This window comes from Oncorhynchus nerka, linkage group LG10 (assembly GCF_034236695.1).
Source record: "Oncorhynchus nerka isolate Pitt River linkage group LG10, Oner_Uvic_2.0, whole genome shotgun sequence".
Lineage (NCBI taxonomy): Eukaryota > Metazoa > Chordata > Actinopteri > Salmoniformes > Salmonidae > Oncorhynchus > Oncorhynchus nerka.
Window position 1 is genome coordinate 36,440,656 of NC_088405.1, and position 72,089 is coordinate 36,512,744.

The window sequence follows — 72,089 nt, forward strand, 5'->3', positions numbered from 1 at the left end:
CAGATACATTTTCATTCCCATTGAGAAATGGAAAACTGACCCTAGAGCTATGGTTATTAGAACCAACTTTGAGTCCATTTGAGTCCATTTGGGATCTAACCCACCATTTTGCACCAAATGGCGCCATTTCCTATCAATCTCAATGAGAGAACTACCCCATCAGTCTCACACCAAACAGCACACATCATTTGGCTTCCCAGACTCTGCTGTTGTTTTTTGTAGCTGACCGTGCATTTAGACTCTGGGAAAACCTCTTCAGCCATGGAAAAACAGAGTCATTATCACCTTAACATCTGCTAGAATCACTCAAGGCCAATGGGACTGTCTAATACTACCTGTTAGATAAGCCCATAGACGGACGGTGGAGACTAACTCCCAGGTCAGTCCAGACACTAGGGGGCACTAACATACTGTGGTAGATGGCCGAACGTCCTCATTACTCTAGCGCCTAGGGAAATGGCTGTAGCGTACTCCATTCACTGGCAATGTTCCAGTCACTGTGTGAGATGATACGTGAATGGGTATGTGTGCATGCACTTGTGGTTCTATCTGTATTTTATCTGGATGTGTGTTGAATGTAGGCTAATGGCTGTAAAGATTTGTGACTCTGATTCAAAACTCTGACAATGCTGAGAAGCTGTACATTCCATTGAAGGCTGCTGAGGAGAGGAAGGCTCATAATAAATGGCTGAAATGGAGTCAATGGAATGATATCAAACATGTGGTTTCCATGTGGTTGATGCCATTCCAAAGACTCCATTCCAGCCATTATTATCAGCCGTCCACCCCACAGCAGCTTCCAATGGTACATTCATAATGGCAGCATGGCCAAGTGGAGGTAACCATGACTAATATACAATACCAGTCAAAGGTTTGGACACACCTACTCATTCCAGGGTTTTTATTTTTACTATATTGTAGAATAATAGTGAAGACATCAAACTGTGAAATAACACAGAATCATGTAGTAACCCAAAAAATGTTACATCAAAATATATTTTATATTTGAGATTCTTCAAAGTAGCCACCCTTTGCCTTGATGACAGATTTGCACACTCTTGGCATTCTCTCAACCAGCTTCACCTGGAATGCTTTTCCAACAGTGTTGAAGGAGTTCCCACTTATGCTGAGCACTTGTTGGGTGCTCGTTGAACATTTAATTCCAAAATTATGAGCATTAATATGAAGTTGGCCGCCTCTTTGCTGCAATAATAGCCTGGGAAGGCTTTCCACTAGATGCTGGAACATTGCTGCGGGGACTTGCTTCCATTCAGCCGCATTAGTGAGGTCGGGCACTGATGTTGGGTGATTAGACCTGGCTCGCAGTCGGCGTTCCAATTAATCCCAAATGTGTTCGATGGGGTTGAGGTCAGGGCTCAGTGCATGCCAGTCAAGTTCTTCCACACAAATCTCGACAAACCATTACCGTTTGGACCTTTCTTTGTGCACAGGGGCATTGTCATGCTGGAACAGGAAAGGGCCTTCCCCAAACTGTTGGAAACACAGAATTGTAAAGTAAACTATATACAAGTAACAATGGCTCTAGCTGTAACGTGATCGTGCTCTAGCTGTAACGTGATCGTGCTCTAGCTGTAACGTGATCCTGTACTAGCTGTAACGCGATCGTGCTCTAGCTGTTACGCGATCCTGTACTAGCTGTAACGCGATCGTGCTCTAGCTGTTACGCGATCCTGTACTAGCTGTAACGCGATCGTGCTCTAGCTGTTACGCGATCCTGCTCTAGCTGTAACGTGATCGTGCTCTAGCTGTTACGTGATCGTGCTCTAGCTGTAACGTGATCCTGTACTAGCTGTAACGTGATCGTGCTCTAGCTGTAACGTGATCGTGCTCTAGCTGTAACGTGATCGTGCTCTAGCTGTAACGTGATCGTGCTCTAGCTGTAACACAATCGTGCTCTAGCTGTAACACGATCATGCTCTAGCTGTAACACGATCATGCTCTAGCTGTTACACGATTGTGTTCTAGCTGTAACACAATCGCGCTCTAGCTGTAACACAATCGTGCTCTAGCTGTAACACAATCGTGCTCTAGCTGTAACACAATCGTGCTCTAGCTGTAACACGATCGTGCTCTCGCTGTAACACGATCATGCTCTAGCTGTAACACGATCGTGCTCTAGCTGTAACACTATCATGCTCTAGCTGTAACACGATCATGCTCGATTGTGTTCTGTTAACACAACGCGCTCTAGCTTGTGTTCTAGCTGTAAACGACTGTAACACGATCATGCTCTAGCTGTAACAGAAGCAGTTCTTGCTGCTGTTCAAAATAAAGACTACTAGGGCTAACAGACGGAGTGGCCACTGTAACAAAACGGGTAGACGGCTGGGGAGGTGGCGAGTCCGACAGAGGCTGCCCCAGTGGTACCAACGAGTATACCACTCCATCAGGTTGACCTTCAATATCATCCTAACAGAATGTTTTAGACATGTATCACTCATTTCAATCTGGTAGTGTTCAGCTATCTTCAACAGCTGTTCTTTAGTACATCATTCTAACAGTTCCTCTGAAGGAACGTAAATTAACTACATTAGACGCCATAGTCACAAGTAACTGATTTTAAAAAACCTTGCTCTGCCCCTCAGCTGAGCACACCAGACCAACACAAGAGAAGAGCCAATCACAATTGGCGCCACAGGAGAGAGATGAGATATAAACTCAGCAAAAAAAGAAATGTCCCTTTTTCAGGACCCTGTCTTTCAAAGATAATTCATAAAAATCCAAATAACTTCACAGATCTTCATTGTAAAGGGTTTAATCACTGTTTCCCATGCTTGTTCAATGAACCATAAACAATTCATGAACATGCACCTGTGGAAGAGTTGTTAACTTGTTATGGCTGGGGGGAGTATTGAGTAGCTTGGATGAATAAGGTGCCCAGAGTAAACTGTCTGCCACTCAGGCCCAGTTGCTAATATATGCATACTATTAGTAGGATATAGAACACTCTGAAGTTTCTAAAACTGTTTGAATTATGTCTGTGAGTATAACAGAACTCATATGGCAGGCAAAAACCTGAGAAAAATCCAACCAGGAAGTGGGAAATCTGAGGTTTGTAGTTTTTCAACTCTTGGCCTATCGAATACACAGTGTCTATGGGGTCATATTGCACTTCCTAAGGCTTACACTAGATGTCAACAGTCTTAGAACCTTGTTTGATGCTTCTACTGTGAGGTGGGGGCGAATGAGAGGGGAATGAGTCAGAGATCTGCAGGAGAGGCATGAGCTGACCACACGCGTTCACGTGATAGAGTTCCATTGCAATTCTACAGACAAAGGAATTCTCCGGTTGGAACATTATTGAAGATCTATGTTAAAAACATCCTGAAGATTGATTCTATACATCGTTTGACATGTTTCTATGGACTGTAATGGAACTTTTTGACTTTTCGTCTGCACCTAGTGATCGCGCGTTATGAATTTAGATTACTGGGCTAAACGCGTGAACAAAAAGGAGGTATTTGGACATAAATTATTGTGGAACTGGGATTCCTGGGAGTGCATTCTGATGAAGATCATCAAAGGTAAGTGAATATTTATAATGCTATTCCTGACTTCTGTTGACTACACAACATGGCGGATATCTGTTTGGGTTGTTTTGGTCTCTGTACTCAGATTATTGCATGGTGTGCTTTTTCGGTAAGTCTTTTTTAAAATCTGACACAGCATTTGCATTAAGGAGAAGTGTATCTATAATTCCATGCATAATAGTTGTATCTTTTATCAATGTTTATTATGAGAATTTCTGTAAATTGATGTGGCTCTCTGCAAAATCACCGGATGTTTTGGAACTACTGAACATAACGTATCAATGTATACTGAGATTTTTTTTATATAAATATGAACTTCGAACTATCGAACAAAACATACATGTATTGCGTAACATGAAGTCCTATGAGTGTCATCTGATGAAGATCATCAAAGGTTAGTGATTCATTTATCTCTATTTCTGCTTTTTGTGACTCCTCTCTTTGGTTGGAAAAATGGCTGTGTTTCTCTGTGACTAGGCACTCACCTAACATAATCGTTTGGTTTGCTTTCGTCGTAAAGCCTTTTTGAAATCGGACACAGTGGTGGGATTAACAAGAAGTGTATCTTTAAAATGGTGTAAAATACTTGTATGTTTGAGGAATTTTAAATATGGGATTTCTGTTGTTTTGAATTTGGCGCCCTGCACTTTCACTGGCTGTTGTCATATCGATCCCGTTAGCGGGATCTCAGCCCAAAGAGGTTTAAGACACTAACAGCTTACAGACGGTTGGCAATTAACTTGGGAAAACTTAGGACACTAAAGAGGCCTTTCTACTGACTCCAGGTTCCCTGCTCATCTGCATGAATGTGCCTTAGGCATGCTGCAAGGAGGCATGATGACTGCAAATGAGGCCAGGGCCATAAATTGCAATGTCCATACTGTGAGATGCTTAAGACAGCGCTACTGGGAGACAGGACGGACAGCTGATTGTCCTCACAGTGGCAGACCACGTGTAACAACACCTGCACAGAATCGGTACATCCGAACATCACACCTGTGGGACAGGTACAACAACTGCGAGATTTACACCAGGAACGCACAATCCCTCCATCAGTGCTCAGACTGTCCACAATAGGTTGAGAGCGGCTGGACTGAGGGCTTGTAGGCCTGTTGTAAGGCAGGTCCTCACCAGACATCACCGGCGACAACGTCGCCTATGGGCACTAACCCACCATCGCTGGACCAAACAAGACTGGCAAAAAGTGCTCTTCACTGACGAGTCGCGGTTTTGTCTCACCAGGGGTGATGGTTGGATTCGCGTTTATCGTCGAAGGAATGAGTGTTACACCGAGGTCTCTACTCTGGATGCTCCATTTCTCTCTGTTTTTGCAGTCTCTGCATTCCTTTCTTCCTCTTTCCTCATGACACTCTCCCTCCCTGTGTTTTGTCATCCGAATACACCTGATGTTTACTCCTTTTCTTTACCTTTGGTGTGTTGATATTGTGTTCTTGGTGTTCTGACCCAGTTAATCAAATTAAATCACTGAGAGACTTCGAGAGCTTGGGACTGTAAGGTTCTAAATGCAAAAAATATCATTCTGAGATAATTGGCTTTAAAGTTCCCGAAACATTAGTTTGAATGGTGTCAGCAATGTTTTTTTAAACTTTTTTAAAAACTTAACAACATGAATGTGGCTGGGTACTATATCGGTAGAGAACATTGAACAGAACAAGGCTAATGTCAATAATAAAATGTTTACAAAAAACGCAGATAGAACCTTACAATACCACGCTCTCGATTTGCTGTGATCCATAATGGGGTTCTTTCGAAAATAATTCAAGGGGCCTCCTGAGTGGCGCAGTGCTAGAGGTATTACTACAGACCCGGGTTCATTTCCCAGGCTGTGCCACAACCGGCTGTGGCCGGGAGTCCCATAGGACGGTGCACAATTGGCCCAGCATCATCTGGGTTAGGGGAGGGTTTAGCCGGTGGGGTTTTACTTGACTCATCGAGCTCTAGTGACTCCTTGTGGCAGACCGGATGCCAGTGAGCTGACACTGGTCGCCAGTTGAACAGTGTTTCCTCTGACACATTGGTGCGGCTGGCTTCCGGGATAAGCTGGCGGGTGTTAAGGAGCGCGGTTAGGCGGGTCATGTTTCGGAGGACGCGTGACTCCACCTTCACCTCTCCCGAGCCCGTTCGGGAGTTGCAGCGATGTGACAAGATTGAAAATTGGGGAGAAGAAAGGGGGTAAAATAAATACAAATTTAAAAAAGATTTCAAACCTCCTTGAAGTGGCGAGAGAGGAATGATGTCCAGACGATCAACAAGAAGAAACTAATATTCCCGTCTCCCACTATATCTCTCTATCTCTTGTCTGTTTTGCCAGGTGGGGTCTGTGGGTGGCCAGCGTAAGGAGTGTGATCAAACACACCTGTGTCACTGTCAGGAGACACACCACATACTGCCCAGCCCAGTTCCCCTCTATCAGTGTAATAACAGTAGCTGGCCAAAACACACACAGACAAAGACCCAGCAGCAGCCTGCCATCTGATGCCTGCCATCTGATGCAAAAAGTCATCAACATAAAGGAATGTTGTCTTTTTTTCACCCAACGTTTAACCTAAATCCAATGACATGGGGAAATGTTTTGTCGATTTCACGTTGAATTCAAAAACTAGACGTTGAACTACGTCTGTGCCCAGAGGGATGTGCCTCTGTATCTCTGGCCTTGTGGCAGGAGCGAAAGGGGAGAGAAGTACCGTTGGATGTGTGAGTGTGTGTGTGTGTGTGTGTGTGTGTGTGTGTGTGTGTGTGTGTGTGTGTGTGTCTGTGTCTGTGTCTGTGTGTGTGTGTGTGTGTGTGTGTGTGTGTGTGTGTGTGTGTGTGTGTGTGTGTGTGTGTGTGTGTGTGTGTGTGTGTGTGTGTGTGTGTGTGTGTGTGTGTGTGTGTGTCCGACTGTCCTGCATGTTTTGTTTTTTGTATGACTTTTGCCTATTGATTAGAATGAAAATGTGCATTCTGCCTTTCCCAACTCCACCAGTGTCCACCAGATATGCAGACACACACACACATTGAGAGCTACAGGGTCCGCCACAGTGCTGCACCCATGGATGGAGAGTAATTGTGTTGTGTTAAATGTTTTCGCTTAAGGGCACAACAGCAAGAGATGGTATGAAGGATGAGAAGCCTTCCATCTGCCAGTTTCAGTTCCATTCGTATGTCGCCCGGCCCAGTGATTAAACCAGCAACCTTCCGAAAGCTGGTCCATCCCTCTAACCTCAAAGCTACTGCCGTCCCCCTATGTACCTGACTCTGTGTTCTTTGTAGCTTTGCACTCTGTCTGTTCTGCCCCATGTGCACCTGGTCATGGCTGATATGCGTGGTTCTGCATGACTTTGTGTGTGTATGTACATGTGGATACACATATTTCCATGCATGCACACAACCTTTCAGAGGCCACTGTGAAGGAATCTGGATTCAGCAGTGGTGAACCCCCATTTCCCACCCCCCTTCCTTCCCCCTCCTAACCCCACCGCCATACAGCCCCTGGACAGCAGAAACAGCTGAGGAAGACATTATGGAGCTTGTGTCTGTTGCATCAAACACATTGGCAAAAACACGTTGAACTTTCCCCTAGAAGCCTCAATGTCCTCCTACAGAGACACTTATGTATAGTGAACAAAAATATAAATGCGACAAGTTTTGGTCACATGTTTCATGAGCTGAGATCCCAGAAATGTTCCATAGGTTCCATAAATCCCTGTTAGTGAGCATTTCTCCTTTGCCAAGATAATCCATCCATCTGAGAGGTGTGGCATATCAAGAAGCTGATTAAACAGCACGATCATTGCACAGGTGCACCTTGTGCTGGGGGCAATAAAAGGCCACTCTAAAACGTGCAGTCTTGTCACACAACACAATCCCACAGATTGCACGCTCCCCCAAGTTTTGAGGGAGCGTGCAATTGGCATGCTGACTGCAGCAATGTCCGGTAGAGCTGTTGCCAGGGAATTGAATGTTAATTTCCCTACCATAAGCCACATCCAATGTCATTTTAGAGAATTTGGCAGTACGTCCAACAGGCCTCACAACCGCAGACCAAGTGTAACCACGCCATCCCAAAACTTCCACATCTGGCTTCTTCACCTGTGGGTTTGTCTGAGACCAACCACCTGGACAGCTGATGAAACTGTGGGTTTGTCTGAGACCAACCACCTGGACAGCTGATGAAACTGTGGGTTTGTCTGAGACCAACCACCTGGACAGCTGATGAACCTGTGGGTTTGCACAGCCAAAGACTTTCTGCACAAACTGTCAGAAGCTCATCTGCATGTTCATTGTCCCCACCAGGGTCTTGACCTGACGGCGTCATGACCGACTTCATACCTTCGATGGCCACTGACATGCTGGAGTAGTATGCATATCAAGGATGAATCTCGGTTTGAACTGTACCGGGCAGATGGCAGACAGTGTGTATGGCGTTGTGTGTGCGAGCGGTTTGCTGACGTTAACGTTGTAAACAGAATGACCCGTGGTGGTGGTGGGGTTATGGTATGGGCTACGGACACAATTGTATTTTATCGATGGCAATATGAATGCATTTGAGATACCGTGACACGACCCTGAGGCCCATTGTCGTACCATTCATCCTCCGCCATCACCTCACGTTTCAGCATGATAATGCACGGCCCCATGTCGCAATGATCTGTACACAATTTGAGGAAGTTGAAAATGACCCAGTTCTTCCATGGCCTGCATACTCACCAGACATGTCACCCTTTGAGAATGTGTTGGATGCGCTGGATCAATGTGTACAACAGCATGTTCCAGGTCCCGCCAATATCCAGCAACTTCGCCCAGCCATTGAAGGAAGAGGAGTGGGATAACATTCCACAGGCCACAATGAACAGCCTGACCAACTCTATGCGAAGGAGTTGTGTCTCGCTGCGTGATGTCTGGTGGTCACACCACATACTGACTGGTTGTCTGATCCACGCCCCAACCTTTTTTTTGAAGATATCTGTAACCAACAGATGCATCTGTATTCCCAGTCAGGTGAAATCAATATATTAGGGCCTATTGAATTCATGTTGCATTTATGTTGCATGTTACATTCATATTTTTGTTCAGTGTTTATGGTCAGCTCTTCTCAACTCCTCTCCCCTGCAGTAGACACAAAGTCTCTCCCACTGAGATCCACTCTTCTAATATGACAGCGGATGCATCCCAAATGGCACCCTGTTCCCTTCACAGTGCACTAGAGTGACCAGGGCCCATCTAAAGTAGGGCACTACAAAGGGACTATGGTGCCATTTGGGACGGAGGCGGGGTGTTACAGTAGTAGCCTCCAGAGGTGAACTTCTCACACGGGCAGGTTATCGGGTGAATGCAATCTGAAGAACAATGGGAATGAATGGGAACAAGGGAAAGTTCAACTACTGCAGGAACTGAGGACAATAGAAGCCACACAGACCTCCTTTATCAGTCGTTTTGGAGTTGTTTGAAGAAGTGGGCCGTATAGAAAGATTGAAAATAAGATAAAAGGGTCTAGATACAGTGTTATTAGATGCAATAGTATTATCTATTTGTGTACGTCACTATCGACACATTGATAGTTACTAGTTACTATCAGAGGAGATGGATCATTCTTGACTTGTGGTTGGAATGGTGTCCCTGGACTTTGGCACCATGTAAAACATTTTCAAATATCAGAAATGAAACTGTTATTTAAAAAGAAAACATAGTCATTCATACTGCAAAAAAACACATGTGTATGCGTTGTAGAAGACACCAGGGGCAAGCTAATTGGCTTGTCCTAATGGTGATGTGTAGTTACATGTTTTGAGTAAATCAATAGACATGTAGTGTATATTACTTTGAATGCCATGAATTGAACAAAAGCATTACATTTACTGAATAGATCAACCAAAACGGAAAAAACTATGATTTTAATCATTTAAAATGAATACGTGTCCTTCAATATCATTGGTGTTATTGTCATTACAAAATAAGCTATTTTAAAAACCTCCTGTGGCAAATGGTTCATTCAAGGAGCAGCCTTTTTTTTAATGTTTATTTTTTAGTTCACCTTTATTTAAGCAGGTAGGCTAGTTGAGAACAAGTTCTCATTTGCAACTGCGACCTGGCCAAGATAAAGCAGAGCATTTCGACACATACAACAACACAGAGTTACACATGGAGTAAACAAAACATACAGTCAATAATACAGTAGAACAAAAGAAAACAAAAAGTCTATATACAGTGAGTGCAAATGAGGTAAGTTAAGGAAATAAATAGGCCATGGTGGCGAAGTAATTACAATATAGCAATTAAACACTGGAATGGTAGATCGGCAGAAGATGAATATGCAGGTAGAGATACTGGGGTGCAAAGGAGCAAAATAAATAAATAAATAGATACCAGTATGGGGATGAGGTAGGTAGATATATGGGCTGTTTACAGATAGGCTAAGTACAGGTGCAGTGATCTGTAAACTGCTCTGACAGCTGGTGCTTAAAGCTAGTGAGGGAGATGTGAGTCTCCAGCTTCAGAGATTTTTGCAATCGTTCCAGTCATGGGCAGCAGAGAACTAGAAGGAAAGACGACCAAAGGAGGAATTGGCTTTGGGGGTGACCAGTGAGATATACCTACTGGAGCGCGTGCTACGAGTGAGTGCTGCTATGGTGACCAGTGAGCTGAGATAAGGCGGGGCTTTACCTAGCAGAGACTTGTAGATAACCTGTAGCCAGTGGGTTTGGCGACGAGAATGAAGCGAGGGCCAACCAACGAGAGCGTACAGGTCGCAATGGTGGGTAGTGTATGGGGCTTTGGTGACAAAACGGATGGCACTGTGATAGACTGCATCCAGTTTGTTGAGTAAAGTGTTGGCGGCTATTTTATAGATGATATCACCGAAGTCGAGGATCGGTAGGATGCTCAGTTTTACGAGGGTATGTTTGGCAGCATGAGTGAAGGATGCTTTGTTGCGATATAGGAAGCCAATTCTAGATTTAATTTTGGATTGGAGATGCTTAATGTGAGTCTGGAAGGAGAGTTTACAGTCTAACCAGACACCCAGGTATTTGTAATGTCCACGTATTCTAAGTCAGAGCCGTCCAGAGTAGTGATGCTGGATGGGCGTGCAGGTGCGGGCAGTGATCGATTGAATCGCATGCATTTAGTTTTACTTGCGTTTAAGAGCAGTTGGAGGCCACGGAAGGAGAGTTGTATGGCATTGAAGCTCGTCTGGAGGTTAGTTAACACAGTGTCTAAAGAGTGGCCAGAAGTATACAGAATGGTGTAGTCTACGTAGAGGTGGATCAGAGAATCACCAGCAGCAAGAGCAACATCATTGATGTATGCAGAAAAGAGAGTCGGCCCGAGAATTGAACCCTGTGGCACACCCATAGAAACTGCCAGAGGTACGGACAACAGGCCCTCCGATTTGACACACTAAACTCTATCAGAGAAGTAGTTGGTAAACCAGGCGAGGCAATCATTTGAGAAACCAAGGCTGTCGAGTCTGCCAATAAGAATGTTGTGATTGACAGAGTCGAAAGCCTTGGCCAGGTCGATGAATACGGCTGCACAGTAATGTCTCTTATCGATGGCGGTTATGATGACATTTAGAACCTTGAATGTGGCTGAGGTGCACCCACCTTTATGGAGGTGCATGCTGAGTCTGCACACTTTTCCAATATACTACCATTTTAAAGATATCTTTGGTAATATCATGTGTCTAAATCAAATGTGTCATTGGTGTTTGTCCATTTTATGTAAAGGAAAATATAATTATGAGGAAAAACAATGAGGGAAATCACGCAATTCATAGATCTTTGTATGATTGATGAACTCTTGATGAAAATAATGTACTCACTGGTGTTAATGCTCCTTAACGGTGTTAATGCTCCTTAACGGTGTTACTGCTCCTGCTGGCAACTCCGGTGACTATCAGTACCTTTTTATCTATGTAAGTGGTTATCAAACTTCCTACAAATATGTTATCAACACACAACCATTCAGTATTGTTACAGTATAATATAACAGCGCCTCACGATATATCTTAACCAAATCCTACGGTATGACTTTTGTCGGGTATGAACAAATGATGTGCAGCAGGGAAACAGAAGCAACACAGACAAGACAGGGAAAATACAAAAATCGGACTTTTGCATTTCAATTGGGTGTCGGGAGAAGAATTGTAAACATATTTCATGGCATTTTTTTTTTTAAAGATGTCATACATGATTGAAGTTGCTTCGAATAATAATGTGTCAAGTCATCAGTGTTACATTATGTGCAGTGTGAAAGCACAGGTTATTGGTGTTTTCAATATGTTACGGTATTTTTGCCAACCTCATTGTAACATTATTCCCAAGCAGACATTTTAAGGATATAATTATTACATATTAATGACTCGCCTTCAATTATTGTTGACGATCCAACAAAAACAGGATCGTACAATTAGAAAAGTGTTGCACAATACACCTTTACACATACCTGATTAAGTTAAAAAAATACAATAAAAAATTATTCTAATGACCATTACCCTTTACGTATCTCCTTGAAATGATGTACAAATGGAATTTGATGAAAAAAGATAATAGAATGCCAGAATAGAGGCGAGTAGCACCAATGACAACAAGGCAGCACAAGCATTTCAATTAATCTGTTCAAATGAAGGAAATTCATTGAGCTTTCACTCATGATCTTTAATAATGTTAAGAAGTTCACTAACATTGGGCAATACGTTTTGGCAAAGAAAAGGGAAATCAATTCAAAAAGAATTGCAAGTTGAAACGCCAACACAGTTCAAGAATGACTCAGATACTGGGAGAGAGCCTCTGATGTGTTGCAGGAGGGTCTGTGTTTGTTGGGAGGATCACCATATTATGGTTCCTACTATGAATTGAGTTACTAACCACTGAAACTGGGTCAGATATTTGTCATCCCCTAATGTTTATTTTTTAGAAACGGGGGATAGGGCAATCTGATCCTAGATCTGTGATTAAGGCAAACCTCAAGCATTGTATTGCGGTATCATCATCCATCATTAATAGTTCACGTTCAATGTTGGACAGGTTTTTGAGCTCAATGTTGTTCTAGAATGGCAGTATGAATATGGGTGAATGGCTAAGACATTAATGCTAGCTAAGGGCTTAAGACTAGGGCTGGGCAGCAGTAGAGGAAGGACATTTCCAGGCCATGGTTTGTATGAAGCTAGTTTATTGAAGGGATAGGGCAGCATGACTTACTGTAATGTATTGTGGGAGGACGGCACACAGCACTGTCTGGGTAATCTATTGTGGGCCCATGGCTGTATTGTGGGCGGCTGGGCTGTGTGCGGGATAGCGGTGTGTGTGTGTGGGTAGTCTATTGTAAGGCCCTGGCATTGGGCAAACATGTTTGGAGAGTGTTAATCATTGTGTGAGTCAGTTGATGGCCTATGCCAGCTCTTTGGTCTCGCTGGCCGTGGTTCCCTTCATTAAAGACTTGACCAGGGTGACAGGACAATGGATCCCCTGTCGGCCTAGTGAATCAAACTCTCTCTCTCTCTCTCTCTCTCTCTCTCTCTCTCTCTCTCTCTCTCTCTCTCACTCTCAGTCTCTCTCTCTCTTTCTCTCTCTCTCTCTCTCACTCTCAGTCTCTCTCTCTCTTTCTCTCTCTCTCTCTCTCTCTCTCACTCTCAGTCTCTCTCTCTCTTTCTCTCTCTCTCTCTCTGTCTCTCTCTCTCTCTCTCACTCTCACTCTCTCTCTCTCTTTCTCTCTCTCTCTCTCTCGGTCTCTCATTCCCTCCCACAACTCTGTCGTCTTTCAAGACAGTCAAGCGTGCATACATTTTTAAGTATGGGTGGTCCCAGGAATTCAAATCAAATCAAATTGTATTGGTCACAAGCGACGAATACAACATGTGATAGGCCTTACAGTGAAATGCTTACTTACAAGCCCTTAACCAACAATGCAGTTTCAAGAAAGTACCTACAAAAAATGTAAATAAATCAAAGTAACAAATAATTAAGAGCAGCAGTTGCCATACAAAGAGGTGATGCAGCCAATGCTCTCAACAGTAAAGCTGTAGAACTGTTTGAGGATCTGAGGGACCATGCGGGAAGAGGCGTTGTCGTGCCTTCTTCACGACTGTGTTGGTGTGTGTGGACCATGTTAATTCCTTAGTGATGTGGAAACCTAGGAACTACAGCCCAGTCGATGTGGATGGGGGCGTGCTCAGCCCTTTGTTTCCTGTTTCCTGTATTCTTCCTTTGTCTTACATTTACATTTACATTTAAGTCATTTAGCAGACGCTCTTATCCAGAGCGACTTACAAATTGGTGCGTTCACCTTAAGACATCCAGTGGAACAGCCACTTTACAATAGTGCATCGAAATCTTTTAAGGGGGGGGAGGTGAGAAGGATTACTTTATCCTATCCTAGGTATTCCTGAAAGAGGTGGGGTTTCAGGTGTCTCCGGAAGGTGGTGATTGACTCCGCTGTCCTGGCGTTGTGAGGGAGTTTGTTCCACCATTGGGGGGCCAGAGCAGCGAACAGTTTTGACTGGGCTGCGCGGGAACTGTACTTCCTCAGTGGTAGGGAGGCGAGCAGGCCAGAGGTGGATGAACGCAGTGCCCTTGTTTGGGTGTAGGGCCTGATCAGAGCCTGGAGGTACTGAGGTGCCGTTCCCCTCACAGCTCCGTAGGCAAGCACCATGGTCTTGTAGCGGATGCGAGCTTCAACTGGAAGCCAGTGGAGAGAGCGGAGGAGCGGGGTGACGTGTCTTGCTGACATTGAGGGAGAGATTGTTGTCCTGGCACCACACTGCCAGGTCACTGACCTCCTCCCTATAGGCTGTCTCATCCGTGATCAGGCTTCCACCTTCGTGTCATCAGCAAGCTTAATGATGTGCTAGAGTCGTGCACGGCCACAAAGTCGTGGGTAAACAGGGAGTACAGGAGGGACGCACCCCTGAGGGTGCCCAATGTTGAGGGTCAGCGTGGCGGAAGTGTTGTTGCCTACAGCTCAGTGTACAAAAGCATAATGCCTTCCACGGTCATCACTAAGCTCAGGACCATGGGACTGAACAACTCCCTCTGACTTTTCTATTATATAAACATTTTTCTCTCTGCATTGTTGGGAAGGCCCATAAGAAGCATTTCACTGTCAGTCTACACCTGTTTTTTAGTTAGCATGTCTCTGCCTAATCAGATTTACGACCACTCAGTTCATACAATCAATCAATCAAATGTATTTATCAAAGTCTTTTCACATAGATGACCAGCAGGGTCAACTAATAATCACAGTGGTTATACAGTAGAGGGTGCAACAGGTCAGCACCTCAGAAGTGAATATCAGTTGGCTTTTCAGAGCCGAGCATTTAGAGGTCGAGTCAGCAGGTGAGAGGAGGGAGAGGGAGAGGGAGAGGGAGAGGGAATTGGAGAGGGGAATGGAGAGGGGAATGGAGAGGGGAATGGAGAGGGAGGGCCTCACATACAGTGTAGAGTGAAATAGAGATTGTGTCATCTGTGGATCTGTTGGGGCGGTATGTGAATTGGAGCGGGTCGAGGATGTCTGGGATGATGGTGTTGCTACGACGGCAGTCGTATTAGGATTCATTATAATCAACCGGATTAGTGTCCCACTCCTTGAAAGCGGCAGCTCTAGACATTAGCTCAGTGCAGATGTTTCTTGAAATCCATGGCTTCTGTTTGGGAAATGTACGTACGGTCACATAACGTCGTCAATATAAAAGGTAAATAAGAAAGGCACTCTCTCGGTCGCGCGCGTGAAAAAGCTCTGTGACACGGCAGGGTCCACTCATTCAGACTGCTCTTACTCCCTCATTTTTCAGAATACAAGCCTGAAACAATTTCTAAAGACTGTTGACATCTAGTGGAAGGCATAGGAACTGCATTTTGAGTCCTAAGTCAATGGATACTGTAATGGCATTGAATAGAAAACTACAACAACAACAAAAATCCTACTTCCTGAATGGATTTTTCTCAGGTTTTCGCCTGCCAAATCAGTTCTGTCATACTCACAGACATTATTTTAACAGTTTTGGAAACTTTAGAGTGTGTGCTATCCAAATCTACTAATTATATGCATATCCTATCTTCTGGGCCTGAGTAGAAAGCATTTAATTTAGGCGTGCTTTTCATCCAAAATTCCAAATGCTGCCCCCTTCCCTAGAGAAGTTAAGGAGACTCCCGCTTCAATCGTGGAGCAACAGCCAGCCACTTCCATGGGGCCCGTTCTGGTCACTGTTGCGGAGTCGTCCTCTCCTCCCAGTGGGGATCCTCTGCTAGTTGAGCCAAATGCTTTGGTGCCTGAGGTTCGACTGTCTGATGCCCTTAAACCTTTAACCACGAAGTCTCCACCTGCCTCTGCCACTCTTGAGCCTTAGCCAGCCGTGAATTCTTCACCTACTCCTAGGATGGAGCCACAGCCTGCAGCTACAGCAGACGTTGGGCCCTCTGCAGTCTTGCTTTCCAGCACCATGCTAGTTCCAATCCCGAGGGTCCTGCTACCTCCAGACCTTCCTGACCTCTCCTCTGGGGACCCGCCAGACATCACCCCGGGCGACCCACCAGAAGTTGCACCTGATACACTCTGACCTAGCTGCCCTGTAAAAATGACCCAGTAAAGTACTACTTGAGTAAAAGTCTAAAACTATTTAAAATATGCTTAAGTGCCAAAAGTAAATGTAATTGCTAAAAATATACTTAAGTATCAAAAGTATTCAATTAACTGTACACATTTGTATTCACCCACAGCCCACATTCAGAATGACTGCCAGGGTTAGAAAGATTAGTAAATGATAAAAATAATAAACCTAAACCAGGGATCATCAACTAGATTCAGCCACTGGCCAATTTTTTTCTCGAGCGGATTGTCAGAGGGCAATAATTATCAACAATTTGTAAACTGCATATTATCCGCAAGAAACCCAAACAGATATAATGTTTGACTGAAACATAATCATTTCAAACCTTGCTGACATTTGCATATGATCACGTGTCGCATGGGTCTCCCAAGTGGTGCAACGGTCTGAGGCACTAGAGTGCTAGAGGCGTCACTATAGATCCTGGTTCGATCCCGGGCTGTATCACAACTGGTCGTGATCGAGAGTCCCATACGGCGGCACACAATTGGCCCAGCGTCGTTCTGGTTAGGGTTTGGCCGGTAGGCCGTTTAACTGACTTGCCTTGTTTAATAAACCTTTTTTTTTAAAGTCTGTCTATTATACTTGGGAATCGATTTCTTGAATTAAAATCACTTGTAGCTGATTTTCTGTTTTTACAGTCTGTATTTACATGTCCAACAATAATAAAATAAAAAAGTTAATAAAGTGTTTGTTTTTTAAAAATGCTCAGAAAACTGGGGGGGCAAATAAAGGCACCCGTGGAACAGATTCGGACCCACGGCCCGTCAGTTGTGGAACCCTGACCTAAACCATCTATACGGGAACAACCATTTCAATAACAGGTGCAATTCGTTTAACTAACAGATTGGATTCTTTTAGATTTTTATTTTTTATCTTTGTGTTGCATAACATCGATGCGTCAATCAATGTACATGCAAAAACTCAGATATTGAAACAAACAATTCTACAAATCAAACTGCTGGGAAATACTGTATGGTAATGATGGGCATGGTTTTAAGTGTTTTACTCTACACTCTACAAAATGACACAGTCACACTAATCTCTGGTAATTAACACCGACACTGGGGTTATTTTATGCCACTTAGTGTTCATTTCACTCTTTGCAGAGTTTATTTAACTATTTTTGAGTAAAATAACTGTAACTCTGCTGTAATAACTCTCCATTATTTCCTGTGTATGCATTGGTCTGTCTGTCTGTCTGTCTGTCTGTCTGTCTGTCTGTCTGTCTGTCTGTCTGTCTGTCTGTGTGTGTGTGTGTGTGTGTGTGTGTGTGTGTGTGTGTGTGTGCGTGCGTGCGTGTGTGTGTGCGTGTGTGTGCGTGTGTGTGTGTAAACCCCAGCCCGTGAGACTCAGCCTCTTCTCAACCCCAGTATCTGGTTCACCTGTCCCTATGGATCAGAGCTGTGGGCCAGGCCAGGGTCAAGGCAGAATGGGGGGTAACAGCGGGGTGTGGGGGTGCCTGTCTTGAGGTCTGTGCTCTTAATGCGGGGCGTAACTGGGATCAAAGAGCCACTGACACCCCTGGCTCCCTGGGGCAGTATACCCCTGTACCCCTTCCTCCCCTCCCTTCTCATTCTCACCCCTCACTCCCTCTCTTCTTCCAGCAACAAAGCAAGCAGCCATGGATTGTGTTAGAAAGACAGGTGGGGACCCAGGACTGCAGTACAGGGGGATTCACGTCTCTCATCACTGCATCTGGACCAGTCAGTTAGTTGTCTGACTGTCCACAATAAAAATGAAGAGAGACTTCCTCTTTTCCATCCTCTGATTCCCCTAAATACTCTTAACCCCCTCACTCACTCAACAGACAAGTCACAAGACCCCCTCCCTCTTTCCCCCCACACACACAGACACACCCTCACCCAGTCTCCAGCATCAGTTATCAGGTGGGGTTTGTGTACGATTCCCATATACAACTGAGAGCAGAGGTTTCATAAGACTTGAAAGGCTCTATACACATTCCCTGCCTTGACAATGGCAATGGAACAATTGATCACCCTTAACCTGGTTTCTATAGCATGTGTTCAATAATCGTCAAAAACATAATTGCATGCGTACACATCTGGACGTGCTTCAGGGTTCGTGGTGACCTTCACCGGTTTATCTACCGAACACAGGAAGTTGGCTGGGGGGTTAACAGGAAGTGAGGTCATAGTGGAGGTACAATTTGTCATGAAGCTCTCAGGAAGTAAACCCTTTGGAGTTGACACAAAGTGCATTGTGTCTTTTGGAGGTGAGGGCCTGAGAGGAAAGGCCTATCTAAAGTCTAATGAAGAAATAGTAATCGCTCACTAAACATCCCAAAGAAGCTGGGGAAAAGAAGATAGCAATGAGAAGAAAATAAATGTATGCAGCTATACTAACTTTATTCCTCACAGCATTCCTTCCTCCTCATCCACCATGACTCTGTCAGTTTCACCCCCACTGGGAAATTGCAGCCTGCAGGCTCACCAATCACAAAGCATGTCTCTCACAAACCCACCAATCACAGGTCTCGTGGGCTGTCACCATGCAGGGTGGTTGGCTCAAGGTGGTCATTTTCTCCTGCAGCCTGTACTTACTGTAGGGCCCTGGGAACAGGAGGTCAGCCATCATGGCGCCCAAATGTAACGTACCCTCTCAGAGCCAGAGACGCTATAGGTTTCCAGATGTTAACAGTCAACAGCTACACTCACTTTCTTACTAACCTAAACCCATTTCTGTAATAGCAATCTGAAGATGCATACAGTATGTTATATATTGTATATATGAAAAGTTCATATTTTTTAGGTATGAAATTCATGCAGCATTTGTTCCAGAACTCTAATAGCAAGGTGCCAACTTTTACAGCGAGCAATTTAAAATAGGATTCCCAGACTGCTGAGTATGATGCTGCCACTTTGAGTTGACAGAGTAGTTCTTCCAAGCAGCAGTGAGTATGACACATATCTTTAGGAATGAGAGGCTGCTGGGTGTTGGTAAATTGTAAATTTACTTGCATAATCTCTAAACGTACATTTTGACAGCGCCGTTCGTCATCTGTTGTCTCAACCAGCTGTTGGGTTAGTTAAAGAGCCTTTAGAGTAAACCCTTATCATTTGAGAACAGTCAGCTCCACAAATGTGTATGTGTGTGTATTAGTGTGCGTGCTGTGTGTGTGCGTATGTGTGTGTGCCTACGAAGTGTGTGTGTGCCTACATAGTGTGTGTGTGTGTGTGTGTGTTTGTGTTTTTCCAGGAGTCTGGACTGGAATCTGCTGCCTCATGGCGAGGCTGTGGTGTTGCGCTGTCTGTCTAATCACTGTATTTAAGACTGTGTGTTCACAGGCCTGAGCTGCCGCGCGGAGTCTAGCTGATGGAGAGACCCACAACTGGCTCTAACCCCTAAACCCCTGCACCTCTCCCAACACACACACACACACACACACACAAACACGCGTGCGCGAGCAGGACAGAAGACAGAGACCAAGAAGCCAAACAAAAAGATCAGAGAGACCATCTATGTTACTCTTTAAAAGTTGATGTTAGCCAAATGTTCAACCTTTCAATTATGGTAATTAGATCTACGTTTTTCTCTCTCCTCCTGTCAGTGTTGCTGAAGATGGTCCATGTGTACGCGCATTGAAAGACTGGGATCCTGCTGTGTGACTGAATAGGCTGGGTTACGATAGGGAGCTGGGTAGAAATTGTGTGGGGTCTGGTTTGAGAACGGGTCAAAGGGGAGGGTGTTCGTGTGCGTTTCTTAGTGGGTTGAAAAATGGTTGCAAGCTTCACTCGGGATGTCTTAGGACTCCAAGAACTGTTTCAGTGTCAAAATAGAAACATTTTGAAATATAATGACAAAAGTACGATGCAGAGTGACTGATGCCTTAGGCAGTCAGATAAGGAAGCTACCATAAGCAAAGTGTTGTTCCAAATGAGACAGCAGTGGAATTTGAGTCTGTGTTGAGGGTAAGTGTGGGTTCGGAGGTGATGACCTAGGAGTGTTTATGTCGGGGGGAGGGGCTTAGTCAGGTCAAAGAGGACATCATGGAGTAAAGGAGTGTATTCAGGAAGCAATAGGTGTTGTTCGATGTTTAAATATGTGTGTTGGGGAGCGCAATGGAGGGTGTTGGTATTCACAGAATGAGAAGCAATGAGACCTCTTATGTGTGTGCTTCTGGTTTTCGGTGTCTACTTGTGCTTCTGCTTGCTTGTGTATACCTGTATGTTTGTGAGTTTGTCTATGTGCTTGCGTGCGCCTGTTTGTGTGTGTCCAGAGGTGCTGTGGTGTAAGCAGGGTACTGAGATAAATCTGTCCCTCCTGTCACAGCTCTGAGGTGGCTGACCTGTCGTTCCAACATGCAGCTCCACCCACCTCCACCGCTGCAGCCAGGCTATGAAAGGAGTGACTGGAGTCTGGAGAATATCACTGGCACGCACACGCACACGCACACACACACACACACACACACACACACACACACACACACACACACACACACACACACACACACATACACACACACACAGAGGCACAAACTGCCACACCGACATATTCAGACACTTACACAATCTCCTACAGACTCAACAAACACTTCATAGTCATCCTTTGTTGTTCTATCAACCCACAACTACTAGAATCATAATGTCGACTTTAATCTCTCATTCAAACTGTTCCTCTCCTGCATGTTTTTGATCTGATTCCATTCCCTTCACAGACGTCACCAGCGTTACTTCCCTTTCCTAGCTGGACTGTTTATTTTCATGCTTATCCCAGTGTGACGAGAGGTTTATATAAAACTGATATGGAACAAATGAGTTAAAGCTGCAGCACAGAGGCTGCGCTGCTTCCAGACACATGTGTGTGTGTGTGTGCGTGCGTGCGTGTGTGGGTGTGTGTGTGTGCGCGTGCGTGCGTGCGCGTCTGTGTCTGTGTGTCGGCGTGTGTCTGTCTGTCTGTATGTCGACGTGTGTATGTGTCTGCATGTGTGTCTGCGTACGTGTGTGTGTGTGTGCGTGTGTGTGTTTAAGGGAGTGTTGACTCTGTGCCAGGGAATGGCTGGAACGCCTTCAGATTACAGACAGCCCCACACAGAGAGAACTGACTGTTACAGAATTATGGGTTAGGTCAAACAGAGCTGCCCTGCACTGCTCTACTGTAGAAGAATGTTTGTCAGTGTGTGGGACAAAGCTGCTTTTCCTTAAATGTTGGTATTTTGTGTATTTTTCTGTGGGGCCTTATCAAGACGTCCCATATCTCTCTCCCCTTTTCTCCCTTTCTCGTTCAGTCCCTCATTCTTTTAATCTTTTCTCTCTCTTTCTTTCTCTCTCTCTCACTCACTCAGACACACGCAAACACACACACATTTGGGTTTCAGGTTAAGTTCAGGCATTAACTCTGAATGGTTAAGGTAAGGATTAAGGTTTGGGATAGGCTTCAAAAGAAATATCAAAAACAACTTTCTATCGCTGGATTCAAACCTGCAACATTTGGAATCAGAGGCTGATGCTTACAGCACTCACTGTTGCCCCCAGTGGCCGGTTTCCACGTCATCTCCCGACGTCCCCAGACATGGACGGACGTCGAATACTGACTTGTATCATGGGGTGACCTGGCTGCCCAGCTTAGTCTCTGACCAACTCCCTCCCTTCCTCTGGTTGTTGTTATTTTTATGACTGAGTCATATCACTGTCTGTCTGTCTCAGTATAAACCCCACTGATTTACAAACACACTCAAAAACAAACACACACACACACTTTTAATTTGCACACCGTCCTGTGAAGTGAGCAGACTGGAACTTGTCGCAGGATAGAGCCATCATATTCAGCACGTACGCTCGCCGCAAACGGAACAGAGCTGGCAATGCATACCCTTTCGCTCTACATACACCTAACATTCACGCTGGCTCTCTCCCAGAGACAAAGGTGCAGCTTATATATAGCTCACTGGAAAATATGGACACCTTGTCATTGCAGCTGGAGCAATAAAACCATCTTGTTAGGCTATGCCGAACACTCTGAATGTGACTCATTGTGTGATTTATGCCCTGGTAGATTTCAGCTGACCTGGTTAAGATTGGAGAGACATCAGAGTGATCCAACAGGAAACACACACGCGCACACACACACACACACACACACACACACACACACACACACACACACACACACACACACACACACACACACACACACACACACACACACACACACACACACAGAAGACCACCCCTTGTTTTAGGTGTGCAGGATTCTGACGGCTAGTTTTTGTTTTCTGCGTCAGGCAATGGTTTAGTAATAAACTATTTGAAAACAAGGGCAGTATTACCTGTGTTTGCCGACCACTTAGGACATTTGCGGCCTGCGGCCCATTTGCTTATCTTAGGGGTGAGTAATGTGTGTGCTGTGGTCACGGCCTGGCCCTGGACGGAGTCATTAATCCTTCAGGAGTGAGTTTGTTGAGTCATGGGTGAGGAGCTATGGGGAGGGAAGGGAATTATATTTTAGGCTTTAGGGGTTAGGTTTAGGGTTACAATTATGGTTTTAGGGGTTAGCATTAGGAATAGGATTTAAGTTTAGGTTTAGTTTTAGGGTTTGGGGTTAGTGTTAAGGTTAGGGTTAGGTTAGGGTTAGAGGTTAGTGAAAATAGCATTTTGAATGGGAATACATTTTGTGTGTGTGTGTTTGTGTGTGTTTGTGTGTGTGTGTGTGTGTGTGTGTGTGTGTGTGTGTGTGTGTGTGTGTGTGTGTGTGTGTGTGTGTGTGTGTGTGTGTGTGTGTGTGTGTGTGTGTGTGTGTGTGTGTGCACGCGTGAGTGTGTAGGACATACTGTAGCCTACAGTTGGACAGACAGACTGATTTGTTTAGTCATAGTTGTGGTGCTATGACTGAGTTGACTAAAATCTGTTGAAGTAGTTGTAGTGTGTGTGGGTCAGAGAGTCCGAGAGAGATGGCCGCCTCGCTTCGCGTTCCTAGGAAACTATGCAGTTTTTTGTTTTTTTACATGTTATTTCTTACATTAGTACCCCAGGTCATCTTAGATTTCATTACATACAGTCGAAAGAACTACTGAATATAAGATCAGCGTCAACTCACCATCAGTACGGCCAAGAATATGATTTTCGCAACGCGGATCCTGTGTTCTGCCTTTCAACCAGGACCAAGGAATGGATCCCATGCGGCGACCCAAAAAAACGACTCCGTAAAAGAGGGAAACGAGGCGGTCTTCTGGTCAGACTCCGGAGACGGGCACATCGTGCACCACTCCCTAGCATTCTTCTCGCCAATGTCCAGTCTCTTGACAACAAGGTTGATGAAATCCGAGCAAGGGTAGCATTCCAGAGGGACATCAGAGACTGTAACGTTCTTTGCTTCACGGAAACATGGCTCACTGGAGAGACGCTATCGGAGGCGATGCAGCCAGCGGGGTTCTCCACGCATCGCGCCGACAGAAACAAACATCTTTCTGGTAAGAAGAGGGGCGGTGGCGTATGCCTTATGGCTAACGAGACATGGTGTGATGAAAGAAACATACAGGAACTCAAATCCTTCTGTTCACCTGATTTAGAATTCCTCACAATCAAATGTCGACCACATTACCTTCCAAGAGAATTCTCTTTGATTATAATCACAGCCGTATATATCCCCCCCCCAAGCAGACACATCGATGGCTCTGAACGAACTTTATTTGACTCTTTGCAAACTGGAATCCATTTATCCGGATGCTGCATTCATTGTAGCTGAGGATTTTAACAAGGCTAATCTGAAAACAAGACTCCCTAAATTTTATCAGCATATCGATTGCGCAACCAGGGGTGGAAAAACCTTGGATCATTGTTACTCTAACTTCCGTGACGCATATAAGGCCCTGCCCCGCCCTCCTTTCGGAAAAGCTGACCACGACTCCATTTTGTTGATCCCTGCCTACAGACAGAAACTAAAAAAAGAAGCTCCCACGCTGAGGTCTGTCCAACGCTGGTCTGACTCCACACTCCAAGACTGCTTCCATCACGTGGACTGGGAGATGTTTCGTATTGCGTCAGATAACAACATTGACGAATACGCTGATTCGGTGTGCGAGTTCATTAGAACGTGCGTTGAAGATGTCGTTCCCATAGCAACGATTAAAACATTCCCTAACCAGAAACCGTGGATTGATGGCAGCATTCGCGTGAAACTCAAAGCGCGAACCACTGCTTTTAATCGGGGCAAGGTGACTGGTAACATGACCGAATACAAACAGTGTAGCTATTCCCTCCGCAAGGCTATCAAACAAGCTAAGCGTCAGTACAGAGACAAAGTAGAATCTCAATTCAACGGCTCAGACACAAGAGGTATGTGGCAGGGTCTACAGTCAATCACGGACTACAAGAAGAAAACCAGCCCAGTCACGGACCAGGATGTCTTGCTCCCAGGCAGACTAAATAACTTTTTTGCCCGCTTTGAGGACAATACAGTGCCACTGACACGGCCTGCAACGAAAACATGCGGACTCTCCTTCACTGCAGGCCCAGACGGCATCCCCAGCCGCGCCCTCAGAGCATGCGCAGACCAGCTGGCCGGTGTGTTTACGGACATATTCAATCAATCCCTATACCAGTCTGCTGTTCCCTCATGCTTCAAGAAGGCCACCATTGTTCCTGTTCCCAAGAAAGCTAAGGTAACTGAGCTAAACGACTACCGCCCCGTAGCACTCACTTCCGTCATCATGAAGTGCTTTGAGAGACTAGTCAAGGACCATATCACCTCCACCCTACCTAACACCTTAGACCCACTCCAATTTGCTTACCGCCCAAATAGGTCCACAGACGATGCAATCTCAACCACACTGCACACTGCCCTAACCCATCTGGACAAGAGGAATACCTATGTGAGAATGCTGTTCATCGACTACAGCTCGGCATTCAACACCATAGTACCCTCCAAGCTCGTCATCAAGCTCGAGACCCTGGGTCTCGACCCCGCCCTGTGCAACTGGGTACTGGACTTCCTGACGGGCCGCCCCCAGGTGGTGAGGGTAGGCAACAACATCTCCACCCCGCTGATCCTCAACACTGGGGCCCCACAAGGGTGCGTTCTGAGCTCTCTCCTGTACTCCCTGTTCACCCACGACTGCGTGGCCACGCACGCCTCCAACTCAATCATCAAGTTTGCGGACGACACAACAGTGGTAGGCTTGATTACCAACAACGACGAGACGGCCTACAGGGAGGAGGTGAGGGCCCTCGGAGTGTGGTGTCAGGAAAATAACCTCACACTCAACGTCAACAAAACTAAGGAGATGATTGTGGACTTCAGGAAACAGCAGAGGGAACACCCCCCTATCCACATCGATGGAACAGTAGTGGAGAGGGTAGTAAGTTTTAAGTTCCTCGGCGTACACATCACAGACAAACTGAATTGGTCCACCCACACAGACAGCATCGTGAAGAAGGCGCAGCAGCGCCTCTTCAACCTCAGGAGGCTGAAGAAATTTGGCTTGTCACCAAAAGCACTCACAAACTTCTACAGATGCACAATCGAGAGCATCCTGGCGGGCTGTATCACCGCCTGGTACGGCAACTTCTCCGCCCACAACCGTAAGGCTCTCCAGAGGGTAGTGAGGTCTGCACAACGCATCACCGGGGGCAAACTACCTGCCCTCCAGGACACCTACACCACCCGATGTTACAGGAAGGCCATAAAGATCATCAAGGACAACAACCACCCGAGCCACTGCCTGTTCACCCCGCTATCATCCAGAAGGCGAGGTCAGTACAGGTGCATCAAAGCTGGGACCGAGAGACTGAAAAACAGCTTCTATCTCAAGGCCATCAGACTGTTAAACAGCCACCACTAACATTGAGTGGCTGCTGCCAACACACTGACACTGACACTGACTCAACTCCAGCCACTTTAATAATGGGAATTGATGGGAAATGATGTAAAATATATCACTAGCCACTTTAAACAATGCTACCTAATATATAATGTTACATACCCTACATTATTCATCTCATATGCATACGTATATACTGTACTCTATATCATCTACTGCATCCTTATGTAATACATGTATCACTAGCCACTTTAACTATGCCACCTTGTTTACATACTCATCTCATATGTATATACTGTACTCGATACCATCTACTGTATCTTGCCTATGCTGCTCTGTACCATCACTCATTCATATATCTTTATGTACATATTCTTTATCCCCTTACACTGTGTATAAGACAGTAGTTTTGGAATTGTTAGTTAGATTACTTGTTGGTTATTACTGCATTGTCAGAACTAGAAGCACAAGCATTTCACTACACTCGCATTAATATCTGCTAACCATGTTTATGTGACAAATAAAATTTGATTTGATTTGAGAGACTATGGCCACTAAGTCCAGTTCCCTGTCAGCTTTCAAGAAGAAGACTGAAAACATCCAACCAACCCCCTTCAAACCTGTCCTCTCTTAGTTTTTCACCTCAAACACCCCTCCACATACAAACTCAATCTCCAGATCCCCCCTCCTCAGAGCTCCATGATAAGCCCTTTCAGTTAGTCAGTGGGACACAGAGCAGGCCCCCAGCCCAGGGCCCAGAACAGAGCCCAGACCCCAGCTCAGAGTCCTCCAGCCTGCTGAGGGCTAAAAACTGAGAGGGAGGGTGGGAGATGAAAGGAGCCACCGTGGGTCCAGCTGAAGCCGTCATCCATCACAATCAACACGGTCAGCGGGCCCAATTAGGCCCCGGAACACTCAGGGCCATGCGTTGATTGTTAACGCTGTGAAAACAGAGGGAGGTAGAGGAGCGATGATGGCTGGGGACTGAGGGACAGGGAGGGGGAGAAAGGGTGGAATGGAGAAAATGGGGCTGATATTCTGCAAAAGGTATAGGGATTGTACTGCTGAGGACTGGGGTAAAGTCATGTTCTCTGATGAATCCCCTTTCCCATTGTTTGGGGCATCCAGAAAAAAAGCTTGTCCGGAGAAGACAAGGTGAGCGCTACCATCAGTCCTGTGTCATGCCAACAGTAAAGCATCCTGAGACCATTCATGTGTGGGGTTGCTTCTCAGCCAAGGGAGTGGGCTCACTCACAAGTTTGCCTAAGAACACAGACATGAATAAAGAATCGTACCAACACATCCTCCGAGAGCAACTTCTCCCAACCATCCAGGAACAGTTTGGTTACGAACAATGCCTTTTCCAGCATGATGGAGCACTTTGCCATAAGGCAAAAGTGATAACTAAGTGGCTCGAGGAACAAAATATCGATATTTTGGGTCCATGGCCAGGAAACTCCCCAGACCTTAATCACATTGAGAACTTGTAGTCAATCCTCAAGAGGCGGGTGGACAAACAAAACCCCACAAATTCTGACAAACTCCAAGCATTGATCATGCAAGAATGGGCTGCCATCAGTCAGGATGTGGCCCATAAGTTAATTGACAGCATGCCAGGGCAGATTGCAGAGGTCTTGAAAAAGGAAGGGTCAACACTGCAAATATTGACTCTTTGCATCAACTTCATGTAATTGCCAATAAAAGCCTTTGACACGTATGAAATGCTTGTAATTATAATTCAGTATTCCATTGTAACATCTGACAAAAATATCTAAAGACACTGAAGCAGCAAACTTTGTGGAAATTAGTATTTGTGTTATTCTCAAAACTTTTGGCCACGACTGTACACACAAACGCACATGTTTGCACTAACACACACACACACACACACACTCATGAATGTTCTGTTTTGTCCCAGAAATCCCACATTTTCTCTTCCCCCTAACCCGCTAAATCATTCAGTTGCCTCAGTGCTCTCATTGAAAAGCCATTAAAGTGTGTGGTCCACTTGGCCAACACCAGCAACTTTCCATTTTAGTATGGTCAAGTTACACAAAACAACTTACAGTGTAGACCTTACAGTCTAATAACGTACATGTAGGCAGCAGCCTATAAGAGGGGGGGGGGCAATACAAATAGTCTGGGTAGCCATTTGATTAGCTGTTCAGGAGTCTTATGGAAGCTGTTGATAAGCCTTTGGACCTAGACTTGGCGCTCTGGTACGGCTTGCCACGCGGTAGCAGAGAGAACAGTCTATGACTAGGGTGGCTGGAGTCTCTGACAATTTTTAGGGCCTTCCTCTGACACTGCCTGATATAGAGGTCCTGGATGGCCGGAAGCTTGGCCCCAGTGATGTATTGGGCCGTATGCACTACCCTCTGTAGTGACTTGCCGTCGGAGGCCGAGCAGTTGCCATACCAGGCAGTGATGCAACTGGTCAAGATGCTCTCGATGCTGCAGCTGTATAACTTTTTGAGGATCTGAGGACCCATGCCAAATCTTTTCAGTCTCCTGAGGGGGAATAGGTTTTGTCGTAACCTCTTCACAGCTGTCTTGGTGTGCTTGGATCATGTTAGTTTGTTGATGATGTGGACACCAAGGAACTTGAAGCTCTCCTACTCCACTGCAGCCCTGTTGATGAGAATGGGGGCGTGCTCTGTCCTCCTTTTCCTGTAGTCCACAATCATCTCCTTTGTCTTGATCATGTTGAGGGAGAGGTTGTTGTCCTGGCACCACACGGCCAGGTCTCTGACCTCCTCCCTGTAGGCCGTCTCGTTGTTGTCGGTGATCAGGCCTACCACTGTTGTGTCATCAGCCAACTTAATGATGGTGTTGGAGTTGTGCCTAGCCATGCAGTCATGAGTGAACAGGGACTACAGGAGGGGACTGGAAATACACCCCTGAGGGGCCCCTGTGTTGAGGATCAGCGTGGCTGACGTGTTGTTACCTACCCTTACCACCTGGGGGCGGTCCGTCAGGAAGTCCAAGATCCAGTTGCAGAGGGAGATGTTTAGTCCCAGGGTCTTTAGCTTAGTGATGAGCTTTGAGGGCACTATGGTGTTGAACGCTGAACTGTGATGTGATTGGCTGATGTGACTGGCTGATGTGACTGACTGATAGACCAAGATTTCACTGATAATACTGGTTCTGTGTTTCAGTACTAAAGACTGCTATGTTCAAGAGGTAAAACGGGACTGATCAAGTGAAATATACATTGAATCCTTCATCTCCTCATCCCCTTTAAAATAGGGGAGTTGTCTTAACACGTAAAATGTGGTTGTATAAAGTATCGGCGGTGTATGTTTGATGTAGATTGTTCTGACTAATGTACATCAGTTATAACATTCTGCTCTCTGCTTAGTTCATCAACTGACTCAAGGTTTGGCTCAGTTTTTTGTAAGGTATTTTCCCTCATGTGCTGCTTTATGTGCCAACATTTAAGCAAAACTTTCGAATCCAACTGTTTCTGGTAATACAATCTAACTTCGTTTGGTTTAATAAGAGAAACCGATTGGGCTCAGGTTTTGATTTTAAGTGTGTGTGTGTGTGTGTGTGTGTGTGTGTGTGTGTGTGTGTGTGTGTGTGTGTGTGTGTGTGTGTGTGTGTGTGTGTGTGTGTGTGTGTGTGTGTGTGTGTGTGTGCATTATGCGTAAGTGTGTTTGTGTGTGTGTGTGTACAGTGTATGTGTGTGTGCATTATGCGTAAGTGTGTTTGTGTGTGTGGCTTATGAGAGTTTGTGTGTGTGTGTACGTATTTGTGTACGTGCACATTTGTGTTTATGCATCTGAGCGAATGAGTGGTAACTGCTTGGCCTATTTTTAGCTAACACCTGTTGAAGGGTCCTGTTCTCTTTGGCCTATATTTATCTGCAGGCAGACCAGAGTGGGCCCGGAAATAGGTTTGGGGGAAATTAAAGCAGGCTTCTGTATTTGTCTCTTCCCCTTTCAGAGTGTGAGACTTGAAAGGCTGTTTTGGGGAATGGGAGATGGCAGCCTTGGGCCAGCCGTGGTTGTTGAGAGGGGAATGTGACGGTTGAGAAGGCATGTTTGGGAGGTACAGAAAGGGGGCATGGATGTATCTCTGTGATCCCTCCATACCCCTATCTTTGACACAATACACCCAGCCCTTACCGCTGCGCCATGCCCTTATTTAACAATGGCTTATCTGTCAAGTCTGATGACAGGACTATAGGTGTGGAATTGCAATTGTGTGTGGGGATATTCTGCGTCTGTTTCTGTGTGTGCATGGTGTGTGTGACAGGTTTTGGGATACGTGTGCGTGCATGCATGCATGCGTGCTTGTGTGTGTCAGTGCCTCCTAACTGAGCCCTATTTGGTCGGTTGCCAAAGATGTATGGGAATCTCCCCACCCAAAACACACACACACACACACACACTTTCCGGAAACATACCCTATGGAGACAGGGATGTAGACAGACACACCATGACACCGTTTGCATTTGGGTGGGGTTAGTGGGTACAATGATTTTCTTTCAGGGTGCCGGAGGGGTATTGGAAGGGTACAACACGCCTCTCTCCACACATTCCAGGGGATCAGAGGATGTACCATGACCTGCCTGCTGTGGACTAGACTTCAAAATACAGTACATTCAGAAGGGATACAGGCCCCTTGACTTTTTCCACATTATGTTACATTACAGCCTTATTGTAAAACGGATTAAATTGTTTTTTCCCTCATCAATATACACACAATACTCCATAATGACAAAGCAAGAACAATTTTATTTTATTTTAATTTTAGCAAATTCATAGAATTAAAAAAACGGAAATATCACATTTAAAATAAGTATTCAGACGTGCTCCGTGCTTTGTTGAAGCATCTCTGGCAGCGATTACAGCCTCAACTCTTCTTGGGTATGACGCTACAAGCTTGGCACACCTGTATTTGGGGAGTTTCTCCCATTCTTCTCTGCAGATCCTCTCAAGGTCTGTCAGGTTGGATGGGGAGCGTCGCTGCACAGCTTTTTTCAGGTCTCTCCAGAGATGTTCGATCGGTTTCAAGTCCGGACTCTGGCTGGTCCACTCAAAGCCACTCCTGCGTTGTCTTGGTTGTGTGCTTATGGTTGTTGTCCTGTTGGAAGGTGAACCTTCGCCCCAGTCTGAGGTCCTGAGTGGTCTGGAGCAGGTTTTCATCAAGGATCTCTCTGTACTTTGCTCAGTTCATCTTTCCCTCAATTCTGACTAGTCTCCCAGCCATTGCCGTTGAAAAACATCCCCATAGCATGATGCTGCCACCACATTCTCTGTAGGGATGGTGCCAAGTTTCCTCCAGATGTGAAGCTTGGTATTCAGGCCAAAGAGTTCAATCTTTTCATCAGACCAAAGAATCTTGGTTCTCATGGTCTGAGTCCTTTAGGTGCCTTGTGCCAAACTCAAAGGGTGCTGTCATGTGCCTTTTACTGAAGAGTGGCTTCCGTCTGGCCACTCTACCATAATGGCCTGATTGGTGGAGTGCTGCAGAGATGGTTGTCCTTCCGGAAGGTTCTCCCATCTCCACAGAGGAACTCTGGAGTGCTCTCAGAGTGACCATGAGGTTTTTTGTCACCTCCCTGACCAAGGCCCTTCTCCCCCAATTGCTCAGTTCAGCCAGCTCTAGGAAGAGTCTTGGTGGTTCCAAACTTCTTCCATTTCAGAATGATGGAGGCCACTGTGTTCTTGGGACCTGCAATGCTGCAGGCCAGTGGTGGAAAAGTACCCTATTGTCATACTTGAGTAAAAGTAAAGATACTTTAATAGAAAATGACTCAAGTAAAAGTGAAAGTCACCCAGTAAAATACTACTTGAGTAAAAGTCTAAAAGTAGTTGGTTTTAAATATACTTAAGTATCAAAGGTAAATGTAATTGCTAAAATATACTTAAGTGTCAAAAGTAAAAGTACAAATCATTTCAAGTTCATTTCAAGTTCCTTATATTAAGCAAACAAGACCAGATCATTTAGGCATAACACTTAGAAATCATTTACAAACATTGCATGTGTTTAGTGAGTCCGTCAGATCAGAGGCAGTAGGGATGACCAAGGATGTTCTCTTGATAAGTGAGGGAATTAGACCATTTTTCTGTCCTGCTAAGCATTCAAAATGTAACAAGTACTTTTGCATGTCAGGGAAAATGTATGGAGTAAAAAGCACATAATTTTCTTTAGGAATGTAGTGTAGTAGAAGTAAAAGTTGTAACAAAATATAAACAGTAAAGTAAAGTACAGACACCCCAAAAAACTACTTAAGTAGTACTTTCAAGTATTTTTACTTAAGTACTTTACACCCTTCCTACAGACATTTTTTGGTACCCTTCCCCAGATCTGTGCCTCAACACAATCCTGTCTCGGAGCTCTACGGACAATTCCTTCGAACTCATTGCTTGGTTTTTGCTCTGACATGCGCTGTCAACTGTGGAACCTTATATAGACAGGTGTGTGCCTTTCCAACTCATGTCCAATCAATTGAATTTACCACAGGTGGACTCCAATCAAGTTGTAGAAACATCTCAAGAATGATCATTGGAAACAGGACGCACCTGAGCTCAATTTCGAGTCTCATAGCAAAGGGTCTGAAAACTTATGTAAATAAGGTATTTCAGTTTTTTACTTTTTTTACTTTGTCATTAATAATTACATGTTTTAATTACATGTATAATTAATTTAAGCAATTTTTAAATAAGTCTGTAACGTAACAAAATGTGGAAAAAGTCAAGGGTTCTGAATCCTTTCCCGAATGCTCTTTATCTACCATGGTTGATGTACACTACACATACATACAGTACATAGAGTACACTCACAGACTACACAAGTGTACATGCGATAGATAAACGCACTATACAGTATAGGGCTGTGACCACAGGAGTTTGGTTTGCACCTTAATTGGGGAGGACGGGCTCATGGTAATGTCTGGAGTGGAATTGGTGGAATGGTATCAAAGACATCAAACGGCATGGTGTCCAGGTGTTTGATGCCGTTCCATTCGCTCTGTCTCCATTCTTATGAGCCGTTCCTACACTCAGCAGCCTCTTGTGGCTGTAACGATACCAAGTGTCGCAATATTATATATGGCAATAATGAAAACACAAAGCAAACTATTTGGTCCTTGAAAACCTGCTGTGTATAAAATATTTTGTGTTGTACCTTGGAAAATAAATGCATGTGACACTGGATGACAACATAACAATGTTTGTCTCCAATATTAGGGCTGTTTTCCTAAACGGCGCTAACGAGTATCGCCCAGGCCTTTAATACAGTATGCACCCTTGGTTTACATGTACACATATGTTTTTGGATGCATATGGATGTGTGCCATATAATGACGCGATTGTCAGGTATAGCTGCTGACATTTCCCCATACCAAGATGATACACACCCCAGGGCAGACTTTAGCAGATCAACAGTCTTCCCAGTCATACTATTACAGGTAACTGTAGAGCAGCTAGCATGCTACATGTAGCAACATGATCTCACAGTTTTACCAATTTGACTTCAGATTCGGATGTTTAGCCACTCCAAACGTCAAATATTCAAAGTGTTTTTGATACCCTGGGTTGACTCCTGCTCAGCATCGTTTCCATTTCTCTAAACGTCAAATTTTGAAATGATCAAATTTCAAAGTTAAGATTTGGATAGGGTTAAAACATTACGTTTAGGGATTCATGACAAATCGTTAAGGTAAGGGTTCAAGCGATGGTCTAATAGTGGTATTTAATCTGTAAGTCGCTCTGGATAAGAGCGTCTGCTAAATGACTTAAATGTAAATGTAAATGTAACAAGCAACCTTCCGATCCGGAGTCATGGGATTACAACATCACAATGCCCTAGCAAAACCCAAGCCTACTTGATGGTAATAGAGCTCACCGTTTCTCTCTAGTGGCTGGTTTTGAAAAACTTTCCCGACGTCTTCAGGACATGGACAGACGTCCAATTTCTAAGTCAAACTTGAGTGATCTGCCTGACATGTACACTGCTCCATTTGTACATTGCTTTTTACTGCATGTATGCTACGTGCTACTATGATTTTATTCCTATTCCTATTGATCTCTACTTTGTCCTGGCATGCTCTACAGTGGGGCCGTGGGGGCATTTCAGTGGGGTCGCCAAAATAAAAAGAAATAAAAAATAAGTAAGAGTACAGATTATTGTATGGGACAACATACACTGAGTGTACAAAACATGACATAGATGAACCCAGGTGAATCCAGGTGAAAGCTATGAATCCTTAATGATGTCACTTGTTAAATCCACTTCAGTCAGTGTAGATGAAAGGGAGGAGACAGGTTAAAGAAGGTTTTCAAGCCTTGAGACAATTGAGACATGGATTGTGTGTGTGTGTGTGCAATTCAGAGGTTGAATGGGAAAGGCAAAAGATTTAAGTGCCTTTGAACGGGGTATGGTAGTAGGAGGCAGGCGCACCAGTTTGAGTGTGCAAGAACTGCAGTGTTGCTGGATTTTTCACACTCAACCGTTTCCTGTGTGTATCAAGAATGGGCAATGACCCAAAGGACACAAATGTGGGACGCATTGGAGTCAACATGGGCCAGCATCCCTGTGGAACACTTTGGACACCTTGTAGAGTCCATTCCCGACGAATTGAGGCTGTTCTGAGGGCAAAATGGGGTGCAACTCAATATTAGGAAGGTGTTCCTAATGTTTTGTTCACTCAGTATACCCACTATTTTGAGAAACATAATTTGAAAAATACGATTTCATTGAGTAAATGTATTTATGGTTCTGTTCATTTTGTTAAGAGAGATTTAACCGTAATCAAGGTTATTAGTTGATGTACACATTTATATTTGCAGATTTTAAAGTTTTGTCATTAGATTTGGAAAGGTATGGTGTCCCCAGAAGTTCTGGGGGGGGGGAATGGGGTCCCCGCTGAAAAGGTTAGAATATCACTGCTCTACAGTTACCTGTAATAGTATGACTGTGAAGACTGTTGATTTGCTAAAGTCTGCCCTGGGGTGTGTATCATCTTGGTATGTGGAAATGTCAGCAGCTATACCTGACAATCGCGTCGCTATATTTTTTTATACTCTCCCTCAGGCGTTACTGTTGAGATTTGTTGGCCCACGAGCACTCAAAACCTTCCAAACAGCTCCAACTCAGCAAATACTCCGATCAAGCAACAACAAAAAAACTTAACTTGGGGTATTTGTTTAGTGAGACTCTGCACTCGTTCAAGAGTCAAATGAAATTGCACTGAGTGACAATTTAATTACATGGTTCATTCTGGGATAATTGTTCTTACTGTAATTAGAGTAGAATTTAGACGTTAGTGCCTCCAGCTCCAGGCCTGTTTCCTCAGAGTCTCCCTGGGGTGGAAGCCACTTAAAGGGGCACCTGTATGTGAATTGATAATTTGCTCGTTTAGCAAACACTTATTCAAAGCAATTTACAGTCAACACATATATTCAGTATGTGGCACATTATTTAATTCACCTTTATTTAACCAGGAAGGAGCCTGGAGGTTAAGAACCTATTTTGCAAGGGCAAATCAAACCCATAAGTCCAGTGTTGCAAACATCATGCTCCCAACAACTGAGTCATCAGAACTAGAAAGCACCTCTAGCCTCTGAACCACTCCTACGGTACTCTATAGTACAGCTCTGTCAACCCGGGCTAAGACACAGTCACTGGGACGTCTCACTCTCCACTGTGGAGGAAGGTGACCTCTAACACCTAACCCCTGACTCCAGATGTGGTCCGGTTTTGGGACATTGGCCCTGCCCTGCCAGCCTTGCAGGGCTGTTTTGGAACGGAATCTGAACCTCTTTAATTCCATCCATGTGGGACTTTAAAATGCTAACAGGTCTAATGTCGTCAGCTAGGCCTCTTTACATAGCGTGCATGCACACACACACACACACACACACACACACACACACACACACACACACACACACACACACACACACACACACACACACACACAGGCCACTATAGAACAACCCTTAACTTGTTATTGTTATCCAAATGGAGTTAGCCTTATGCAAATTAGCCTAGCTTCAACACAATTTAGCCTAGCTTCAACACAATTTAGCCTAGCTTCAACACAATTTAGCCTAGCTTCAACAAAATTTAGCCTAGCTTCAACACAATTTAGCCTAGCTTCAACACAATTTTCTGCTTTTATTGGAACTCAAAAAGAGGCTCATTCAAATTTACGTTCGGGATGGTGCCAGGTTTCCTCCTGACTTCAGGCCAAAGAGTTGAATCATGGTTTCATCAGACTAGAGAATCGTGTTTCTCATGGTCTGAGAGTCTTTAGATGCCTTTTGGCAAACTGAGGAGTGGCCACTCTACCATAAAGGCCTGATTGGAGTGCTGCAGAGATGGTTGTCCTTCTGGAAGGTGCTCCCATCTCCACAGAGGAACTCTGGAGCTCTGTCAGAGTGACCATAGGTCACCTCCCTGACAAAGATCCTTCTCCTATTATTGCTCAGTTTGTCCGGGCGGCCAACTGTAGGAGGAGTCCTGGTGGTTCCAAACTTCTTCGTTTTAAGTATAATGGAGGCCACTGTGTTCTTGGGGACCTTAAATGCTGCAGATATGTTTTGGTACCCTTCCCCAGATCTGTGCCTCGATTACAATCCTGTCTCGGAGATCTAAGGACAATTCCTTCGACCTCATGGCTTGGTGTTTGCTCTGACATGCAAAGTCAACTGTGGGATCTTATATAGACAGGGGTGTGCCTTTCCAAATCATGCCCAATCAATTGAATTTTGAGTCTCATAGCAAAGGGTCTGAATACTTATGTAAATAAGTTATTTATGTTTTTTACTTTTAATACATTTGCAAAATTTTCAAAAAACCTGTTCGCTTTGTCATTATTGGGTATTGTGTGTAGATTTCTGAGGATTTGTTTTGATTTAATCCATTTTAGAATAAGGCTGTAACATAACAAGATGTGGAAAAAGTCAAGGGGTCTGAATACTTTCCAAAGGCACTGTATGTTATGAATGTGTTGTGCTTAAGCTCCTGGAGTGCATCTTTAAGGGAAATTACATAATGCAATAGGAAATAATGCGTTAGGGGAAAATTGCATTTGGATCAATGGAGGGAATTGATGTCATTGGCTAATGGCTGGGTGGTGTGTTGTGTAACCTAGTTTCAGAGACAGAGGGGAGTTGAGAGAAGAGTCACCCAGTGTGCAGGCTCTTTGTCTGGGCCTGACCTGCAGTGATGCGTTCCCTGATCTGGAGCCTGGCCAGTCCTTGAAAGGGAGCCAAGTGTGCTGAAGTGGTAGCTCTGTCCTTTCGCACCACACAAAGAGGGCTTTCTCTACAATAGGCTAGGGCTCACAACGAGAGGCTGGACAAAAAGAGAGGTCCACACACAGGGACTGCTCCCCACACACACACACACACACACACACACACACACACACACACACACACACACACACACACACACACACACACACACACACCCTCCACTCATCCTGTCCACTATTTCAAGGTCCTCTGATAGTGCTGTGTGAGCATTTATGTACCTGTCTGCTTCTGTGTGTGTGTGTGTGTGTGTGTGTGTGTGTGTGTGTGTGCGTGCGTGCGTTCTTGCGTGTGTCCGTTTGTTCTTGCTTACATGCTTGTGTGTGTGTATGTGTGTTTGCCCTTGATATTCATGAGGCAGACAGCTCATACCTGTGCTAATATCTGAAGTCTCAGCCATTACATCTTCATCCTCCGTCTGCATCATCTGATGAGGCCTTCACAGGGTAAAAGTACCCTCGGAAACATTGGGGGAGTCTCCATACTGCACATGAAGGTCTTGTATTCCACCGAGCATACAGTAGCTAGCCAGGCATGGTGTATCAAGTCCATTGAAGCTGCTCTGTGTTCTACCTCCAGTCAAACCAAATGCCCATTGTGTAGTACCAAATAGATGCTCTCTCTCTTTCTTCCATTCTCTTGATTTCTCTCCATCTCGGTCTCTCTACTTTCCTCTGTTAAATGCTTTACATGCAATGGTAAGGGGAGAGACAGTAATTTATACATTCTTCAGGTAAGCGTATCACGGTCGTATTATCTAATGCGTCTCTGAACATCTCTTAGCAACAAATGTGTTGCTGCTAGCTGTGTTTACGTAGAAAATGTGTACCGGTGCATTTGGAAAGTATTCAGACCCCTTGACTTTTTCAACATTTTGTTACATTGCAGCTTTTTTCTAAAATGCATTAAATCGTTTTTACCCCATCAATCTACACACAATATCCCATAATGACAAAGCAAAAACAGTTTTTTTTACATTTTTGAAACAAAAAAAATGAAATATCACATTTACATAAGTATTCAGACCCTTTACTCAGTACTTTCTTGAAAGCAGCATTGGCAGTGATTACAGCCTCGCGTCTTCTTAGTTATGACGTTACAAGCTCGGCACATCTGTATTTGGGGAGTTTCTCCCATTCTTCTCTGCAGATCCTCAAGCTCTGTCAGGTTGGATGGGGAGCGTCGCTTCACATCTATTTTCAGGTCTCTCCAGAGATGTTCGATGGGTTCAAGTCCGAGCTCTGGTTGGACCACTCAAGAACATTCAGAGACTTGTCCCGAAACCACTCCTGCATTGTCTTGGCTGTGTGCTTCCTGTTGGAAGGCAAACCTTTGCCCCAGTCTGAGGTCATGAGCACTAAGGCACAGGTTTTCATCAAGGATCAAGGATTCTATTTACCTTTCCCTCAAGCGTAACTAGTCTCCCAGTCCCTGCCGCTGACAAACATCCCCACAGCATGATGCTGCCACCACCATACTTCACCGTAGGGATGGTGCCAGGTTTCCTCCAGATGTGACGCTTGGCATTCAGGCCAAGGAGTTCCATTTTGGTTTCATCAGACCAGAGAATCTTGTTTCTCATGGTCTGAGAGTCTTTTAGGTGCCTTTTGACAAACTCCAAGCGGGCTGTCATGTGCCTTTTACTGAGGAGTGGCTTCCGTTTAGCCACTCTACCATAAAGGCCTGATTGGTGGAGTGCTGCAGAGCTGGTTGTCCCATCTCCACAGAGTAACTCTGGAACTCAGTAAGATTGACCTTGGTCACATCCCTGATTGCTTAGTTTGGCCAGGTGACCAGCTCTAGGAAGAGTCTTGGTGGTTCCAAACTTATTCTTCTATTTATTCAATGCTGCAGACATTTTTGGTACCCTTCCCCAGATCTGTGCTTCGACACAATCCTGTCTCGGAGCTCTGCGGACAATTCCTTCGAGCTCATGGTCTGGCATGAGTGTGTGCCCCTTGCTATCGTAAAGACGTGGGCAGTAATGAGAGAGGGAGAAAGGGGCTCGGTTAAAAAGGAGGTAGCCCCCCTACTCTTTCACCACTTCAACTGTGGGCCAGTCTGTGGTAGACAAATACACACAACACACACACACACACACACACACACACACACACACACACACACACACACACACACACACACGGCACACAAAAACACACATTGTGACACAAGATAAACACACATATTGCGTCACTTTCGTATACTGCTGCTTACACACAGAAGACACACACATCAGTGGAGGCTCCTCAGAGGAGGAACGAGAGGGCCATCCTTCTCATTGAATTTCATAAAAATAAAAATTGTGAATCATTAACAAGTTGTCCTTTTTAGATAACACTATACTAAGTATACTCACGTCACCAAATAATTAGGGGCGGCAGGTAGCCTAGTGGTTAGAGCGTTGAGCCAGTAACCGAAAGGTTGCTGGATTAAGTCCCCGAGCTGACAGATTTGGGAAAGGCAGTTAACCCGCTGTTCCCCGGGTGACGAAGACGTGGATGTTGATTAAGGCAGCCCCCCCACACATCTCTGCTTCAGAGCAGAGGGTTAAATGCAGAAGACACATTTCAGTTGAAGGCATTCAGTTGACTAGGTATCACCCTTTCCCTAATTGATTAAAACACACTGTGTGGCAATGAAGCTCTACGGTAGCCTCAAGAGCACTCTGTAGGGTAGCACCATGGTGTAGCCAGAGGACAGTTAGTTTCCGTCCTCTTTTGGGTACGTTAACTTCAATAGAAAACCTAGGAGGCTCATGGTTCTCAACCCCTTCATAGACTTACACAGTAATTATGACAAATTCCAGAGGACGTCCTCCAACCTAGAGCTCTTGCAGCATGAACTGACATGTTGTTCACCCAATCAAAGGATCAGATAATTAATATAGTACTGAAAACATAAGCTACAGCTAGCTAGCACTGCAATGCATACAATGTGGTGAGTAGGTGACTCAAAGAGAGAGAACAGTTTAACAGTTTTTGAGAAATTTGTTTCATTCAAAATGAAGGAGAAGCAAGAGAGTGAGCGAGAGCTATATTTTCCTAGTATTCCTAGTATTTTTTCTCTCTCACTTTAACCTATTTAGCTAGCGAATGCAACTAACTAGTTTGGCCTACTCAAACACCCGGCTCAGAGAGGGATGCTATTTTAGCTAGCTCGCTATGGATAGCCAACACTGGAACTCTTCCAAGTCAAGGTAAGATTTAGGTTTTATTCATTTATTGCCACCGGGGCCCGCCGTTGTAACTGCTAAACTGTATGATTGTAGCGTGTTTACTAACGTGCTAGTTCTATTAGCTATGTTGACTATAGTGTTAGCTAATAAGGTGACAATGATGTAGGGTGTGTGTAGATAGAGGTTATGAAGGTTTGGCTTGGAAAAGTTTTTTTGCCTGGTAATAGACAGCTGATGTGTTGTGCGCTGAAGTCCACAAGCAAAGGAAAAAGGTGCGAGGAGGAGAGGGCATAGATGCAAGAAGGAATTACAACGAGCAAAGTGATCATGCTGTTTGTATGCGGCTGCTATGAAAGTGAACTGTGTTTACGTGTGATCAGGGATATATTCATTCCGCCGATTCTATTGAAAAAAGGTTCTTAAACAGAAGCAAGCGGAATGAAACAGGGATACAAATCCCAGACATCTATCGTTGTTACATTGAGCTGAATGAATGGAATATGAATGACAGTCATCCAATATGCTTTAATAGAAATAAGGCAATGCTCATAAAAAAAAAAAAGATTGTCCTCCCTCATCATAAACGGCACCGATCGCCACTGACACATATATAGCATAGACACGCATGCGAACACTCACAGAGACACAGACAGTGCAACCTTGTACAGTGCCTCATAAACTATGGGTTATACACAAACACCCACACACAGACGGTACACACAGTACAGACAAGCATACTCTTTTTTCACTCACATGCACTCACTGACCCACCAATCAGTCAAATGTATTTGGATAGCCCTTTTTACATCATGTAACTCACAACTAAGCCCCTAAGAGCAACACAACCCCAAGAAGAACTCAAAACAGACATATTATGGTACCTTGTAGCTAAGTTAAATGACGCCGCCTCTACTCTGCATGATCTGTGTCATGGTCAATTCCTGTAAATTCCTTCAAACTGTCTTGCTCTCTGTACACACACACACACACACACACACACACACACACACACACACACACACACACACACACACACACACACACACACACACACACACACACACACACACACACAAACTGCCTTTACGAATTTACAGTCACAGAGGAGTAGGTGATATTCTTCAAAGGGAGATGAGATGAGAGGAGAGGAGATGGGTAATGGGTAGGAAGATATCTGTGAAATCCCTGCAGGGTTAGTCTTTAACCCAGAGGGGATCTGTGAAGTGCCAGAGGACTCCCTCCACCTGGGCATGCCAGCCTGCTGCGGTAGACGGAGGGGTGTTGTGTGTCTTTTTACTGCCTGTGAAGTAAAGATGGGGGAGGAGAGGGGGGGTGGATTGACATGGGGAACGAGTGTGGTTGTGAGATACTGACCCCCCCCTCGCTCCTATCAACACAACCATCCATCCAGATACACATACGCACCCTGGCCCTACCCCTCACACCCCTCAAGACCTGATCCCAGCCCTGATCCCTCATCTCTCTGGGGCCTGAGATAACCAGGTCAAGACCCACCGGGGGTGGAAGGTCATGACCTGTGCTCATGGGGAACACATGGAAAGGATAAAGATGGTCTGGCTTCTATAAAGTGTGAGCAGGGATGGCATTATTTATGGGCTCACGGAAGACATCATCACCCCCCCCCCCCGATTCCACCAACCACTACCCTTAGCCCCTAGAGAGAGAGAGAGAGAGAGAGAGTTTGTGAGTGAGTGAGTGAGTGAGTGAGTGAGTGAGTGAGTGAGTGAGTGAGTGGTGAGTGAGTGAGTGAGTGAGTGAGTGAGTGAGTGAGAGGAGAGGAGGGGTGGAGAGATGTCTACTGTCAAACACATTCTAGATACAAACATCAGAGCTAGAAACCTCTTCGCAAAACGTATATTGAAGCCGTGTGTTGTTACAAAGTTTGTTTTGACTTGGAGAGATAAAACAAATGGTCTGATGTTCACTAACTGTGACTCAAGCAATGCACATGCCGTTTGATACACATATACAGTACAGAACGTACTAGAACAAATATACACATTTGCTATGTGCACAGCCAGCATCAGCACATTTGTTGCTAATAGGTGTTCAGAAATGCAGCAGAGCAGGGCCGACCAAAGCCTGCGTTTTGTTTTCTTGGGGAACTTAGTCGGGGTCTCAATTTACTACGAAATTAAAATACACAAGATGCAATTTCAATATGTGGTATTGCATCATCAGTTTTCCAGTTCTAATGTCAGTCACTGACAGTCACTGAATTAGCCCATGTTGGCAAAAAAAATAATATTGGAAGGTAAGTTAGTCTAGACAGCTATCAAAACCTAATAGGCTAATCAACTCCCAATGACCTGCCAGGCACGCAGTGCATATGCACAGGGGCCCTAGTCTCCAGGGGGCCTCTAGTGATTTTGTTAGTCACTCTCACTCAGATATCATATGAACATGGCATAAGTCATGGCAAAATGTGTAGAATGGCAGGAAATTAGCTTTAAAACTGAAAACATTTCTCAGCCCCATTACAAAATGTGTAGAATGGCAGGAAATTAGCTTTAAAACTGAAAACATGTCTCAGCCCCATTACAAAATGGGTAGAATGGCAAGAAATTAGCTTTAAAACTGCAACAACAACAAAAAAATCACCTCATGGCAAAATGTATACATTTGCAGGATATTAACTTTGAAACTGCACTATTTTCTCTCCGCCACATGGCAAAATGAGTAGAATTGTGTGAAATGTGTTTAAAACTGCAACATTTTCTTTACACCTCATTGCAAAATGTGTAAAATTGCAGAAAATGTACTGCAAAAAAAGTATCCACTGCAATGAGATCATGTAAAAACTACTGCACTGGCATTTTCTAGCCCTAACACCAGGGTTGGTAATATACCTGTGTAACATCAGCTCTCTAGCGCTGAGCTGGGAGAGGTGGAAATATTTGGGGCGTGTCCATAAAAACAAGCACAAAAGTGACAATTTCATGCAGCGCTTAATGGGCAGTTTTAAGACCCACAAAAAGCAGGTCTTAGCGGTAACGCAGCTGATAATGGCTTGGCTTTGGAGAGGAAGAACAGCCTATCCAGTAATGACGCACAGTACCCATGGAAGGAGAGATATGCCTTTTGTGCCAGTGAATCTTGAATTTAGAAACATAAAACAACTATTTGTTTCCCACCATTTGGTTTAATTTGATTAAAAATCAAGCCTCCCCTCCCCTAGGTACATGTTTTTTTTTATCCCGGTCATTAGCCAAATGTAGCCTATGAATAAAGGGGTTTTAAACGGTCTACTGGACAGTTTTTCCTTTATTCACAGTTCACATACCTGCATTTCGCTTGTTCAAGTAGGCTATCAATCCCCATTTTCAAAAAGCGCCCCTCATCCGATTACGAAAGACATGCTCCTCCAAACTATTCAGTCCTCCGATTGTTTTTGAGACTCTGCCTCACACATAGACAATGACACAATTGACAGGAGCATAGTATTTATTTGTTATAGACGTGCGAACGAAAATGTTGGCCTACGTGTTCGCACGGTGCCATGGAACGAGATAAGCGATTTCTGATATCATGCTTCTGATATGATCCTATTTAGACATATTGTTGTTGGTTTAAGAAAATAGATCAATTCATTCGATTGTTTTATTGTTTAATTCAATTCAAAATGAAATGATCAGAAAGATTCACCGCCCATGGGCTTATTGTGAGAACGTACTGTACATGGCTTGAATGCAATGCAATTCCGTCGGCTATTTCTGGAGACGTGCAAATATGAGCTGTAAGATGGTTCCACGATGTACTTAAAACATGACCATTATACTGCTCGCAAATGTGAGTGGACATTCCCCCCTTTCTCTTGAAGTTTGGATGTGAGTAAAACCGTCCATAGTCTAAGTTGCCTTGTCTGTACTATACGCCAAACAGGGAGCAATTAGACATAGCCTTTTAAAACAAGTTGTTGTTTAGTTTTTAGTAGAATTTGATTCTAATTATCTTTTTAGGCCTTATCAAAATCCTAGCGAATTTTATCTTGATTGCGTATGTCCATGTCCAGACTGCAATTTACAGTAGGCCTAGCCCCTATATCAGTATGAATGCTATAGCCTATGTTTAACAATGCATTTCCATACAGAAGCAATGCATTTACAACAATGTGGACTATAAACTATAAACAATATGTCACGGTCGTCCTCCTCTTCATCTGAAGAGGAGAGGCGAGAAGGATCGGAGGACCAATATGCAGTGTGATATGTGTTCATGTTGAATGTTTAATTAAAGAAAGGAACACTGAAACACTATACAAAAACAGTAAACAAAATAACAACCGTGACGCTAATGTGAGCTGCGCTGAAACAAGCCATCAACATAGACAATCACCCACCAACAAACACTGCAACCCAGGCTACCTAAGTATGGTTCTCAATCAGAGACAACTAATGACACCTGCCTCTGATTGAGAACCATACTAGGCCGAAACATAGAAATACCCAAATCATAGAAAAACAAACATAGACTGCCCACCCAACTCACGCCCTGACCATACTAAATAAATACAAAACAAAGGAAATAAAGGTCAGAACGTGACACAATACTGGTAATCAGAATGTGTTGTTAGGTGTCAAGTTACATGGCTACAATTTGATTCATGTTTCATGCTTACTTAGCTATTGTGTAAAGACCTTAAAAAGCTGTTTTTTTTACATTTTATATTTCTAAATACATGTCTATTTGTTAGGCCAGCAGCCAACCACCCTAAAGTTTGTTGCAGAGGATACGATTGTGACAAGTACCCTGAAGAATGCATAAATAATTTTCTCTCCACTTGCAAAGAATTCAACAGAGAAAAGTAGAGAGAAAGGGATAGATAGAAATCAGGAGAGAGAGAGAGAGAGAGAGAGAGAGAGAGAGAGAGAGAGAGAGAGACATCATGTGTTCTGGCCTCTCACGTCTTCATTGGACTCTCATCTGGGAGAGGTGGAGAACTTGAGGAACATGGTCAGTGCTGACCAGTGTCCTGTCCCTTCTCTGAACATCCCTTTGTGTCTGGTGGGCTGGGTGGTGACAGTTAGGGGATAGAGGTGGGGTGGAGGCGGTGTAGGGGGCCACACTAGGGGCTACAGAAGGGTCGTTGAGCTCATCACCTAAAAAGACAGAGACAATAGACCCCGGAGATAATAAACACAGTCCTAGATGAAGAGGGCAGCAGTAGACAATACAGCGGTAATGGGCCTTTACAGAGCCTTAGCCACAGCTATGGACTTCATCACCTCTCCACTTCCTTCCTCTCCTGTCTTATCAACACACAGGAAAGAAAACAACGCCCCCACCCTCCCTCCCCATCACTTCTCCTCTCTGTCTCTCCATCTCCTCCTCCACCTCTTTGCTCTCCTCATCCACCACTTCACAGCTGCAGTCAGGAAGGAGTCGGCCCTCCTCCTCCCTCCTTCCCCCTTGTCTGTGTGTTTTTATACGCAGGGGGGAAGGAGATCTCCTCAATATCAGAGCACATGCTGTTTTTGCCCCTCCGCCTTCGTGTTTACTCCACATTTGACTCCCTCTCTCATTTCAAAGCACTGGGGAACTTTGCTGGAGAGGGGAAAGAGGGAAAAGAAGGATGGGGCGGGGCGGTCAATGGGTTACCCGAACAACTTGCCTTGTCTCCCCTTTCTTGAGGTTTTTCTGCCTGTTCTTCAGTCAGTGTGTGTGTACACAGGGTGTATGTTTGTGTGTTTTTCTAGGTACATTCCTGAGCATCTGTATAGAACAAAACAAAAGTGTTCCCAGCACTAATGAAAGCTTGAGCAAACTCTTTGCAGTCCAGCCTCTTGCCTCTAATGGCACACACACACACACACACACACACACACACACACACACACACACACACACACACACACACACACACACACACACACACACACACACACACACACACTCACACACACACACACACACACACACACACACACACACACACACACACACACACACTACCCTACTTTAATGGTCTACTGCCCAGCCTCCCCCTCGATGCCAGCCTTAGTGATTTGATGACAGTCTCCATGGCAATGCTGAGCAGATTAGCACAAATCGACACTGTGTGCGTGCGTGTGCGTGCGTGTGTGTGCGTGCTTGTGGGCTCCCTACTGCATTTTCATTAGAGTAATCCCGATCAGCCCAGCCAAGCTTGGCCTAGCATAAATAATCACTTTAGGAAAAGTTCAGGCAGAATTGGTATGCGTGAGCTTCCATGTCCCAGTCTCAGTGAAACCAAAGTCCTCTGCATTAGCCTTATCCATTCTACCGACATGTCTAAACAAAGGTCAGACCCTCTTTTAAGTCTATTTCTAACGGGAAAAGAATTTCAACTGCAAGAAGAGAGGAGAAGAGGAGAGGAGAGGAGAGGAGAGGAGAGGAGAGGAGAAGAGAAGAGAAGAGAAGAGAAGAGAAGAGAAGAGAAGAGAAGAGAAGAGAAGAGAAGAGAAGAGAAGAGAAGAGAAGAGAAGAGAAGAGAAGAGAAGGAGGGGTAAAGACAACAGAAGTGAAGGGGTAAATAACAGTAGGAAAGGTGAAGTAAGGAGAGAGGACAAGGGAGGACAAAAACAAGGAAGGAGAAATGTAGATCTTTGACGTGGCCACTGGTCTTGTTATTGGGATGTCAATCGCTCCAAAGATCTGAGCTCGCCCTCCTATTGGTGCCTATGAGGCCTCTTTGGGTCAAATTAGCTCCACTCTCCACAGTTTAGGAGGGCTTATGGGGACACCTGGCCCTCGTGTGGGGCCTCTGAGAACCAAAACCGACGAAGAGTAACCACAAAGCTCCAATCACATTCCACTCCCAGACTCAACCCGACCACAGCCCTACTCAGGGAGAACCTGGGATATTTTCAATATAAACACAGAGAGTTTTTGGGTTTTGTTAATGGTCCTTAACTGTTTCCCCTGGATTGTGTGTAGGGTCTTAAGGGTTAAAAACATATGTTAGAGTGCTCTGGATTTCTGGACTGGTCTCAACAGGTTTCAGGGTTGTCCTACTGTACAGGCTTCGTCGTAAATTGTGTCAAGGTCTGTAAATGTAGAGGACTTGTTTGACTAATTTGGGTGCAGTACTACAGGTTGTTTGCCAAGTCCAATATCACCCAGTATGCCAAGCCTAGAGAGAAAAAGAGAAGTGGACAAAGGGATAGGGAAAAGAAAGAGGAAATGGTAAGTGACAGTAAAGGAGAGAAAGAGCGGGAGAGACAGAGCAGAGACAGGGAGAGGAAGGAGTTGGGGAACATGTGTTGCCGTCAGTCTCTTTTTTTAATCCCCTGCATTTTCTCTGCCTCTCTTTCCCACGTTCTGAGTGTTAATTGATTTTTTAAAAACAGGGAGGGAATGAAACCCTGTGACTAATCACCATGGCACGGCCGCTGTATGTGTGTGTGCGCACGCATGCATATGTGTGTGTGTGTGTGGCTGGACAGAGGCCTTCTGGGCTCCCAGGGGAGTGGAGCAGGTCTCTGGTTCCCGGTTAGTAGTAGTCAGCCCTCTGGGCATTGGTTCTGTAGATAGCCCCCTTGACTGTGTGACTGGCACTCCTAGCATACAGTCTGCTGCTGATCAATGCCAACACTGTGTGATACTGTCCACTGTCTCTGTCCTGCTCCAACTCACATTACAACAGCAACAACAACAAACACCACAACAGCAACATAACATTAGCTCCTATTTAGCTCATTTACTGGCTTGTTCGTCGACTCTTAATTCATTGTTCTGTCCAGTTTGCGCAATTGAACTTTTTTTTTTGTTTCTCTGAAATTGTTTCTTTTTTTTTTTTTGTGGCAGCCAGATAGCTAACTGATTGTTCCTTCCCCTAAAGTTACTGGTCTCTCATATCCACCTTTCCTCCAAAGCCATTCATGTAACCTCTCACGGCTACATCCTCAATCATACACACCCCGCAGCTCCCTCACTCCCACACACTGTAACTTCCTGACACCCTCACTCCCACACAGGGTACAAAAGCTCCCTCACTCCCACACGCCCAGGGTTCGATTCAATCAATAGCGCTGAAGATCCGCGTTTTAGCGCTATTGAAATGGAAAGAACGTTTCAGATTGAGCTGACATATGCAGCGTTTAAATGTCAATCACTATTCTGAGCTGGCGTTGAGGCTGCGGTCGTGTCAAGCGCAAGATAGTTTGCAATTTTGTCATGGTAAAACTGGCACACTGGCATTTTCCAGCCCTAACACTAGGTCCAGCAATTTACCTGTCTTATATCAGCTCACTGGCGCTGGGTGTAAATATTTGAGGTATGTACTTTAAAAACATGATCCGGCCTCCCGAGTGGCGAAGCGGTCTAAGGCACTGCAGTGCTTGAGGCGTCACCACAGATCCGGGTTTGATCCTGGGGTCTGTTGCAGCCGACCGCGACCGGGAGACCCATGAGGCAACGCACAATTGGCGCAGCTTCGTCCGGGTTAGGGGAGGGTTTGGCCCGCCGGGATGCCCGTGTCAAATCACCCTCTAGCGGCTCCTGTGGCGGGCCGGACGCATGCATGCTGACACGGTCGCCAGTTGTACGGTGTTTCCTCCAACACATTGATGCGGCTGGCTTCCGGGTTGGATGTGCACTGGGTTAACACAGTGCGGCTTGGCAGGGTCACATTTCAGAGGACGCATGGCTCTCGACCTTCACCTCTCCCGAGTCAGTACGGGAGTTGCAGCGACGGGACAAGACTGTAACTACCAATTGGATATCACAAATTGTGATGGAACAAGAGTAGCCTAATGTGCTTTTGGTGCCTGTTTACTTTGTATTTAGACATTTATTTTTATTTGATAAAAAAAACAAGCATAGCCTCCCCTCCAATCAATTAAGTTTTTTATTTGTCTTCCCAATGCAATCGCAAAGTATTCAAGATTGTCGATAAGGGTTTGGCTCCTGGGACCGCTTGGAAATAATTCAAATGTAAAGTTTGAGAGGAGTAAAACAGTGAGCTGACATTCCATTTGTATCTCTGCATTGTTGGCAGACCCACATTTGAGCAATGCAGGTCCCTTTTTGGACGTGTGTAAAAAAAACAACTCCATGATGTAGGGTGTGTGTCCATGCCCATCATAATACGAGAGATAAGAACCTCGGTGAATCCCAGTCAACCTTGTATTCAGAAGTTACCTGTAACCTGTATATGTTCACAACCCTAGCCGTCCCGTAGGCCTAGCGATTTTATGATATTACATTTTACATTTATTTATTGTTGTTGATTTTTTTTTTTAAACAGCTTGTTTTCCCTAACATTTTATTCCAACCGAACTTATTGGAATGATTCACCTTCCTGGTTTTATGGTTACAGAGTTCTTTTTGGCGCGCTTGCAATGCAACTTCTGGAGATGTGTGAATGCGATGTGATCTGTAAGATGGTTCCTATTATGTTCCTAAAACGTAGACCAATTTGGGAGCAGTATAATGGTGGACATTCTCCTTTTCTCTTTATACTGGATCTTTATCCAACTACTGGGAGAAGTTTGGATGTGCAGTAAAACCCTCCATAGTCTGCGTTGTTTTAATATTATATGTCCACGGGGAGAAATGATGGTGCCTGTAAGTGTGACAGTGTCACGGCTGTTTGAAGGAGAGGACCACGGTGCAGCGTGGTGAGCGTACATGATCTTTTAATGATCAAAATGACGCCGACAAAACAATAAACAATACAAAAACAAACCGTGAAGCTCAAAGGCAAAGTGCCATAAAGAAAGTCAACTTCCCACCAAGACAGGTGGGAAAAAAGGCTACCTAAGTATGGTTCCCAATCAGAGACAACGATAGACAGCTGTCCCTGATTGAGAACCATACCCGGCCAAAACATAGGGATAGAAAATCATAGAGACACAAAACATAGAATGCCCACCCCAACTCACGCCCTGACCAAACCAGAATAGAGACATAAAAAGGATCTCCAAGGTCAGGGCGTGACACATAGCCTATTTAAAACAAGATGTTGTTTCATTTTGTTTAGAATTTGATTCAAATTATTCGTTCTCTTTCCAAGCCTTTTTAAGCCTTATCAATAATAAATGGAATCTTGCTTATTGACTTATTGAATGTTTGGTATGTCCATGCTCAGCCATTTACTTTAAGACTAGCCTCTATATCAGTGTGAATGCTATTGAAGCCATGCATTTACTAAGAACAATGTGGACGGCAAATGGGTTCAAGTTAACTTATTTAGTAAATATGCATTTTGTTATTTAGTTTCTGTTTGCCATTTAACAAACTATAATGGACTAACATTGGAATTGGAGTTGATTCCAAGGCAATACATAAAAGACAGTAAATATACAACTTGAAAAAAACACAAACTATATATGTACACAAAAGTACAGTACCAGTCAAAAGTTTGGACTTTGAACTACTCATTCAAGGGTTTTTCTTTATTTTTCCTATTTTCTACATTGTAGAATAATAGTGAATACATCAAAACTATGAAATAACACATATGGAATCATTTAGTAACCAAAAAACAAAAAAGTGTTGGTCAAATCAAAATGTTATATTTCAGATTCTTCAAAGTAGCCACCCTTTGCCTTGATGACAGCTTTGCACACTCTTGGCATTCTCTCAACCAGCGTCATGAGGTAGTCACCTGGAATGCATTTCAATTAACAGGTATGCCTTGCAAAAAGTTAATTTGTGGAATTTCTTTCCTTCTTAGCCCTATTGGGTAAAAGACCAAGTCCATATTATGGCAAGAACAGCTGAAATAAGCAAAGAGAAAGATAGTCTATCATTACGTTAAGACATGAAGGTCAGTCAATCCCGAACTTTTCAAGAACTTTGACAGTTTCTTCATGTGCAGTTACAAAAACGATCAAGCGCTATGATGAAACTGTCTCTCATGAGGACCACCACAGGAAAGGAAGACCCAGAGTTACCTCTGCTGCAGAGGATAAGTTCATCAGAGTTACCGGCCTCAGAAATTACAGCCCAAATAAAAGTAACAGACACATCTCAACATCAACTATTCAGAGGAGACTGTGTGAATCATGGTCGAATTGCTGCAAAGAAACCACTACTGAAGGACACCAATAATAAGAAGAGACTTGCTTGGGCCAAGAAACATGAGCAATGGACATTTGACAGGTGGAAATCTGTCCTTTGGTCTGATGAGTCCAAATTTGAGATTTTTGGTTCCAACCACTGTGTCTTTGTGAGGCTCAGAGTAGGTGAATGGATCATCTCCGCATGTGTGGTTCCCACTGTGAAGCATGAATGAGGAGGTGTGATGGTGTGGGGTGCTTTGCTGGTGACACTGTCTGTGATTTATTTAGAATTCAAGGCACACTTAACCAGCATGGCTACCAGAGCATTCTGCTCCAAGAAGATGGAGTGCTGCATCAGATGACCTGGCCTCTACAATCACCCGACCTCAAACCAATTGAGATGGTTTGGGATGACAAGTGCTCAGCATATGTGGAAACTCCTTCAAGACATTCCAGATGAAGCTGGTTGAGAGAATACGAAGCGTGTGCAAAGCTGTCATCAAGGCAAAGGGTGGCTACTTTGATTCTAAAATCCCAAAAATATTTTCATTGTTTTTCACACTTTTTGGTTACTTCATATTTTTGATGTATTCACTATTATTCAACTTTTTTTTTAAATAGTCTTTTCCTCAGATGCCACACTCACTACTGAGTTCCAAACTGCCTCTGGAAGCAACATCAGCACAATAACTGTTCTTTGGGAGCTTTATGATGTCGGTTTCTGTGGCTGAGCAGCCGCATACAAGCCTAAGATCACCATGCGCAATGCCAAGCGTCGGCTGGAGTGGTGAAAAGCTCGCCGCCATTGTACTCTGGAGCAGTGGAAACACATTCTCCAGAGTGATGAATCATGCTTCACCATCTGGCAGTCCGACAGACGAATCTGGGTTTGAAGGATGCCAGGAGAATGCTACCTGTCCAAATGCATAGTGTCAACTATAAAGTTTGATGGAGGAGGAATAATGTTCTCTGGCTGTTTTTCATGGTTCGGGCTTAGTTCCAGTGAAGGCAAATCTAAAACGCTACAGCATACAATGACATGCTTGACGATGCTGTGCTTCCAACTTTGTGGCAACAGTTTGGGAAGACCATTTCCTGTTTCACCATGACAATGCCCCGTACACAAAGCGAGGTCCATACAGAAATGGTTTGTCGAGATCAGTGTGGAAGAACAGGACTGGCTTGCATAGATCCCTGACCTCAACCCCATCGAACACCTTTGGGATGAATTGGAACGCCAACTGCGAGCCGGGCCTAATCGCCCAACATCAGTGCCCAACCCCACTAAAACTCTTGTGGCTGAATGGAAGTATGTCCCCACAGCAATGTTCCAACATCTAATGGAAAGCCTTCCCAGAAGAGTGGAGGCTGTTATAGCTGCAAATGGGGGACCAACTCCATAATAATGCCCCTGATTTTGGAATGAGATGTTCGCGGAGCAGGTGTCCTTTGATTTACCAATGTGTTAGGTTTGTCAATCGCCTATACCTGACACAGCATTGCCCATCCTATTCTGTTTCTGTCCCAGCACAGAACTGGCTGTCTAACTTCTCAGACCAGATAGACAGACAGACATATACACTCACAGACAGACAGACACACAAACAGAGAGCCCGGGAGACCCGAGAGACAGACAGACACACACCCTGGCCTCTTCTAGGACTGTTCTATTGCTAATTGGAGCCATCCCAATGCAGGACCAGTAAATCCCAGTCATTAGTCATTATCCCTGCTAGGACAGGAAACACTGGCGGGCTTTTACTACTGTATCTCTGCAACCATACCTGTGGCTATGGGCCTTTCACTCTCACACACACGCATGCACAAACACACACACACACACACACACACACACACACACACACACACACACACACACACACACACACACACACACAGAGAGAGAAACACACACACATTCACATGAATACATTAACACACACACCACTTTCCTTTCCTGCCTCGCTCTCTATTTTTAGTCTCTGTGTGCTTTTTTAATTTCCACATAGTAAACAGTAGGTCTCTCCTAACGAGGGGAAATAAATGCTCACTCCTGGACAGGATGGAGAGCTACAGGGAGCTGACCCAGAAATAGAGTTCTGTGTTAGGCTTTTTGCTCTTGGAAGACTGGCCCCTGGATTCCATCACATATCCAGGAGAGCACAGGTCTTCCGCCTAATGGAAGCAGAGTTACACTGTTGTCGTGTTGTTCTTCCTCCCTCTCCCTCTCTCTACCTTTTACAATGAGGGGGTAGTGAATGGGTCCTTTGTGGAGCACCTGCTGGTTGACAGTGGGGAGATCCACTCGGGGCTCATCTTCACCCCGCCACACCCACTCTGTCTTTCATATGGTAAGACCTCCTAATGGCTTTAGCACTCACACTCTCCCTACAGGGCTTACCCACAGCAACCCAGCGCTGCTGCCTAGGCAACTGCTTCTGCTCCACTGAACCTCCCCCGGCAACTGCTTTTTACTCCCAATCAGTTCAGGTTCAATTCTGTCCGTGCTTAGACTGAGAACAGAGACGGGAGAATAGAGATGGGTAGAGTTATACATGTACATGCACGCGCACACGCGCACACACACACACACACAAACACACACACAAACTTATACAATACAAAAACGTACTAAGGTTTCTTTACATCTTACATCTCAACACATACACTTCTATTGGAAATAAACACAACTGGAAATCAAACACTTCCATTCAAATGTTATTTTTCCGCTTCTCTAACTCACAATACACACTCACACGCGTACACTCACACGTACAAATACGTACACACACAGAGACACACACACACACACACACACACACACACACACACACACACACACACACACACACACACACACACACACACACACACACACACACACACTGTGGATAATTAGGTGTTCCTGTCAGTTGTCAGTTAGTGGGGGAGCACCGCACACAGATTCAGGGTCAGCGAAATGAAGATTGTCCTTTCTACTCGCTGGTTTCTACTCGCTGAGATTTGCATTTGAATTCATTCATGGGAGGCTTAGATTTATGCCTGTGTGAGTAGTGCCCAGCAGTGGTCCTTTTTCTGGGCAGGCAGGGGACAGGCCTAACTCTTTGACTGACTGTCGGACAGGGAGCTCTCTCCCATACATGAATATGTATGAGCCACTCAAAGCAGCTTTCTCACAGTCGGAGAAGGTAAACGGCAGAGAGAGAGAAAGAGGAGAAACCACTGCTGGCCACTCACTTGATGTGGAAATTTGAATTATTTTCAGAACCTCAGCTCAGTAGACTCAGTTCGCCTTCAGCGAAAGTTGACAAGATTTAAGGATTAGCCCAGCTCAAGCTATTGTCTCGGCACACATTTAAAATGGTATATACATCGCTATACATCTCTGACGCACGTGAACAGCAAATTGCAATTGCAAGAAACAAAATCTGTTGAAAGCGTTAGAGAAAGGGAATGCGTGTGGCTCTTCTCACAGCTCACAATTTTCTGGTTACTACATGATTCCATATGTGTTATTTCATAGTTTTGATGTCTCTGCTATTATTCTACAATATAGAAAATAGTACAAATCAATAAAAAACATTGAATGAGCATGTAGAGAGAGAGAGAGAGAGAGAGAGAGAGAGAGAGAGAGAGAGAGAGAGAGAGAAAACACAACTAACAGCATTGGACACTTTATGGAACACAAAGCCTTCACTACACTAGAGCAGGAGCCTGGACTTCACCAATGAAAACAGAAATACAGACATTGTCATCCTACAAGAAACATGGTATAGAGGAGATGGACACACTGGTTGCCCTCTAGGTTACAGGGAGCTGGCAGTCCCATCCACAAAACCACCAGGAGTAAAACAGGGGAGGGACTCATTTGATATAGAGCAGACCTAACTCATTCTATTAAATTAATCAAAACAGGAACATTTTAAATTTGGCTAGAAATTCAAAAGCAAATTTTATCAACAGAGAAAAATGTCCTCCTGTGTGCTACTTATTTCCCCCCTCTAGAATCCCCATACTTTAATGAAGACAGCTTCTCCATCCTGGAGGGGGAAATCAATCATTTCCAGGCCCAGGGACTGTGGTGAAATAAATCTATCCAAAATGGAAATGTATGGATAAACCCCTTCTCCAATAATTTTTGCCCTATAATAAAGAACAGAAAAACATACACTGACCACACATTCCAATTGGCTAAACTCTTTAACATCATCCTTAGCTCTGGCATCTTCCCCAAGGACTGATCACCCCAATACACAAAAGTGGAGAAAATAACTACCCCAATAACTACCGTGGGATATGCGTCAACAGCAATCATTATCATTAACAGCAGACTTGTACATTTCCTCAGTGAAAACATTGTACTGAGCAAATGTCAAATTGTCTTTTTACCAAATTACCATACGACATAACACATATTCACCCTGCGCACCCTAATTGACAAACAAACAAACCAAAAAGTATTCTAATGCTTTGTTGATTTAAAAAAAAGCTTTCGATTCAATTTGGCATAAGGGTTTGCTATACAAATTGATGGAAAGTGGTGTTGGGGGAAAAACATCAGTTATAGAACCCATTTCCTTTTATGTTTGTGAGGTCTGGGGTCCACTCACCAACAAAGATTTCACAAAATGTTGACTTTGCATGCAGAATACCACAGTGTTACATCACAGCAGCAATATTTGTGACTTGTTGCCACAAGAAAAGGGCAGTTAACAACAAAGACCATTGTAAATACAAACCATATTTATGTTTATTTATTTTCCCTTCTGTACTTTAACTATTGGCACATAATATGACATTTGAAATGTCTTTATTCTTTTGGAACTTTTGTGAGTGTAATGTTTCATGTTCATTTTTGTATTTTGTTATTTTTTTGTTTATTATCTAATTCACTTGCTTTGGCAATGTAAACATATGTTTCCCATGACAATAAACCCCTAAATTGAACTAGAAATTGGCATTTTAATTGAGAGAAAGCGAGAGAGAAAGCGAGAGAGAAAGCGAGAGAGAGAGAGAGAGAGAGAGAGAGAGAGAGAGAGAGAGAGAGAGAGAGACTAGAGAGACTAGAGAGACTAGAGAGAGCGAGGGAGAGAGAGAGAGAGACTAGAGAGAGCGAGGGAGGGAAAGAGAGAGAGAGAGACTAGAGAGAGCGAGGGAGAGAGAGAGACTAGAGAGAGTGAGGGAGAGAGAGAGAGAGACTAGAGAGAGTGAGGGAGAGAGAGAGAGACTAGAGAGGAATGCTTGAGAAGTACAGTGTCATGTAATGAATACTTATATTTGCTGTGTAGCTGATGACATGAACTGCAGACTAGAGGTCGACCGATTCATCGGAATGGCCGATTAATTAGGGCCAATTTCAAGTTTTCATAACAATTGGAAATCGGTATTTTTGGACACCGATTTGCAATACTATAGTGCCTATAAGAACATCCAATAGTCAAAGGTATATGAAATACAAATGGTATAGAGAGAAATAGTCCTATAATTCCTATAATAACTACAACCTAAAACTTCTTACTTGGGAATATTGAAGACTCATGTTAAAAGGAACCACCAGCTTTCATATGTTCTCATGTTCTGAGCAAGGAACTTAAATGTTAGCTTTCTTACATGGCACATATTGTACTTTTACTTTCTTCTCCAACACTTTCTTTTTGCATTATTTAAACCAAATTGAACATGTTTCATTATTAATTTGAGGCTAAATAGATTTTTATTGATGTATTATATTAAGTTAAAATAAGTGCTCGTTCAGTATTGTTGTAATTGTCATTATTACAAATACATTTTTTTAAATCGTCCTATTAATCGGTATCGGCTTTTGGTCCTCCAATAATCGGTGTTGGTATCGGCGTTGAAAAATCATAATCGGTCGACCTCTACTGCAGACAAAGACATTACTCGGGGAAGGTTTGACTGAACCGCTATGAGTTTGTGAAGCTCGTACAGTACACTCACGTGCTCTATAACACATGCTAACACACCCAAACTGCTTGCACACACAAACACTTCAACTCACACTCAAGCACTCTGTCAGGCAGACACGTATTTTGTTTACTAACTCTCTCACTCAAACACAAGCACACGCTCACCCTCTGTCTTACACACAAGTGCACACACACATACGCACACGCACACACAGTGGGAAGCAGTCATTAAGGGGCCTGTTGGTAATATGCTGACTACTTGGTTGAATCAGAGGAATGTAGAGAAATAGGAGATCACCTCTGTGGAGTCAGTCATCTCTCTCTCTCTCTCTCTCTCTCTCTCTCTCTCTCTGTCTCTGTCTCTCTGTCTCTCTGTCTCTCTCCCTCTCTCCCTCTCTCCCTATCGTCTCCACCCCTCACCAGGTGTCTACAATCTATTTATACCTGTGTTTTCTGTTTGTCAGTTTGTTTTGTTTTGTCAGGTCTTACCAGCGTGTTTCCCATTTCGCCTGTTCTCAACTTCTTGTTTTCTAGTATTCGGGGTTCTGATCTTTCTGCCTGTTCTGACCCTGAGCCTGCCGTTCTGTCCCTGATTGACTCTGCCTTGGATTTACGAACCTCTGCTTGCCATCAACCTATTCGGAGAGCCAAACTATAGACCTCCTGTGTCTGCATCTGGGTCACATCCTGAGACGTGATACAATCAGCGTAGAAAACTGATTGGGTTTGCAAAAAGTCATCAACGTGGGGGCATTTCATATTTTTACACCCAACTTTGAACCTAAATCCAATGACATGGTGACATTTGTTGCTGATTTCACATTGAATTCAAGTTAGTTGGTAACTCAACCAAATGTAAATCAAACTCGACGTTGAACTGATATCTGTGCCCAATGGGATGGTCTGTGGTGCTGTGGTACGGTCTCCTCCCTCATCTCCCCCCACCCCATTGTCATGGCGCTGTGGTTTCAGTGTTGTCTGGATGCTCTGTCGACATGGAAACGGGCCTCTCTCTCTCCATGGATTGGTGGTTTTTGGAGAACCAGGGCTCTATGTCCTTTCAAGGGGGCAGGGGTTGGTGGTTGGTACCTGAATGAAGGGGGGATGGGGGGGTTGAAATGGTGAAGTGGTTTCTGGGGGTTGGCTCCCCCTTGTCTCGCCCATTCCTCCTCCATCTCCCGTGACCCATAATGAGCATCTGTGGCAGTGTGACCCGGTTCTGGCTCCCGGGGGCCAAGGGCCAGCCGTGGGGCCACCGCTAGGCCGCAGCGAGACACTGTGACCACTTTCCCATGGCCCAGCACTCTCCCAGCCCCGTCATTACACTTTAATATCCTGTAATACACTCCCCACCTCCCCAACCCCTGTCTCCGCTCGAAACCGGCTGAACCAGGGGGATTCTATCCACACCGAGCACACACACACACCGCAAAGATCCCAAAATACCCAATATCCCCTTTTATGTGTAACAAACCAGCACATACTATAGCTGCACAACTGCTCACATCGATGGCTGTCAGACCGCTAAATATAGGCTACTGTGAACTTGATAAACAAGCATCACTGTCGGTTTAGGCTCAGCAGTAGAAGAGTGAAAAGTCTGCTACTAGCAACTAAAGTTGTTTTTGTGTTTGAAAAATCAGCGTGTCATGTCCTATTAGCTCATTTGAGTGATTGCCAGGCCTGGTGATGCTTAAACTAGGCCTTAAGTTTCTCATGGAAAGACGAGACGAGTTTAGTTTAGATTTAGTGTCTGCTGGAAATAAACCACACAGATTATTAGTAGGCTACAGTATCACTGAGCCTTTGGTCAACAGGAAAGGGAGTAGGCACGGGGGAAGTGGGGTGGTGTGGAGGAATGTGTGTGTGAGAGACAATTCTGTTTGTTTTTCTGGATATAGTGTGTGTCTACATAGTGTGTGTGTGTGTCTGGATCCGTAATAATGTGTCTAGGAACCCTGTGTAAATGCCTTCATCCATATATGTGTATGTGTGTGGTTCTCTGTGTGGCTGTGGGAGATAACTTGGTGGGAGAGAGTGGGAGAGATAGCTTGTGTACCGGTTATCAGGGGGTAAGAGTAGCCCAGTGAAGACCTCGATTCACAGGCCCAGGAGCTGATGAGAGCCAAGTTGTGTTCTCTCTGCTCTGCCACCCGGCAATGCCCTGTCTGTCCCTCTGTTCTGTTCAGGCCCTACTGTATGCTCCACTCCCCTCTGCTCTCCCACAACTCTCCTCCACTCCCTCCCTGTCTGTCCCTCTGTTCTGTTCAGGCCCTACTGTATGCTCCACTCCCCTCTGCTCTCCCACAACTCTCCTCCACTCCCTCCCTGTCTGTCCCTCTGTTCTGTTCAGGCCCTACTGTATGCTCCACTCCCCTCTGCTCTCCCACAACTCTCCTCCACTCCCTCCCTTTATGTTCCCTTGTCTGGAAGTGGTCGGGAAAGGATTTGGGGGGAAGCAGAAGGCTCACCAAGTTTAATTTGCTGGATTAAAACAGAGAGAGAGCAGCTAGAGTGGAAATGAGACAGAAGGAGGAGTGTGAGAGGGAGGGAGGGAGGGAGGGAGGGAGGGAGGGAGGGAGGGAGAGAGAGAGAGAGAGTGATAGAGAGACAGAAAGAGAGGGGGAGAGAGAGGGAGAAGGGGGAGTGAGAGCGACAGGGAGGGGGGGATAGAGAGAGCTGCAGAATGATGGCATGTTTTTGGAGCTCCGGCAAAGACTATGGGTTTGTGGTTATGAGAGAGACCATTGGCATGGGGCAGATGGACATCTTCAGGGTGTTTGTAGCCTGAGATTATTAGTCAGGCATGTGTCTGACTAATGTGAACTGAGTCTGGTCTATCCTGAACACCGACAGGATCCAGTGGATTAAGACGAGGGTCATCCCATCACAGCGTGACCTCAACTGATCAACTCTGACCTCTGATCCCACACACTTGGCACGTGGGAGATGGATAGACTCTCCGGTCGGCCAGTCATATGAGTGTAAGTGTGTGCGTGCGCGTGTGTGTGTTTGTATGTACGTGCATGCTAGTGTGTGTGGCCTGGGGGTGACTGCAGTGCTATGTGAGCTGTGTATATCAGATCTGGGCTGTGTGGAGAGCCATTGTCCCCTGATATCCCTCCATCCTGCAGGTGCACTAATGAACGTGCATACCCTGGGAAGGAGAGATGAAGTCGCCGAGTGAACACAAACACACACATAGACATACACATACAACGCACATACACACACACACACACAAGCTTAGACTGTAATTGGATGCCTGGAATTCACTTACTCAACATACACAGAAAGCAGAGCTATGGAGAGTGTGTGTATATAATATAATATGTACACACACACTCCATAGCTCTGCTTCTCATGTGGCGGCATTTCGAGCGGCTCAGACAGGAGCGGTCACAAAGAATGTGTCTACCCCCTGGGCTGTGTGTATCAGGTCACAGCTGCTAAAACAGCCTGCAAACAACATTTGCCTGTTTGTTTATGAGAAAAGTTTACAGGGCCTCCAGGCAAATAAACTCTGCTAAACCCAAGCTCCTAGCTAGCATCTCAATGAACCTGTAGCTTTGGTCAGCAAATTCTGTCCCTAGTTCAACTAGCTCTCACAGTCTCATGTCAGAATAAGGCGTTCGCTGGGCCTCCCGGGTGGCACAGCGATCTAAGGCACTCAGGTGTCACTACAGACCCGGGTTCGATCCCGGGCTATGACGCAGCCGGCCACTATTGGGAGACCCATGAGGCGCAGCATCGTCCGGGTTAGGTGAGGGTGTGGCTGGCCGCGATGTCCTTGTCCCATTGTGCCGACTCCTTGTGATGGGCCGGGCACATGCACACTGACTTCGGTGGCCAGTTGTACAGTGTTTCCTCCGACATATTGGTGCGGCTGGCTTCCCGGGTTAAACGGCTTGGCAGGGTCGTGGTTTGGAGGATGCATGACTCTCAACCTTCGACCCTCCTGAGTCCGTACGGGAGCTGCAGCGATGGTACAAGACTGTAACAACCAATTGGGGAGAAAAGGGGTAAAAAAAAAAATGGTAAAGTTTAGGCATTAACTCCAAATGGTTAAGGTTAGGCATTAACTCCAAATGGTTAAGGTTTGGGATAGGCTTAAAACAAAAATCAGAAAAACAACTTTCTATCGCTGGATTCGGCACCGGAGTCAAATATATGCTTGGAAAGCTTGTGTCATTTCTGCCTGTTTCATGTGTTGCATAAGCCTTCTGTTCTCCCCATGGCCCTCTTTGGCCCTCCTTGGCTCACTCTGGCCAACTTCGGCCCTGCCTGGATTCTGACTCCCTGTTCATTAGACTCATTAGTGTTGTGTCTCTGGTTCCTAGACTACAGCTCCCCTGGGGAGGGAGGGGTTGAAGTGTGTGTCTGTGTCTCCTCTGGAGCCGGAACACAGCCTGACTGTCTGTCGTCGCTGCCCAGATGTCCAGAGGATTACGTCACATTGACCACACCCTGCTCCCCACTACTCCCCTGCTCCCCTAACTCGGACCCCCCCCACATCCCTCCACCGCCTTGAAATATCACAAACTCCTGTTTCGCCCCAGACAATGAGCTTGGATGTATTACTAACTCTGAACTAGTATCTCTTATACACAAACACAACACACACACACACACACACACACACACACACACACACACACACACACACACACACACACACACACACACACACACACATTGCTCTCACACTTATCTTGTTCCTCATGAATTCCTCTGTCTTTGCCTCATCTCTATTTGGGGCAGGGTCCGTGAGACTACACAGCCCATGATGCATTGGAATGTGTGCTGGTGCTGATTGGTGTCGGCCCGAGGAGACACTGCAGACCCGGAGGTCCCCAGAGATACCAGAGGAGGCCGGGTGCTGCTTCACTGAGAGAGTGCACTGCAAAGGTCAACTTGTTCAATGGTTTGTTTGTTGCTTTATAGTGAGGAGATGTCATCAACAAAATCCCTTTACATTCATATACGAGAAGGATGTCTCAGGTCTAATAATGTCAATGCTTTTTCTTTGGCAAGATCTTTAGCTTCATATCAGTTTTTAGTTTCATGTCCTTCTGCACGGTACCTCAGTGTCTCCCATAACACTGATCCCAGTGCTTCTCTGTGTCTCCCAGATGGTTCACAGTGTCTCAGGTCACATAAGGCTGAATGAATGGAGCATTGACTGACACACATGGTATGAGTACATGAGCGATCCATTGGGCTGATGGTCTAGCAGTGTGATGGAATCTGTTTTCACTGTTCTGGAATCTGATGTCTGAATGTTCTAGAACAGAGAACAGACCAATGGTGACCCTGTACCTCTATTCACTCCCTGACCTTAAGAAAACCTCACCTTTGACCCCTCACACTGGTGGGGTTAGATACTCACCTTCCCCTTTCTCCTTCTCTCTCTCTCTCCCCTTCTCTTTCTTTCTTTCTTTCTCTCTCTCTCTCTCTCTCTCTCTCTCTCTCTCTCTCTCTCCCCTTCTCTTTCTTTCCTTCTCTCTCTTTCCTTCCCTCTTCCCCTCCTTTTCTCCCTTCTCCCATCTTCCCGTCTGCATTCTGACAGAGTGCAGTCATCTCTGAAGGATGAATCGCTGGTGCTGTTTAGGCCATAACTAAGGAAACGAGAGAGTGAAACTCCTCCGAAAGAAGAGAAAAGTGGGGTTTATGTCAGTCCGCACAGAGAATGAAACTCCTCCGAAAGAAGAGAAAAGTGGGGTTTATGTCAGTCCGCACAGAGAATGAGGAAGGGATGACACGGGCTGGCTACAGATACGAGGCAGAGAGGGTCAATTAGAAAGAGAGAGAAAGAGGGAGAGAGGGGGACAATAACACAGCTTCCCCCAAGGATTGTGGGATAGGGTCAGGGGTCGTCGCAGCTGAGAGAGATTCATATCCGAGCCCTGTTGCCCCTTCGACCCGTTGGCTGTTATGTCCCTTACTTCTCCCCCATCCCTCTCTCTGTGCGACGGCTCTGTTACGTCTCATCCAGCCGCCGACCCCCAGGTTTATATTAGCACTGGAAGTGGAGCTCTTAAATGCGGGGACCATGTCTACCCAATCCCAGTCAGGCAGAACAGGGAATCAGGGGCAGGCTGCTAGCATACTGGGACATTTAATGGTAAGATTGATGGTATTTTGGTACTTTTGACTCATGCTTGTGGAGCTAGGCTTAAGTCGAAATCAGATGTAGTTCTGCTGGGGTTAGCTGATTGGTTAGGGATTCTGTGTAGTTTCTGTAAATGTCTCGTAGGTTATGAGTAGTAGACTAGCTTACTGATAGAACCAGGGTTTAAGATAGGACGGCAGGCGTAGTATTATTTGTCAAAGAGTCAGGCTGCGGTAGACAACTAGAGTATAGCGCTCTTACTGGTAATTGACTCACCCTTGGCTACTGATGAATGCACTATCTCTTGTCATCGACTTTGGGAGTAGTGGGCTGGCTACGTAAATGAATATAGCCTGTATCACAGTATTGGGAGGCAAGCCGGGGCACAGTGGGGCTAGGTTGAGGCATGGGGGAGGGCAGGGGACCAGGCTATGGCATGGGGGGCCAGGCTGAGGAATGGGGACACTGCTGCCAGGTCGTATGCCTGGTATTAACATGAGCCTAATCATTCCACTGATTTGCAGAACTTCCTGCTATATATACACATGCCTGGATATTTTGCGAGACGCTGGGGGGGGGGGGGGGGGGGCAGGATCCACGTGCGTATTTACAGAGGGAGTGGGGAGGGCAGGATATTCAGGCTGGGATCATGTTGATCGTGTCCAGCCACTGTGTTCTTAATGCTAAGAACATCTAAAGCTTTTTCCAGTCATCGATGATGCCTGTCCCGCCGACTAGGCCAATAATATCAGTCCGTCCTTGTGAATTGTTCTCACATGGACCTACACAGAGCAGGGTCATTGGAATGGACTACTGGGTTGTATGAGACCCAGAGGTGGCCAGATGGAGCCGTCCAACAGGCAGGAAGAATGCTCGCCAGTGCAAATAGAACAGGGCAGTTGGCGAAGCACGTCCCTCTGTCAGTCTCGGAGAAAGAGAGAAAGAGGAAGAACATGAGAGAGAGAGAAAGAGGTTGGGAAGAGGGAGGGAGAAGTATTATTTACTCCCTCACTCCTTTTGTTATTACCTCTGTTTGTTATGCTTCAGGGTAAATGTGGATTTTATAATTCAATATGACCACAAGTCCTTGAGGAGGGTAACAGAGATGTAGAGGGAGGTCAGGATAGGGGTGTGGGGGAGGTATCTGTTTCTACACACACAAACACACCCGTGTCCAGGCTAATCCCCATGTCGCCTCTCTCCTCCCAGCACCAACTCTGACCTTCTCTCTCATTAGAACGCAGGGCAGCCCAGGGGTCAGGGGTTAGAGATCAGGGCAGCTCCAGAGACTAGACAATGGCCAAACCACCACCTGGAGTAAATCAAGGTCTCTTTCTGGAAGATTAGCCGTGACAGCCACCATTACAGGGGCCAAATAAACAGCCCCTGGAGAACAGCAAGGGCTTGTGGGTAGCCAAGGGGACACACAACCCCTTCAGTGTCCGAAAGACGGCCCACAACTCACTCTGCCCCGGTAGGTCGTGCTGCATGTGTGAGTGATTAAAGGTGGACGCTGGGGTAGGGGTGAGATGGGGGAAACGAAGGGGAAAGGAGGGGGTGGGGGGTTGAGGTGAAGGGAAAGCTTTGCTTTTGGACTCGTATTTCATGGGTTAGGCTTCTTGTTTGTTAGTCCAGACCCTCTAGATGTGTTTATGTGCGAGGGGAGCGAGGGGAGCAAGGGGAGCGAGGGGAGCCTGAGGTGGAAAATACAAATATATTCCCCCCTTCCCCCCTGCTTTTTCTGTGGATGGAAGATTTTTCTCAAATGATGGAGCGGTCGCAGTGTCGAACCATGTTGTGGATAATAAGACAGAGATATGTCTACAGAGACCATCAGCTTAGCTGTCTCCATTGAAACGTCAGTGTGATCGTTTAAGACTGACCACTGGCCTCTGTGTATGATTTTGTTTATGTGCATTCTTTGTGTGTGTGTGTGTGTGTGTGTGTGTGTGTGTGTGTGTGTGTGTGTGTGTGTGTGTGTGTGTGTGTGTGTGTGTGTGTGTGTGTGTGTGTGCGCGCGTGCGCGTGAGTAAGTCTGTGTAGCTGAGGGGTTCATTGGAGGGTCCATGAGCATGTGTGCGTTTGTGTTTAGGTGGGGAGCGACTCAGTCAAGCTGTTAGGAAGTAAGTCCATCCACATCCCATTGAGGGGTTTTGATGGTTGGTTTTCGGTCGTCTTCCACATGCCAGTCTCCCCCTTCCTCAGCCATGCACCCTGTCATTACTGTGACAGTCAGGTCCTGTTTAACCCCAGTCACCCGTGGTAATAACCGTTTTAATAACCCACCTCCGCCTGTAATATTTCACTGCTGTTATGATGAGTATGTCACTCCACAATTCAACCACGGAAAAAAGGACTCACAGGCAGCCACAGGCTAAAATCACTATGTGAACGTTGTTCAGAGACGATGTGTGCTTATGTTGACCACAGTGGTGAAAAAAAGGGGTTGAGATAAATTGGGGTGAGTGTTTTCCTTGTGTGCTATATTGAAGGCTATTCCATGTGAGAAATTGACAAGAAACTGAAGCTCTTATACAACGCTGTGTACTACTCCTGTCACAGAACAGCGCAAACTGGCTCTAACCAGGATAGAAAGAGGAGTGGGAGGCCCCGGTGCACAACTGAGCAAGAGGAGAAGTACATTCGAGTGTCTAGTTTGAGAAACAGACCACCAGACACCTCACAAGTTCTCAACGGCAACTTCATTAAATAGTACCCACAAAACACCAGTCTCAACGTCAACAGTGAAGAGGTGACTCCGGGAAGCTGGCCTTCTAGGCAGAGTGGCAAAGAAAAAGCCATATCTCAGACTGGCCAATAAAAATAAAATATTAAGATTTGCGAAAGAACACAGACACTGGACAGAGGAACTCTGCCTAGAAGACCAGCATCCTGGGGTCGCCTCTTTCTCACATGGAATAGCCTTCATTTCTCTGAACATTAACAGACTGACGAGTTTCTGAAGAAAGTTATTTTTTTTTCTGGCCATTTTGCGCCTGTAATTGAACCCACAAATGCTGACGCTCCAGATACTCAACTAGTCTAAAGAAGGCCAGTTGTATTGCTTCTTTAATCAGAACAACAGTTTTCGGCTGTGCTAATATAATTGCAAAAGGCTTTTCTAATGATCAATTAGCCTTTTAAAATGATCAACTTGGATTAGCCAACACAACGTGCCATTGGAACACAGGAGTGATGGTTGCTGATAATGGGCCTCTGTACTATGTAGATAGACCATAAAATGTACAACATTAACAATGTCTATGCTGTATTTCTGATCAATTTGATGTTATTTCAATAGCCAAAAAGTAGATTTTCTTTAAAAAACATGGACATTTCTAAGTGACCCCAAGCTTTTGAAAGGTAGCCTGCAAAAAATATATACGGGGGACTGGAAGTGATGCAGACACTTAATATTAAAGCTGATCTACCCCCTAACAAAAAAAAAGTTAGAAAAAAGTATTCAGACCCTTTGCTATGAGACTCAAAATTGAGCTCAGGTGCATCCTGTTTCTATGGACATGATTTGGAAAGGGCACACATCTGTCTATATAAAGTCCCCCAGTTGACAGTGCATGTCAGAGCAAAAACCAAGCCATGAGGTCGAAGGAATTGTCCGTAGAGCTTCGAGGCGGGATTGTTTTAGAGGCACAGATCTGGGGAAGGGTACCAAAAAATGTCTGCAGCATTGAAGATCCCCAAGAACACAGTGGCCTCCATCATTCTTAAATGGAAGAAGTTTGGAACCACCAAGACACTTCCTAGAGCTGGCCCGGCCGAACTGAGCAATCGGTACCAAGGACCTTGGTTAGGGTGGTGACCAAGAACCCGATGGTCACTTTGAAAAAGCTCTAGAGTTTCTCTGTGGAGATGTGAGAACCTTCCAGAAGGACAACCATCTCAACAGCACTCCACCAATCAGACCTTTATGGTAGAGTGGCCAGACGGAAGCCAATCCTCAGTAAAAGGCACATGACAGGCCGCTTGGAGTTTGCCAAAAGACACATAAAGGACTCTCAGACCATGAGAAACAAGATTATCTGGTCTGATGAAACCAATGTTGAACTCTATGGCCTGAATGCCAAGCGTCTGGAGGAAACCTGGCACCATCCCTACGGTGAAGCATGGTGGTGGCAGCGTCATGCTGCAGGGATGTTTTTCAGCGGCAGGGATTGGGAGTCTAGTCAGGAATGAGGGAAAATGAGCAGAGCAAAGTATAGAGAGATCCTTGATGAAACCTGCTTTAGAGTACTCAGCACCTCATGCAGGTGCGAACGTTCACCTTCCAACAGAACAATGACCCTAAGTACACAGCCAGTACAAGGAGTGGCTTCGGGACAAGTCTCTGAATATCCTTTGGCCCAGCCAGAGCCCGGACTTGAACCCGATCTAACATCTCTGGAGAGACCTGAAAATAACTGTGCAGCAACGCTCCCCATCCAACCTGACAGAGCTTGAGAGGATCTGCAGAGAAGAATGGGAGAAACTCCCCAAATACAGGTGTGCCAAGCTTGTAGCGCCATATCCAAGAAGTCTCGATGCTGTAATCGCTACCAAATGTTTCTCAAGAAAGTACAGAGTAAAGGGTCTGAATACTTATGTAAATGTTATATTTCAGTTTTTAGCAAAAATGTCTGAATTCTTGTTTTTGCTTTGTCATTATGGGGTATTATGTGTAGATTGGTGAGGTGGGAAAAAAACAATTTAACAGAAGAAAGCTGTAACGTTACAAAATGTGAAAAAGTCAAGGGGTCTGAATACTTTCCGAAGGCACTGTATAGTGTATCTCTAGCTTAAACAGATTTTATGAGGATTTTTATTGATATGCTAATTAGATTTCTGTGAAGGAGTGGACATCAACTTTAGGGGGTTAATGTTTGTGTCTGTAATCCATTACCCCCAAAAAATCTCATTGTACAGCACACACACACAATGAAGCACATACGCACACACACACACACACACACACACACACACACACACACACACACACACACACACACACACACACACACACACACACACACACACACAGCCCCCTCCCCCCACAGTACACACACACATCCACACTGTTTTCATGAGACTGAGACAAAAACCCATTGAAATATCTCATTGCTCAGCACACACACACACAAGGAGGCATGCACGCATGTACACCCAAACACGCACACACACTCCCCCCCTACACACACACATCCACCCCACTGTTTTCATGAGACGGAGACAAGCCCATGGCCCTCTGCACCTCTACCAGACAGAGTGAGAGCCTCTGGGGGAGTGGAACCAGGAAACCCTACTCTCAGGCAGTCAGCGCCGCCCGGTGAGAGAAGGAAGCCGATCTGGGAATCCACTAATGTGGCGCTTATACAGGTCTGCTACATCAGAGAGACAACCTTGGGCAGGTCTCAGCTCGTTAAAGAGCCAAGAGACAGAGACCTGCAGAGAGAAGCCGCTGGAGAGAAGACTACCGTGCCAGGGATGGGCCAGGCAGGCCCTTTCATTCCCTGCCAGAGCCAGATTACTTCCAAATGGACCCATAGAGCCTGGTCTAGCTGGAGAGAGAGAGAGAGAGAGATAAACTGTGGGATGGAAAGAGAGTTGGGGGTGGAAAGAGAGAAAGAAAGGGGGGTGGGGGTGCCGGCCCTATGGTTCACAGAGATTAGAAAGCTGCCATCAAAATGTAGACAGTAGAGAACAAGTGGAACCCCTTTTGCCCACTGACGAGTTGGATACTGAGCAGCAGGTAATGTAATTCTTATGACAACTAGTTTGTTATAATCTGTAACTTATTTGTCCCCTCCCACATAAAGAATACTACCGTTTACTATAGAATACTACAGTACTTACTATAGAATTCTGTAGTAAACTGAAGTATACTGTAGAATGCTATACTGCACAATGTAGTATCCCTCAATCATGTGTAGTACTTAATAAATAATTGTCTAGTATACTGTAGAATACTATTGTAAAAATTACAGTATTATCCACAAACAAAACACTGCAGTATATACTACAGAAATGTCTGTAAAAACACTACAATCCATAAAAACACTACATTTTTATAACTATAGTAAATACTACAGTATTTAATCAGCATAAAACCCTGCCCATTCCCCTCCTCCATATCCCAATTTGTGACACCCGTAAGTGAGAAACCGACATGCCAAGAATAGACCACATATTGTGTTCTCTACAGGTTATAGAAAAGAGCAGAAGCTCTGAGCTCTCTGTTCAGAACCCAAGCCTACCTACAGGTTATAGAAAAGAGCAGAAGCTCTGAGCTCTCTGTTCAGAACCCAAGCCTACCTACAGGTTATAGAAAAGAGCAGAAGCTCTGGGCTCTCTGTTCAGAACCCAAGCCTACCTACAGGTTATAGAAAAGAGCAGAAGCTCTGAGCTCTCTGTTCAGAACCCAAGCCTACCTACAGGTTATAGAAAAGAGCAGAAGCTCTGAGCTCTCTGTTCAGAACCCAAGCCTACCTACAGGTTATAGAAAAGAGCAGAAGCTCTGGGCTCTGTACAGAACCCAAGCCTACCTACAGGTTATAGAGCAGTTACTCTTTTAGTATTTCTCCAGTAGGTTTTCTCAGGGAAGTTATTGGGGGTTAGCTGCGTTGCTCAAGGGCTGAACGGCAGATTTTTCTACTTTGCTGACTCAGGGATTCAAACCAGCAGCCTTTCTGTTACTAGCCCAAAGCCCTTAACTACTAGGCTACCTGCTGTGGTGAAGAGTAGAGCTTTTATTTGTGAGGATAATACTGTATTAATACTGTATTTACTGTAGTATTCTACAGTATGCTACAACATTTTATAGTAAATACTACACTTGATCGAGGGATACTACAATGTGTAGTATAGTATTCTACACTATACTATGTTTTACTATAGAATTCTATAGCAAGTAGTGTAATATTCTATAGTAAACTGTAGTATTGTGTCATGTGGGGAGGATCCACAGTGCATTGTATATGTTCCCCCACACCCAGTACCCAGACCACAGCCTCAAATCTAGGCAGGGTGAGGATCATCTCAGAGTGCTGTGTCATCCATCACATCAGCCATGGAGAGCTGCAGGCTCGGCAGGCCAGTTCAGCCATATGGTTCACTGCCCAGAGCTGGCTAGCCTTCCTACTCCACACACAGCAACACCACTGACTACACCTCTTCTACCACCACTCCGTTAGACCTATCAACAGACTCAAAGAGCACTTCCTCTCCAAGAGTGGATATGAAATCACAACCACAAGCACATGTAACGTGTGGTTCAATGTGGTAGCTTTGGACTGTTTCAGAAGTGTGTGTTAGTTAGCAATCCGGGGCATGCAGATACTCTGAGCAAGTATGGACTGTTTGCACCTATCCAGGATAGAGACATGCACATGCACACCCAAAACAAACACCCAAAAACACATACACACATGCATGCTCTCATGCACACGTACACACACACACACACAAAGAGAGGGAGAGAGATCCCACACAGATCCTCTCTCAGAGTCAGTCAGAATTATCTTGGTCTGGACTGCTATCCCACACAAAATACTATATTATAAACGGGGTGGTTCGAGCCCTGAATGCTGATTGGCTGACCGCCGTGGTATACCTTATCAGACCGTATACGACAGGTATGACAAAACATGTATTTTTTACTGCTCTAATTAAGTTGGTAACCAGTTTATAATCGCAATAAGGCACCTCAGGGGTTTGTGGTATATGGCCAATATACCACGGCCAAGGGCTGTTTCCAGGCACTCTGTGTTGCGTTGTGCTTAAGAACATCCCTTAGCCATGGTACCACATCCATATACCACATCCCCTCCGGCCTTATTTCTTAAGTATACTATGGTATAAATACTATAGTATTCACTGTAGAGTTTTTGCAAACTTTACTGTAGTATTCACTGTAGTATTTATGGTATTATACTGTGATACTTACAGTTAACTATAGTATAAATAGGGGAAAATAATAAAGAAGAGAAAATATATATTTTAAAATATATACACTAACGTTCAAAAGTTTGGGGTCACTTAGAAATGTCCTTGTTTTTGAAAGAAAAGCACATTTTTGTCCATTAAAATAACATAAAATTGATCAGCAATACAGTGTAGACATTGTTAATGTTGTAAAAGACTATTATAGCTGGAAACGGCTGATTTTTAATGGAATATCTACACAGGCGTACAGAGGCCCATTATCAGCAACCATCACTCCTGTGTTCCAATGGCAAGTTGTGTTAGCTAATCTAAGTTAATCATTTTAAAAGGCTAATTGATTATTAGAAAACCCTTCCTCAATTATGTTAGCACAGCTGAAAACTGTTGTTCTGATTAAAGAAGCAATAAAACTGTCCTTTAGACTAGTTGAGTATCTGGAGCATCCGCTTTGTGGGTTCAATTACAGGCTCAAAATGGCCAGAAACAAATAACTTTCTTCAGAAACACATCAGTCCATTCTTGTTCTGAGAAATGAAGGCTATTCCATGCGAGCAATTGCCAACAAACTGAAGGTCTCGTACAACGCTGTGTACTACTCCCTTCACACAACAGAACAGTGCAAACTGTCTCTAACCAGAATAGAAAGTGGAGTGGGAGGCCCGGTGCACGACTGAGCAAGAGAACAAGTACATTAGAGTATCTAGTTTGAGAACAGACGCCTCACA